The 66834-nt window shown below is 41.6% G+C and overlaps 1 protein-coding gene and 1 long non-coding RNA gene across 9 annotated transcripts; one reads left to right on the top strand and one right to left on the bottom strand.

Moving 5' to 3' along the window:
• Nucleotides 1–1549: 1549 nt before the first annotated feature.
• Nucleotides 1550–53139, bottom strand: LOC126295484 (uncharacterized protein C1orf50 homolog). Of its 7 annotated transcripts, none has more exons than XM_049988037.1 (6): nucleotides 52996–53131; nucleotides 52767–52874; nucleotides 52580–52692; nucleotides 27791–27847; nucleotides 15212–15373; nucleotides 1550–2765 (listed from the first exon to the last, which is right to left on the bottom strand). In XM_049988037.1, the coding sequence occupies exons 2-6, from the start codon at nucleotides 52816–52818 to the stop codon at nucleotides 2544–2546; spliced, it is 606 nt and encodes a 201-aa protein (XP_049843994.1). In that variant the 5' UTR covers nucleotides 52819–52874; nucleotides 52996–53131; the 3' UTR covers nucleotides 1550–2543. The 7 variants fall into 7 exon arrangements, with proteins under 7 accessions (XP_049843994.1, XP_049843993.1, XP_049843991.1 ...); XM_049988036.1 differs by having other exon boundaries at nucleotides 52966–53131; XM_049988034.1 differs by having other exon boundaries at nucleotides 52992–53128.
• A 1159-nt stretch (nucleotides 53140–54298) lies between these two features.
• LOC126295490 (uncharacterized) lies at nucleotides 54299–57631 on the top strand. Of its 2 annotated transcripts, none has more exons than XR_007552498.1 (3): nucleotides 54299–54910; nucleotides 55006–55323; nucleotides 55442–57631. It is a non-coding gene; the product is annotated as an uncharacterized LOC126295490 (long non-coding RNA). The 2 variants fall into 2 exon arrangements; XR_007552499.1 differs by having other exon boundaries at nucleotides 55133–55323.
• Nucleotides 57632–66834: the final 9203 nt, after the last annotated feature.

A 66834-nucleotide genomic window follows, 5' to 3' on the forward strand; every position in this document is an offset into this window, starting at 1 on the left:
ATGTTGTCAAGTTGTTTGATGTCAGAAATAACGGTTGGGTTGTTTGGGGGAAGAGTCTCATCGGATGAGGGAAGGATGAGGAAGGAAGTCTGCCGTGCCCTTTCAAAGGAACCATCTCGGCACTAGTCTGGAGCGATTTAGGGAAATGACGGAATACCTAAATCAGGATGGTCGGATGCGGGAATGAACCGTCGTCCTCCCAAATGCGAGTCCAGAAATAACAGTGTCTGTGATGATAACTTTGTCACTTGCGAGAAGCAAATAAAAGATACGTTGGAAGAAAGTATCGGTGTCCTGTGAACTCAACACGAAAACGAAGTACAATTTATGAATGTTCAAAGTTTTATTATTCACATCTTCAACTTTTGTAGTCCTGTCTTCCTCAGTTACGTGTAATATTACGGTATGTTGATAATTTTTACTTATGGACCGTCTGACAGCAACTGAATAAAACAAAATTTTAGTGCCATACGCGTTTCGCCTTTATTTTCTGCAAGGCATCATCAGTGGCAGGTTGCGTGGACAATTTCTTACATATTGCGCTCCTGTTGCATTTTTGGTGTTGTTCTTCTTCTTATGAATGCCAATTTGCGGTTTTTCCACATTCCACAGCACTGTGAACTGAACGCTTGTTTTAATGCAATGTTTTGGTTCACCAAATTCTATTCAATGCTTTGTCATTAGTTATGTAATCTACCCATCTAATCTTCAGCATTCTTCTGTAGCACCACATTTCGAAAGCTTCTATTCTCTTCTTATCCAAACTATTCATTGTCCACGTTTCACTTCTACACATGGCTACACTCCATACAAATTGGAACCAAAACATCCTTATTTGTAGTAGATTGAGTATCTGTTATATTAGTGCTAGAAAGTTTTGGTTACAGCACATCATGAAACCTATTAATTACAGAGCTGTAACAAGTTTCAAGGTCTGGATGTAAATAATAAAAAGTACAAGGTCTGTTAAAGTCTTAGTTCAGAGGTCAGGTTCTACTGTCAGTTCCATTCTGAAAAATCTAGACGCAAAGTTTAAATGCAGGAAAGCTAAAACTTTTTCTGTGATTTTAACAGACTTACCTACATGCATACAAAAATTCCATTATTAATACACAACCGTCTTATAAAATATTATAGGTCTGAGGAAGTGGAGGCTACTAGCGGGGCACAGAGTGGATGACAGCAGGTGTTCCTCATCCCTCTGCTGCGCCACTGTCCCAGAGGCAAGACTGGGCTCTTCTTCGCATCCAGCCACTGTACGATCTGCGTCAGTGGAGCACTGGAGTGCACGCTGCCTAGGATGACATCACGGGCTGTCACTCAACGCACACTTTGAGTAATAATAGAAAGTGAACTTACGAGGATTGTACACCGTCCTGGATCGCTCAGATTTCACTGAAGTAGCTGTCGGTGTGCCGCCCTTAAGGATAATGAGCCCACACGGCCGGTGGTCGTACTTACTTTCCACTTTTGTGGCGAGCAATTATTTCGATTAGCAGAAGTCAGGGTGAAAGACAATTTAACAGTAACTTACAGAAGAGGTCGCATCTACACTGCTCGGACTGCTGTTTACTGTCAGTATGAACATAATGAGTATTACAATGTTGTGCACGTGAAACATTACCAAATCAATTAGAAATCAGAATCTCCATTTATAATCACAGCCCCGATCCCGCTGAGCAAATAGAGAATAGAAACATTTCTTTCAGTGGGCAGGACAAGAATGTGGACTCGCAAACCGGAAACTACGACCGGTACGTTCTCCGTCGCTTCCTGGTCGACCGCAGAAATAGTTTCCGGGCTCTCGTAAAAGTTATTAACCCGTCACCCCACGAAGTGGATTCTTAGCAGAATAACTTTGTATTTTAACATTTTGTAAAAAAACTGCACACACAAGTGGTTGAGCACACTAAGAGTTCAATAAAATGTATCCAACTACAAAGCTCACCTTCAGTGAAGCCACACCAAATCTACCACCTGTAAAATGGTGAACGAGCAGTAGCTTAATGAAGTCAGACTCCTCGCACTCTTTGCGAACTGATAACCTTACGAAACGTATTATCAGTGAGCCAATTATAGTCTGTGTACATAGTGCCAAATATGAAGCACACGAAAATTACCTCCAGTCTATTTCACAGTGATGTGAAGCACTCGGCAGTCATCTGCTGGATGTCACAGGAGACAAAGGCCAGTAACCTCATGTATACATTTCAAATTTTTCTCTGTTCTGAAGGTGGTGAATGTGTTTGTGCGTTACAAGTGAAAAGTGCATAAAGCTGTTATATTATATGTTTACAATTTTCTCATAACATTAATTGTAGTAGTGCATATATTATCTGAAATGAAACTCTCGACATCTTAAGTCGTCATAAGCAGGACCTCGAGCAGACACTGCACACAATTCCGAGCAGTCCCTTCGTGGCGTAGGGGTAGCTTTCAGAAAGGGGAGCAGTTTTCCACACAGAATTCTTCACTCCTCGTGCCGACAAACGTCGGCCGTGCCCGCAGACAAAATGCAGCTGTGAGCGAGCCGAGAGTTCGGGTCACGATGTGCAGGCCCCGCGGCCAGCCCCCTCGATGGCGCGCAGCGGCTGTGTCACGTCAAAACGTGCGGCTGCGTCCTCCGCAGGCCCGAAGATGTCCACGACGGCGCACGACGCGGGCCGCGGGGGGCCCTCACCCGCCGGCGTCCAACTGCGGTCCGCCTCGAGCCTGAATGAACCGCGGAACTCGTGCCCCGCTGGCGGGCCCTTCGGACCCCACTCCTGGAAGAAGAGGTGGTAAGTCGGGAGGTGCGACCGCACGGGTGGTGACGGGACAGAAATCAAGATTCCTCTAGCGTATTCGGCAGAGACCCGTATCTACCGTCTAGATCCGTCGTCACAGTTGCAGCCCTTCCCCTTTCCACATATTTAGAGCACATTCACTAATTGTCACAGGAAGATAATTTATAATCACTCGAATTTTGAGGCTTCACTGGTCGATTAAGCAGCACTCCGATATCAGTACTTTTTCATCACACTGTGTTTTATCGTACACCACTAAACAACTGTTTAAGAACGGGGAAAATTTACTCAGATTATTTATACTGGACACGGTACAGGCAGCGATTCAAATGTTAAACCGAGAGCACGCACTGTAGTTACCGTGCGCGCGTACCTGCACTGCTGACACACCGATCTACTTCCTTGCTTGTTCACATAACTGAACATGCTCTCCTGTGGTATGTTACGATTGTAGATCTTAAGCTACCTATCTAACAGTCTACTGTTAAGTACACGACAGAGGGTTTTTCCCTTTGTGCCTGTCGTGTAACTGTAATGGTGGCTCGTGTTCGTGTGAAAAAGTGAAAATTATACCAGTAACAGCAGTGTGTGCAGAAATTGTAACAGTGAGATCAGAAAGTTAAATGATTTTATAAGTATTCTTCAACTAACAATTAACATCCTAATGAGTGATATGAAAAATCTTTCAACTGGAAAGTCTGAGTAGTCACAAAAATCGTGTACACTTCTGGGTGATAGCCAAACGGCTCCAAACATGAATATGAAAAAACTAACATGTAAAAAGTGTCGTGAACCATTATTGCTACAAAAATCGCATAAAATTCCGGATGACAATCAAACTCTTCCAAATAAGTGGACTGCAACTACTACTGAAACAAGTGTTTGCAATAAACGTGAAAATGTGAAGCGTGGTGGCAATGAAGTTTGTAAATAGTGCAGTGGCGTAACAAACTAAAAAATAGTGACACACAGTGACAACAGAACCCAGAATCTGTCACAGTTTTCTTTTCTTAACGGACAGCCACAGTGGAAATTTGGTGAGTATTTTACAAGCCGATCACAAAGACTTCCAAGTGATGAGAATGTAAAACTGGGTGCAAGTCCTAAAAATGTTACCGATGTCTACCTGCAGGAAAAAAGTTAAGATGAAAATAAATATATCGTGTGCATAGCTGGTGCCAACAACGTCACAAGAAACTAGGCACTAAATCGCTTAGCATGCTGGAAAAGTTCTCAGAAGCTAAAAAATCTCTATACATAATGATTACAATGCAACCTCACAGGCATGACTTAATATACTGTTTATTTAATTGGATAGATTAAAAATCTACTCACCAAGTGGCGCCAGAACACACACTTAATACAGTTGTAATTGGGAAGCTTTCGGAGCCCGTGGCTCCTCCTCCATGCAGAAGGGTTGAAGGGGAAGGACGAGTGGTAAAGTAAAACGGCTGGAGAGGTTCATGGACAGGGACAGAGTTCGGAGAAGTAATCCAGAAGCACAGGTCAGTGGGGACGCATCGTACGGGATAACATCCTGTACGTTGACTAGCCTTTTCCTTCACCACTCTTCCTTGCCCTTCAACCCTTCTGCCTGAAGAAGTAGCCGCTGGCTCCGAAAGCTTGCCAATTACAACCGCCGTGTGTGTGTGTGTGTGTGTGTGTGTGTGTGTGTGTGTGTGTGTGTGTGTGTGTGTGGGCGCGCGCGCCCCACTTCGCGAGTAGATTTTTTATCTACACAATTAAATAATTTTGTCAATAATTGGTTGTTTTCATTGTTAATATACTATTCATATGCCAACAAGGAGATACGAATGACAAACATTAAAATTAAACAGATGTGCGATTCATTTGGAAAATGTAGAATAGTGGATATGGTTAAAATGGGCAAATGATACATACCGAGCTCAGCACGCATTTAAATTTCGAATGCAAGGAACTTGTGAGAAAGTAAAGAAAATTATTGCAGAGAAAGGTGACATAAAAAAAAAATCAAGCACAAAGGAAATAGGGATGTTTTAGAGTAAAATGAGCAAATTAACCCTTACATACCAGAATGTTCAGTATATAATGAACAAAATAGATCACTTTGTGACATATACCTACATGAGTCAAAACCTCTCATTTCTTCATACCAAGAAAATTAGGTTGCAAGGAAGAGGAAGCATATGGATACAGGCTAAGAAATTACGAACTCAAAAATTTGTACTGTAGAGAGACACACACACAAAGGTTGAGGGGTGGGCATTTGTAGCAGAAATTGTGTAGCATTTGAAAATGTCAAATGGATTGATGATCAGCATAAAGAAATGGCGCTCGAGGTTGTGGCAATAAATTTGAAACTAGGGAACAACAGCTCGATTATAGTAGCTCTCTATAGATCACTTGGAAACAGTATTGAAGAATTTTTGAACTGTCTGGAAAACCTGCTGTAGAAGACATCAGTATATGGAAAACATGTGCTGTTTGTTGGAGACACCTACATAGACTCTTTAAATAATAGGATTTATAAGTTGTGTTACGTTGACTTCAGTGTTGTAACTATTACCACAAACTCAGAACCTACAGGAATTACTGTAGAAACACAGAAAGACATGCATTGACCACATTCTCAAAAACAGAACAGAGGAGAACATAAACATAACCACTGTAGAAAACAAATCTGACTGCAGAGCCCTTACTATGAAAATTTATGTAAGTAATGTAAATGTGACAAACTGATACATTTATGTACAAAAGAAAATTTAATTATAATACGCTTAAGAGGGCATTAGGCAATAAAAATGGGAAGCAGTTTACAATGTCACAAATATGAATGATAAATGGAAAAATTCCACAAACTATTCAATAAAACTTTAAATGAAACATGTCCTTTGGTAAAACAAGTAAACAAAGCTATTAAACACAAACTGTGAATTTCCCTCCTGAAATCACTGGACAGAGAGGACATGAAAGACTGTTTGATACTCTTTAGAGATACTAATTGTATTACTATTTAACAAAATACAAACTGCTCGGAAAAAAATAGATTCTTTGACTAACCTTAAAGCTCATAAATATGCGTATCAAATAAAGAACTGAACTTGTGTTAGCAAAATGCACTGGAAACCATTGAATAAAAATGTGAGACACAGCAGTCTCTCAAACACACCAGCATAGCATTTAAAGACAATGAACACTTAACAAATGATCCAAAAGAAGTGTGCGAGAAATTCATAGAGATGTTTAATACAATTAGCACAAATGAAACACGTGACTGAGCACCCAATTTAAACAACACAAATACTAGCCGATCTTTTTTCATCCATGACATTACTGAGAGGGGCCTCCTAGAAGTCACTTCAATACTTCAAACTAAAATGTCTTGCAGCTGGCATGACATTTCACCTAAGCTGCTAAAGGAATGCAGAGGAGAATTAGTCAAGCTACTGACACGCCTAATAAATATCTCCCTCTGCCATGGAGAATTTCCTGCTCTTTTGAAAAATCACTGAAATTGTGTCGGTGTACGAGAATGCAATAAAAACTGATACGAAAAACTATAGGCCAATATAATTAACTTCAGAGTTCAGGAAATTACTAGAGACAGTAATATTAAATCAATCGGAGGCATATTTCATCAAACACAATCTACGTGAGAGTCTACAACTTGGTTTTAGAAAGGGAGGATCTACTGTAACAGTAGTAGCAATTTTTATACGTGAAATATTGAAAAAGCTAGATGGAGGAGGCATGGTAACAGGCATATTCCTGGACACGAGTAAAGCTCTTGGTACAGTGAATCATACAATTCTACTGTGTAAATTAGAAGCGTACAGGTTGTGAGAGGCAGCCTTACAACTACTAACCTCCTATTTGAAGGACAGGGAACAATGTGTCAAACTAAGTTACAAAAGGAATGAACATTTGGCAACAACCAAATCAACCCACAAGATACTTCAATGCGGTCTGCCCCAAGGAAGCATACTGAGGCCTTTTTTGTTTATGTTGTATGTTAACAATGTAACAATCTCAAAACTATAAGGTCATAAGCTATGCTGATGGCACATCTCGTCAGCTGGGGCCGTGGTATGCAAACAATTACAAACAGTAGTGCAATCAATTTTAATTTTCTGTCAAGTTATCTTAAGGTACCTGAATAAAAAGAAGAAATACAAGTTTTTGGGTATAATTTGATGACAAACACCTATCACCAGAAGAACATATAGATTATATTTGCAATAAAATCGGTACAAGTGTGTATCTACTGAAAAGGGTCTCAGCGCTCGTGGAGTGGAGCACGATAGCTCGAGACAAATATACTATCCTCTCCACACCTCCGGTACGGTATCGAGATAGTGAGTGGGCCACCAGCTGCCTATGCAGACAGGCTCTTCAGGCTGCAAAAAGAGGCAGTAAGAGTGGTAGCTAAGGTAAACAGGAGAGAGCCCTGTGAAGAAAGCTTCAGAGAGTACAAAATAGTAAGCATCTACTCTATGTACATCCTGTAGGCAATAACGTTTGTGAAACATAATCTGGAGTATCACGTAACAAACAGTAATGTACATAGGCACAATGCAGAGGTAAGGGAAAACTTTCACAGATGGGTAGGGGAAAAAAAACCTTTTATAATAGACTACCATCTGACTTCAAGACAACTAATTTAAACACCTTAAAGAATAAACTTAAGCATTTATTAATAGAGAAAAGCTCTTATTTAGTAGACAATTTCAAAATAATATTTCTGATCTCCCCTACGTGGTGTCCCACCCCTCATTAAATCAACCAAGACTTATACGAATAATTGTAAGAACAGATATTATTATTATGTTCTTTAAGTTTGTTTTTGGGTTTTCAGAAATACTGTGGGAAGAAAGTTTATTTACGATGCAGATAACGTGGAAGACATCGCCAGACGATCATGACTAAAGTTCGACGTAGCTGCAAGTGGGCGAGGAATAAAACGAATGCCGCAAACTACCGCAAGCCGCGGAAGAGCGCGGGCCACGAGGGTGTCGAGCTCCTTAGGTCATTGTCGGACGAGAACAAAGGAAGAGAGATTCTGTTTTCTCTTTGTAAACAGATGGATCGAGTCTTAAAAGGTTCACGTGAAACGTACAGGCAGGCGACAAATTAGGTGGGGACCCGATGCCTGTAATACTTCCACAGTTATTAAAAAGTTGTCAAATGCCAAAACCAATAGACCATCATTTATATAGATATAAAGTAGTAAAGATATAGGAAAGGAAGAGTTGCGGTGTCAGAACGAAAAGTGATACATCACTCGGCAACGAAGGAGGACGTAAATCGCGGGCGTTAAGTGATGGAAACAAATCAACTGATGAATCATTAAGTCTGTAATTAAACATAAAGCCATGTAACACAGCTACTTATTATATCAATGGGTGCACTTATGTATATTAACTAAACCTTTGTATTCACAATCTGAAATCTATGACAATGCCTGAATATTGATTGTTATTAGGGCACAATCTGAAGGTCAGTGCACCAACCCACTGAGCCGTAGCTGTACGGCAGTACGCTGCAGTGAAATGCACGTCAATGGGTCGGTGCAAATCAATCCTGTGAATCTGCCATGTGGAAAAGTACGTCGAACTTACGTACCAGATAATAGGGGGTAACTGGAATGGAGGATGAGCAGTTTGTGTGCACGTTACATCACACAATAATGCAAGAATACTATGGAGATTGAACAGAAATACGTGCTGACACATTGGATCGGAATAGTGATTCAGATACTTACGGCAGAGAAAAAGCTGCACACAAATGTGAGAGTTCCACCAGTTCTGGAATGTCCCCACGAACAAATGACGAAACTGCAAGTCACAGTGAATACGAACCTTTACCCCCATTAATATCGTGACCCAGTGGGCTGGAGTGTAATGGTGACTGAACACTGGCTAATATTTATAAGGATTACTGTAACCACAGTCACCCTTCTTACAGAAAACTTACGAACTGTTAAAGCTGTGTCACTTCAAAATCTGAGTGCGAGATGATTTTAGGTTATGTGGGAAAGGCAAGACATGGACCACTTTGATGGGAGCAAAACGTCACAACTTAAGTCAGTAAAACAACCTGTCAGAGAACAGAGAGTGCGGATCGGCAGTCAACTACCGGCACATTTGAGGTTGGGCTCCGGAAGCTGCTATGGCAGTCGGTCTCAGCAATTTTAAAGTTTCTCTGTATTTCGTCAGTGGCTTCAAAAGAAGAATATAACATTTTGTCCGGGCTTATCACAACAGTCGTAGCATTCAAATACGCCGAACGAGACCGTAATATTAGACAGAGAGCAGAAACACTTGTGGCAAATATAAAAGTGTTCATTAAAGACAAAAACATTGTCAACACACACATGCAGAATAGTGACTAGAGCCAATATTTTATGAAATCTTATCATCTACAACACACACAGAAGGAAAAGAGCAACATCTGGTGTGGTACAATTTGTTCACAGTGCCACACACAGACACACAATAAATGTGGCTGTGTCAACAGACAATAGATTAAAACGAGCTTTACATTTGTTTGCAGGAAACATTTAGTTTGCAGGTTGTAAAGAAACTGGAAGAAATGTGTCCACTTAACATCGTTACTGAAGTCAGCAAAAGTGGAAAAATGACCAACGAGCACACGAAAAGCTTTTTCAGTTCAGCCCTTTGTGAAGATGTCGGTGAATGCGGTCTGTTACTTTGTGTTTCATAGTCGGGGCACAAAGACTACAGTCTGGACAAAAGAACGTTTCCCCAACAAGAATATTATATAACAGATAATACCACCCAAGACGAACAAATACTGCCAACCTCTGGACATATATTTCTTTAGACAGTCAAAACTCTACTGCAGACTTTTCTTGATTTTGTATATTTGCAACATGAGAAACCACAGGTCGCACTACACAACCAATATTTCGTCGACCAGCTTCACTAGGTTATCTACAACCAACTTTCTGCACCTACGTTACCATACGTGTGGCACAAGTGTGGGTACAATATTGGTGTTCCCGTCGCATCATTCGATAGTGTGTTCACCGTCGCATCATTCGATAGTGTGTTCACTGTCGCATCATTCGATAGTGTGTTCACTGTCGCATCATTCGATAGTGTGTTCACTGTGGTTTCCGGTACTGGACTGTCAAAGTGCAGATACACCGAAGACAATGTAGCAGGTCCGCACGACGCCCTCGTCGAGGGTGCGTACTGTCGCGTTACGCCGTGTTTTAATCGGATTTGCACTTTGATGACGAGGGGATAACATTCCACAACACAACATCTGCTTTGGAAAATACAGACAGGTATGTACTGCATCTGATAATATATTACATTGTTTACAGCAAGTGCTGTGTAGCTTTTTGTTCCCTCATTTGTGCCTCTTGTAGATCTGCTGACCGTAACTGTCTACTACACATTACCATTACACCAGTGACTTGTCCTCCACCAATCTTTAGATTTGTTCTCCTCCTAACGTTGATTATACCCAACTGTGGGGTTTCACAGATACATAACATTGACAGGTGCTAGAGCACGAGCAGCTTTGTATTGTAAGTGAATCTGTAGTCTGTTTTAGCCCTTCGAGCTGCGGTTCCTTCCACAGTCAGTGAAATATCGACCGAGTGCTTTAATGGAACTCCTAGCACGCTTCTTTAATCTACTGGTGAGGAACGGTGAAGAGCTACCGCAGAATTTTAATATTTCTGTAGGATGTTCCATTAACAAAAAGGAAACCGACAGGACTGTTGTTACTGTGCAGCCAGTTAGACAGATAGGATGTTTTAACGGTCAGATTTTGAGAAACAACAAGCAGGGGATTTAGAGCATGCAGATCACATCTCGATAATATATTCTCACTGTGCGAGCTGCTAGGAAAAAAAAAAAATATCTCAAAAAATTTTGAAAGACACCAAGTATTCGTAGGTCTCGAAAATCAAAAGACGATATCCCACTAACTGAGCTGTTCGAAGCAGTGACTGTATGGCTCTGACCTGTTAATGGAAGAATTACGTACAGGGTGGTCAGAAACAGTCTGGAAGGCTCTTGAGGGCGTCTTAGGGTAGATTGCGCCGATAAATAATTGTCGAGAAAAAAAATTGATACGTTGCACCGTTTCAGAGTTAATTAGCAGCGAAGTTAGCCTATCGGGCTGTCATGCACATACAATTAGTGGCAACTGATCTCTCAGCGTCTATGACGGTGCACGAGACTACTTGACCTTCGGCACAGGTTCGATCCTCACTACCGTCCCTTGTGCAGTTTTTATTATCACTCTCATTCTGTTTTACAAAACTGAACAAACAACACACCGGTGACGACGTGTCTCACGGGTCGCCCGAATCTGCGTGTGTGGAGGCCCACTTGCCCAACTTGGATTCTAATTAACTCTCAAATGCTGCCACGTATCTAATTTTTTCTTACAATTACAACCCTGGAACACCTTTACAACAAGCTTTTCAGACTACTCCTTATGACATATATAAAAATATGTGCAGAAAAATAAGGGTGTGATCTATTGTCTCTAAATGGTTTAAAATAAAGGACTGAAAAAACATTTAAATTAACAACAGCCTCAGCTGTTTATCTCCCAACATTATTCACAATATCTCCTCAAACTGCCGCGCAGAACTGGAAAGACAAATGCGGTCGATTGGGAATTCCGTTAGAAGACCACACTTTCTGTTCGCTGATGACCAGATAGTGGTTGTGATCGACGAAGAAGATACCTCCAATACAATGAAAAGTTAATAGCAGGATGCAGCAAATGGAGGACTGTAGTTGAACATCAAGAACACATTACTTAACAATGGGAACACAGTTGGTAGACCTTCAAGTATCAGACGATGTAACAATTGATATTTGTGAAAGTTATAAATAGCTGGAACATATGAAGGTGATCTGAGAAACAGACAGAAGGGAGAGGAATACCAAAGTAGAACACCCTTTTGTGGTCCACAAAAATTGGATTAAAAACAAAATTTAATGTAACAATGGCACTATTGAGCCAATTACCAACTACAGTATGCAGTTCCAACAATTGCACAGAAGAGCCACGAGAAGGCCGAACCTGGAGAACTGCATTTTCTAAGACAAGCATCGAGGATCTCTTGTTCGAAATGTGGAACACTTAAGGGTTTGAGGGGAACAATATATAAGACAGATATAATGGACGAAACTGAACGTGGACAACTCTCTAATATTAACGGAACAGCAAAGAGTACCCAAAAATACACCCAAAAGTACATTACAGTATAGACCAGCAAACAAAAGCCACACGTACACAAGTACTGTCGGTCTTTCAATACGAGTGGGCATCCGGAAGCAAGTGCACATCGAGCCACTACCGTCAGCAGAGTCGCGAACAGTACAGTCGATAAAACAAAATTATTGAGGGTTTTGGGGCCACTTGTTAACAAACTGCCTGTCGGCTTCTGTCTTGGGTCTCTCAGACAAAAGTAGTCAGTGAATTTTAAAGTACGTTATCGAACTAATGTCAGCCGAAGAACTCTACTGAAGCCGACAGGCAATCGGCCACAGTCGATATAATCGATTGCTAGTTTTCGGACAGTAAAATTTGTATTGTAAGCTGCCGGTCAACAAAGAATTACGCGATACGATCTCTTCAAATGTCTGGTGGTAACGGAAAGACTTTTCTCGGGAGCAGCGAAGCTAAAGCAAAGCCAGTGGCAGACGTTACTGTGTGTCTACGTCGCAAGGAAAAGAGGCACTGAGATCCACAGTACACTGGACGATGTCGCGACAACTAATATTTATTGCAATTAAAAAATGCTACGTGGAAGCTGCCAGTGCGGAGAGGCCAAATGGAAGTGGTATTCAATACAAACTGCACTCCGTACAGCCTCTCGACCCCTTCAGGCAAAGCAACAACTGGACTTCCATTTGCACGAAACAGAATATTGTTTGCAATAGAAGACCACAGTTATTTCAAATTGTTGTCTGCGTGCTGACTAACACATATCACTTCGTGCGGTACAGCCAGTTTTCTACAAAATAAATGTTTCACTTTAATTATATCAATGAGAGAATAAAAACACCTTACCATTTCACTAAATTAACGCACTTATCAGATGCCGTCGAGGAAAGAAATGATAACTGCAATTTGTAAATAATTGCCATACCAGGACTGGTGGCTGCTTTTAATTGCCACAAATTAAATAAACTGTGTGTTTCTTGTGAGTAAGGTCACAATGAACTTGAGGTATTGTGTAGGTTTATGCAGTTATTCATTTGGAATTACCATCCGCAGACTGGGATAGTGAGATGGTATTGCTGTCAAGTTGCTTCTTCAATGTAATTGAAGTCCAGTTTTCCCGATCCAAAAATCGAGGCAATATGCACAGTGTCCCGAAAATCTTTTTAAGTTGTAGAAGCGACAAATGGGCAGAAAATTACACAGTACAGTAAGTTTCAGGTTTTTTTTTTTTTTTTTTTTTTTTTCACTAATAACAGTTTATACAAAAGTCGACAGAGGAGCCGGACAAAAAGAAAAACATAGAATATTCAAAAGAATATTACAGAGCTTCAAAAGTGAGAGTGAGAAATATGATAACAGCTCTCTAAACCACATGAAACATTTACAGCATAAAGTGTTTTCCTATAAATAACAGAATCATTCCAAATATGTGAGACAGCTTATGTGTGTGTATATATATGTCAGTATATTATCCTCTGCGAAGCAATAACAATCTAAGGAGAGGAACATCTTACACTATATAGTACGTCCTAATTACGAGAATGGGGTCTACATAACAAAAATCCAAACAACAGATATATTCTAAAATGACCTAACATGCAAACAATTTTGTGGTCACATTTGAAGAATACATGACTAAACCTGATAACTGTATCTTCAACATTTTTGACTGAACAGAAAACCAAATATACTCTGACACATTCATATAAAAAAGATACAGAGAAAATGGGCATTTAATCACAAGATGGAGAGGGGAAGAAAAATCGCATTCGGCCACAAAGAAGCACTGCCTATACTCTATCATATGACGTCATTATAACCTACAGGGAAATTTGCAGGTTTCCGAGATGACAACCAGTGCCGAGTGGTCGAACGAAAGCCTTGCCAGACACAGCAGGCTGATGAAAAACATTGGGCATAAAAAAAGGAGAGAGAACGGGAAAGGAAAATGTGGAGCCCGTGCGAGAAAATGAAACTCCTCAGAGAAATTAAGAACCTGCACAACTTAAATTTGAATGATCACGTAGATAATGTTGTCAAGAAGACAAACCATACACTGTGTTTTATTGGCAGAACACTTAGGATATGCAAGAAATCCACTGAAGAGAGTGCCCACTATACTTGTCTGCCCTCCTGAGAGCACTGTACCAGATAGGACTGACAGATGACATCAAGAAGGTTCTACGAATGTCAGCTCAATTCGTATTATCGCAAAGGGGAGAGAGTGCCGCAGGTATGATACGTGAATTGGGGGGGGAGGGGGGGGGGGCAATCATTAAAACAATGGCTTTTGTTGAGGTAGGATCTTTTCACAAAATGTCAATCACCACCTATCTCCTCCAAATGTGAAAATGCTCACCTACATATGGAGAAATGATCATAACAAAATAAGAGAAATCAAAGCTGGCACAGAAAGACTAAAATATTCATTTTTCCCTACAAGCTGTTTGACAGTGGAACACAGAGGAAAATTCCGAAGGTGGTTCGACGAACCCTCTGCAGGGCACTTAAATGTGAACTGTAATGTTAACGTGCAGACGTAGAAGAGATTGTTTACGCACTGCTCACAAGATAAACCATAAAATATAGCTCGAGTGCATCAAATCCGTAGCACATAAGACTACCGGGTGTACCGAACACGCGCAAAGACGTGCGGCTCGAATGGTCACAAGTTCGTTCGACGCACGACAGTACGTTACGATAATGTTGAAAAATCAGTAATGGCATACATGAGATCGACACCAGTTAAACCACAAGAGCCCAGACACAAAGTTCTGAGAACCAGTGTTAAGTGAAGACCAGCAGTATATTACATTACACTCTGTACCACTCCTGCAGACTGACTAAAGTACACACAGAGGTGTTTAAGCAATCATTCTTCAACACACTGTATGCAAATGGAACAGGAAGAAATACTGAACGAGTGAACAAATACATCGACGAACGAGTGAGTAAAAGAACGAATGACGACACATTACTGGCCGGGAAACCTGTCCGATGAGGTTCGGCCGACTTTCTATACGCAGTCTCTCCGGTGCCTTTCACACATTTGTGACGGAGATGAGGAGAAACGATTAGGACGATACAAACACCCAATCTCCGAGCCAAAAAAAATCTCTCCAACCCGGCCGGGAACCGGCCTAGAGGCAGCGGCGCCAAGCACCGGAGCAGGAGCCGCGGAGGGGCAGAAACGTTACCGAGTGGCACACTGTTTCACAGACCTGTGGTGCCAGCATGGAGAGGTACTCCTGCCCCGAGGGCCGGCGGTAGAGGTGGTAGACGGAGCCGGGCGCCTTGCGGAAGTTGCAGGCCGCGTGGTGCAGGCGGTGCGACTGCGCCGCCTCCGACAGCACGCGCTCCGCCTGCCGCCGCAGCACCGACACCTGCGACAGACGGCCAGCAGTGGAGTGCTGATGACGGCTAATGGAAACTGTGGAACTGGTCAGTGGCCCATTTTTTAACGTACCAGAGTATTCAATACGATAAAGGAATTATGAAACTTCATTAAAAAAAATTATATGAACAAACAGTACAGTGATATGCTACAATTATTCGGTAATAAAAATTATAATGAATTGTTCTCAATTAAAATACCAAAGAGTTGTTTTCTAAATTTTCAAGAGACATTTAGAATAAATAATAATTATTACTGTCATTATTGTTCTTTCTGTAATTTATTTCGCACAATAATCTTACACAAACTATCCAGATGTAAAAAAAAAAAAACTCGGCACTTTGTAAGATCACTGTACAGCAAGCTGTTATATCTTTCCTCAAGTTCACAGGTTACTATAGTCTGATTAAAATTACTCGAGAGCTGACACCTGTCATCTGGCGCCAAAGTGTAGCGGCGACGGCTGTCACTCGGGTAAGGGTGACACGCGTACACGGCACGTCACTCCACAGGTGCCGAAGTGTCAATTTGTCCGAAGCAGTTGCAGTCGGGTTCGGCGGCACCACGAGATGCTCTGTCCGCAGCTGATTTTAAGTGACTGGTGACTGTACTGAAGCAGACTACACGTTTTGTAATCGTGAATTTAGACTTGTCCCAAACTAACCACAACCTCCTGAATTGCAACATATCCGAGAAAACCGCAGTCGACAACCTGCACAGAGCTATTTATCACGTTCGCTTTGTTTACAGTGCTTAATGCTGATCTCTAAGACCAAACACCAGATGGAAAAATTTGCTTCGGCGTTAAAAGCGAACTGTAACTTCTCACTTTCACGAGTTACGTGAAGCTGTCCTCTCGACGGCTACACGAGCTGACACTATACCGACCGATAACCAGCACCGGTTGGCACTCTTTTCCACGTTGTAGGCACCGCAAGTAGATAAACAAAAAAGAATGATAAGAAGAAATAATAAGAGCAAATAAAAAAGACAATATAATGTTGAAAATGATGTGAAAAAGATTAATAATAAAAAATCAAATTTAAGCCCATTAATTGAAAATATAACAATAAGCAGAGCTTTAAACAAACAAACAAAAATTATGACACCTGACAAGATTTGAACCCAAGACCTTCTGCACATTCAGATTCCACTTTAACCACTTCGCTATGGCACTGTTTCACGTTATGGTGTTTTATTTATTCCTCCGTACAGCCAGTTGCAACTACCATTTGCTACCTTCAAATAGTTCAGCCTCGTGCAATGTTTTAGTCCGGTCTCTGGGCTAGTAATAATTGAATATGTGGTGTCATTACTGTTTTGTGTGCTTTACTTTGGGAGAGTTCTCATATCTGACAAAACATGAAATAAAAAGAGTGAGGCCTAGGATTTGGGGTTGAAACACATCAAGGAAAAAAAAAAGCCAGTCTTGCAATTAGAAGTGAACTGACCATTTGTCGAGGCAGTTTGACAACGGTGCACAGCTTGGGCATGGCGTGTGCTCTGACTGGAGGAGGGCGGCTCTGATGTGTAAAGTGTCAACTATCAAGTAATTTTAATCAGACTATAGTATGAAGTTGGTAACGGTTGTCGGTGTGTACAGTGAACTGTAGTAACAAGACTCATTTGTAATATTACACAGAAATGTAAAATGAAGAAAATAAAAGATTGGATGGAAGAAATTGGAAGGAACAGTGTTGGAATATAAAGTATCAAACCAAATCATACTTGCTAGATGTGAAATTTATTTTTATAGCAAGCCATGTTTTTCAGCCAGCTATGTTTTTGACAAGGATTTCCAAGAAGCAGGTAAGTAAGCTACATTTTTCTATTATTCGATCTTCCTTCTCACTTCAAAAGCAAGCACTACAGCACTAGCATTGAGACAACTACAAAAGTACATTCTATTACAGATTTTTGTAGCAGTAGAGGGGAAGGTTATAATATACTAGAGGCCATTGTTGGTAAAACTGAGACAGCAAAATGAATGGAAAATATAATAATGAAGTCTAAGTACGAATCACTACTGAGAAAATTAAATTTATCACCAAAATAAGCAAATGCAACAATTTTAAGATCCTCTGTCTCGAAACAGGTGCGGTAGTGGTTGCGAGACTTAACTAATACGTCAAATTATTGTATTCATCCACATTATATTCTTCACCCTGTCTAACTAAACATTTTCAGAGATCAGGCTCCCATCTTCAGATTCAGTGCAACAGAACTACATTAACAGTTTTCCCCAAAGACGGAAGACCGTTCTCTCAAAATGTGAAGTTTGACAAGAATAGTAAGTCGAGTAACCAAAATGACACGTACAATAAAAAGTGTGTCTCGAGAATTGTGAAAATAATGCTTTACGACATTCTAGTGCAATCAAATTCCTTTACACTGAAATGCACAGCACTTAATTATACAATGTCTATAAATAAACGGAGAAGTTCTATAAAAAAATATAAAACTCTGACCAAGTTTGCAGTCCTCTGATATTTTTTGACTGAAACCAAATTGTCCCCAGCACGCTCATCTTGTGAACAGGATGCTGGAAACCTGTGAAACGAGATGGCGACACCCTCGACGTGGAGTGTCACTCGATTTCTGTCAGCTGAAGGGTCAAAACCCGTCTAAATTCAACGGCAGATGGCAGTGCAATATAGTGAAAGTTGTTTGAATCTAACACAACTGTACGAGTGGACTGACAAGTTCAAACGAGGTGTAACACGTGTGAAAGATTCAGCCCGTCTCAGATGCTCTGTGGAGTCGCAGAGAAAACACAGAGTCGACGAGTTTGTACAGGAAAGTGGGCATATTACAATGGATGATGTTGCTGCAATGCTGAACGTAAGTGTCACATCGGCCCACCGTGTTGTAGAAGAAAGTGTGTGCGAGGTGCGTTCCAAACTTATCAGACACTGAAAATGAAAGGAAGGCACACTGCGTACGTCCCGAAGTTTGTCTGCCACCCACCCACGTTCAATATAGAACATCCTTCCAAAACTCTGTCAAAATCGGTGACTCCACACGAGTCCCTCCCCTCGTCCCTCGTAAGGAAGTGGGGGGGGGGGGGGGGGGCGGTAAGTGCAGAGGGAGGCAGAGGCTCGGCTCGCTCAGGACAGAACAGTGTAGAGAGTCGCACCGAATTGTTCTTTGAGTCGAAGACCTGAGCGATAATAGTTTCAAACACCGGCTGTCAAACAGACACAGTATCTCAAACACTGTGCGGAAGGGTAGTAGGCCGATGCCAGATGAGGTGATGAGCACTGGTGGCGAATTGCATCGTACCGCCGCCCGCACCCGACCTGGGCCAGTCGGACCGAAGGCCACGGTTGCTACACGGAAACAGGTGCGGGTTCCACTACACTATGTAAATGACATCTATTTGGAGGTGTTACACGCGCTACAGAGGGGTGGGGGGTGGGGGTGGGGCACTCGTCAGTGCCTCGCATGTTAAAAAAGCTACAGTCTGTAAACCTGTACAGCTGTGAAGTGAGCACAAAGATGGGCTCCTTTCTCACACTCGTGTCAGATGTTAACACACTACCCACCCTCTCTGCATTTTTAATACTACTAGTAAACCTGGCATATGCGAAATATGTACAGGAATTAGAAGTACATCTCAATCTAAGGTGGTTGCTGGTGTTGTTGTGCGTCTTCAGTCCAGTCTATCCTGTTCAAGTTTCTTCACCTCCCAGTACCTACTGCAGCCTACATCCTACTGAATCTGCTCAGTGTATTCATCTCTTTGCCTCCCTCCACAATTTTTACCCTCCACGCTGCCCTCCAATACTAAATTTGTGATCCCTTGATGTATCAGAACATGTCCTACCAACCCATCCCTTCTTCTAGTCAAGTTGTGACACAAATTCCTCTTCTCCCCAATTCTATTCAATACCTCCTCATTACTTATGTGATCTACCCATCTAATCTTCAGCATTCTTCGGTAGCACCACATTCCGACAGCTTCTATTTTCTTTTTATCTAAACTATTTATCGTCCACGTTTCACTTCAATACATGGCTACACTCTGAACAAATACTTCTTGACACTTAGATCTACACTCGATGTTAGCAAATATCTCTTCTTCAGTAACACTTTCCTTGCCATTGCCTGTCTACATTTTATATCCTCTACTTCGACTATTAGCAGTTATTTTGCTCCACAAATAGCAAAACTCATTTACTACTTTAAGTGTCTTATCTCCCAATCTAATTCCCTCAGCATCACCCGACTTTATTCGACTACATTCCACTATCCTCGTTTTGCTTTTCTTGATGTTCATCTTATATCCTCCTTTCAAGACACTATCCATTCCGTTCAACTGCTCTTCCAAGTCCTTTGCTCTGTCTGACAGAATTACGATGTCATCGGCGAACCTCAACATTTTGATTTCTTCTCCATGGATTTTAATACCTACTCCAAATTTTTCTTTTGTTTCCTTTACTGCTTGCTCAATAAACAGATCGAATAACATCGGGGAGAGGCTACAACTCTGTCTCACCCCCTTCCCAACCGCTGCTTCCCTTTCATGTCCCTCGACTCTTGTAACTGCCATCTGGTTTCTCTACAAATTGTAAATAGCCTTTCCCTCCCTGTATTTGACCCCTGCCATCTTTAGAATTTGAAAGAGTATTCCAGTCAACATTGTCAAAAGCTTTCTTTAAGTCTAAGGGTGTGTACGTGGGAAAAAAGGAAAAGAATAAAAAAATAAAAAATAAAAAAATATCCCAGATTTTTCCCACATTTCCCGGTTGAAAATACACTTTCTCCCGGGTGAAAATACACTTTTTCCATGTTAAATGACAGTATACACTTTAGAATATGAAATTCGGAGGGGGGGGGGGAGAACACTTTTGAAAGACCTTCGATGTGCAGCAACACGTACGATGCTTATTTTCGTATTACGAAGGTATAAATTTGAATTCCACCAAACACCGCATGTCACTTTCCAAAGCATTGAAATCGAGATTGCGATGCACTTTTGTAAGCCAGTCATGGCTCATGTCATGTGATCTCGCCAGCTGATGACAGCATAGGGCACGTGATGTAGTCAGCCAATAGCAAGATCACTCTTAAGTAGCGCAAACACACAAAAAAGAAAAGTTAATGGTTTAAATTAATATACACAGCTTTGCTAGAAAAAAAAATGAAGCTTTCACACATAATATTGTGTCTCTAAGATTAATGAACAACAAGAGAAGCTAAGCTTCCACATATAATACTGATCTTTTTGCGTGTGTTACACTTTAAGGTACATCACACAAATGTGCCAGTAAAATTTTTAATAACGACGTAAATGTCTGATCTTCTGGGCTTAAAATTCTTCTACATGGTCGTCCTCAAAGAGTTGATTTTTAAGTTAGAGTCAAACGCTCTGTGATTTAAGAAATTCATCGTACATTCTCACACATAGTTCATCTTGCGTAAAAGGAAATTTACTTTGAAAGTAACACTTTTCAAACCACCGTTCGCAATATTTTCCCGAGACCTGTTAGAAATAGGTTCATTTCAGCAGTTGCCCGAGAACGCCAGATAACAGTCTTCACCGTGCCTGCGCTGCTATGATGACGCAGGAAGCTCGCATCTTCGTACGTGTAAAACATTAAAAGATCTTGCATTATGTCATAAAAGAAACAAAACATCAAAAGATACTTCAGGAGTATCGGAATTTCATGAAATATGCTAAAATGCACAATTCGGCTTAAAGTGCACAATCATATGTCCAGATTCGGATGTAAATTTTCTTGAGTACCACTACTGTATTATCTCGTGTTTGGTTCTTTATTATGGCATAATGCCATACGAGCCAGAAGATGGAAAAAGTGAACTTGAAATAAAGCAAACAGTTGAAACTAGCCGATAGTGTGAAATAAACACCTCGTTTCAAATAAATTGACTGCCTCAGCGCAAAATATTAATAAAAGCCAAATGTCTTTAGCAAACCGACAAAAATAACTTCATTGTTCTGCAAGGTGATTAATGCTTGACTGTCAGAAAGGTGGAAATAAAACCTGAAGCTAACAACATATTTTAGCCTTCCGTAATTATGTGAACGTATTTTAATTCATCTGGTAGCTCCCGGCCACAAAAATTCGTTTTGTTTTCATTTAATGTGAGAGCAATAATCGAAGAGCAAACAGCAAAATCACTAAATGTAAACACAGGTCACGTAGAGACTACCCACCTCCCCACTACAACTCAAGACTGCTCTGTGCATCAGGCCTGGATCTACGATATTTCCGAACTGGAGCAATTTAGACAGTGGGGCCCAGCCACACATCTGTAGTCAGAAGCGGGAGAAGCTACTACTCATAGGTGACTGAACTTCGCATGCGCAAGAGCCCGCCCGCAACTGCTCCAATGAATCAAATGTAAAAAGCTGTCATGTCACGCTCATCAGAGGCAATTTTTTGTTAGTAAGCACTGCATATTCTTCCTAAAGCCTTTGACACACTTTGGTTGGCAGACGCTTGTATGAGCACTGTGTTTTGTTGTTGTATATGGAGCATTTTCGTCCCCCCCCCCCCCTCCCCACCTCTCGTTCATGTCTTTTTGCTGCAGCATTATTCTGGAGAAGCGGGATACAATAATATCCTTTGTTAGAGTATTGGTTCTTACCAGTCAAAATCACTAAAACAAGGAAAAGTTCTTTGAATTCTAAAAAATTCCTAGGGTTCTCCCCTCAGATTTCCCGGGTCGTATACACCCTGAGTCTACAAATGCTAGAAACGTAGGTTTGTCCTTACTTAATCTATTTTCTAAGGTAAGTCGTAGAGTCAGTATTGCCTCACATGTTCCAACATGTCTACAGAATTCAAACTGATCTTCCCCCAAGATCGGTTTCTACCAGTTTTTCCATTCGTCTGCAAAGAATTCGTTTTAGTATTTTGCAGCCGTGGCTTATTAAACTGATAATTCGATAATTTTCACATCTGTCAACGCCTGCTTTCTTTGGGATTGGAATTATCATATTCTCCTTTAAGTCTGAGGGTATTTCACCTGTCTCATACATCTGGCTCACCAGATGGTAGAGTTTTGTCAGGACTGGCTCTCCCAAGGCTGTCAGTAGCTCTAATGGAATCTGGTTATCACCTGGAATTGGGTCAGGACTTGGATACAGCGAGGTAAAGATTACGAAGTGGTTCCCCGAATTAATAATTTGCAAATGGGGAACATACGACTGACCACGCAAAAAAACACTCACTCTAAATGAATTCCGACGCATTTGAATGTCTGAAGATTAACCTCATTTACTGTTATCGTAAATTGAACATCGACTGGGATCTGAAGTCCCTTAAACTGCATGAGGTAACTGGCATGAGATGTACGAGAGAGAACTCTCCAGCTATTGCATCTTTCTGGTTAGTACCTTTAATGTCATTCTGTTGCACAGTTTTAACCTGTGGACAGGTAGCACTACAAGCTTTTGGACGATTCAGATTTATTAATGCACAGCTTGGTTTCCTGCTAAAACCGATGGCAAAGGAGAAATTAAACTGCAGAGTTTCATGGCACAGCCCAGTATTTTCTTTCAACAGAAAACCTGCACACGGGCAGAGCTCGTGTAGCGTGCACTCCTGGCACCAGGGCTGTGCAGTGCCACCTGCCTTCTTGACCCAGGTCATCTGCACCGATTGTTCTCGTTAAAGCTGTTTCGTTCCTGTTTAGCTTTTTATGATGGCAAGTTTAAGTGAACAATGTGCAGCTGTGATTTTTTTTTCTACTCAGTAAAAACGCTCCTAAAACTATTTTAATGTCGTAAACATCTCAGCGAGGTGACGGTACGGGAGAAACTGACTCGTACGAGTGATTCGCTCGATTTAAAAATGGCGACATAGCGACTGGTGACGAACCTCGATTTGAATGTCCAACTGCCCGAATTGACAAAAATGTTGAAAAACCTCCAATCAGACATTTTATTTTCAAATATTAAGAAGACCGGGCAACGGTGTTTGTCAAAAAAACACCCGATTTGTGGCAGACAGAAGACCAGTTCTTCCACCGAGACGCACCTGTACACACGGCCGTCTCTGTTGGACAGTTTTTGGCTAAAATGGCACAGTTCTGCTGCCCCACGCACCTTATTCGTTTAGCCTCGCTCCGTGTGTCACTTTTTCTTATTTCCACGCACACGAAGGGGCCCGATTTGAATACGTTGCAAAAGTCGAGGAAAAAATGAAGGACAAGCTGTCAGCCATTTCTAAAGATGACTGCAAAAAGTGTTTCAAACAGAGGAAGCACCAGAGGGGCAAATATGTTACTTCTAATTGGGATTTTCCAGGGGATAAGGTTGTTTTGTAATCAATTTCAAAATACATAGTTTTTAAAAAATAATTCCCTTTTTCGGGTAAACCCTCGCATAGCTCGTGTCTATCCAAATGTTAAGAACAGTACTGTGCATCTGTAATAAAACAGTCAATAACTTTCGAAAATTTTTGCTACCAATGTTTCCCCTTTATATGTGTAAAGAACAACATAAGCTAGTCAGAAATTATGAAAGATTTAACATAGCAGCTTTTCATATTCTGAAGGTGTCATTACAAATCGAAGATGTGCGTCGCTACACTAGCGACGGGATACACAGTGGCACAAATCGGGATCCGTAAGATTACTGTCTCTTCTTACGGAGTCACAACGAGGAAATATCTGTAATTTTAATGCTTCAATGCTTTTAAAATATTTTGTTTCGATAAACTCTTACAAATGCAGTTTTCTTCACTCGACGTGTACTCGACACGAACTGCGACGACACAGTACCGACGTCGCACAGTCCGCGTGAAGGGACGAAAATTGCACCCTCGAGATACTCAAATGCATTCTACTTTCAAAACACAAATTAAGTATCATCTCTCTATTTCGTCAAACTAATGTGACGAAAAAAGAAAGTTAATGGTTTGTATCGAAATGAGTTGTCACTCGAGAAAGCTGGAATCACCAGGCTGCAGAATGAGTGGACAGCACTGCACTCGCCTACCGCAGCTGAAGCTATGACGTAGAGCTTTTGGAAACAACACTTCCCTCCTCAGATCACAGGATGAGGGGAGGGGAGGGGAGGGGAGGGGAGATGTGAGGCAGCCCGATACCTCGGCTCCTCAACAAGAAGGAACCGACACCTCAAAAGCCCCTCTATACTTTTATTTCCCAGTTTCGACGTTTCTATCGACAATCTCGGCACTTCACCTTCTTTTCCCGGTTTCGACGTTTCTATCGACAATCTCGGCACTTCACCTTCGGAAGGTAAGCGCATTAATTCCGTGTCAATTTAATGCACCACTCAACCTGACCCACTCAGATTTCTTCCAACTTTGATGCATCTGACGATTCAGATAAGAGATGGAAAACTACCAATTTGCAGATGTGCGTGAAGAAGGCTAGGAGTCTGCAACGTTTGGAAATTGTATGAAAATTACATGCCTCTGTCTCCGCATAAATGATTATAGTTTTGGTTCTGATACAGATATAGCAATGAAATGTGATATCGTGGAAAAGCTGATCGGCAGCAGTTTACACAGATATGTGGCACGGTGGGTTTCCCAGGATTATCACATTTGAGGTCGTTGACCTTAACCTTTGGCCATTAAAATCTTCCTGTTCTGGGGGAGGGGGGGATCAACAACAACATTGTATTGCCCAGTATGCTACTGTTAACATGGTTAAATATCAAGATAATGCACCAAAGGCATCATTACCAAAAATGTATTTTGTCTGCATCACTACACTAACAAAACACAGCATCTGAGCAGCTACACACCTGGTTCCCCCCTCCCCTCCCCCCCCTCCCCCAGAACAGGAGACAATAGCTGTCACTATTATTCTAACAAATTTTGAAAATTTCTTGCTGTGAACAGCCAATCAGGGATATTTATTTCAACCACTTACTAGCTTGTTTTTAGAGTGTGGACTGTTTACTCAAACTGAAGTGTAAATGTGCTGTACTGAGTAGTACTCAGTAGTAGTTTGAAAAAACATGGGTTTAAAGTCATAATTGTACTGTTGCAATCTATTTAAAAAAGGACGATCATGCATGATTACAGAAGACTGAGAAATGTTGAAGAGAGGATGGTAAACGAGAGTCCTCATGTATTCCTAGGTGGAAAAATTTACAACAAATTAGAAAGCAAATATCACAAGAACCATTAAGTCCTACAGGTGTTGCCTCAGCTGTACGAAGTAATTCCAGATATTGTGATGAGGTGAGATGAAATACCATCCAATCTGACACTGTATTCTTTCAATACTAGTCCCCAGTTTTTAGGTCTCCTGTGGAGAAAAAAAAGTTAGGCTTCAGGATGAGAAAAAAATATCTGAAGCAAGAATTTAAGCAAGCTGTCTCAGTTTTGGAGCGTGCTTACTTTGGGGGGAGGGGGAGGGGGGGGGGGGAATAAAAAAAAATAAAATAAAAAATAACTAAATAAAATAAAAAATGAAAGGGGGGGGGGAGTAAGAGAAATTGCTGCCTGACAAAGACAAGTTCCATGCTACAGTATGTGCCTGTGACAATACAAATTTTGACAGCATTTCCACAGAGTTGGAGTATAATGAAAACCGTGAAAGTATTTTCCACTTCAGATTACATGGTGCGAAACAGTTAGTAGCAGTGCATGGTATGCCAGTGATACTAAATACAAAGCTAGGTAAAACTTTGTGTGAGAATGTTCAGCTGTATGATTTTTTTCTGTTATCATAATGTAGACCATGTCATGCTAGGAAGAAAAGACTGTGCACTGTGAAAAAATTGGACCACAGTGCACAAGCGTAAGCAGCTAGGACTAAACTATCTTAAGGAATTATTTGCATATTTGAAAGATACATAACCAGACATAAATGTTGGATTATTTAGTGGGCAGAGAAGAGTCAGTAATTGCTATGTGGAAAGCAATGCTGTTAAGACACACATGGATTTGTTGCCATTTTGCACAACAGTAACTGGTGGGTTGCATACGTCTTACGAACTAACGAAGAAGTTCTCGCATCCACATGGACCGTCTCCGTCATTTGTGTTTCCTGCCATACCGGACACGTGTGTTATCAGAAGGTGTGGTGTTCTCACGAGATTGGATCCAATAACACCCACTGGAAGGACATACTCTCTTTTCACATCGTATCTGATGAACATGACAATTTTGCACTTTGTTTCTCACTAGCTACAAAATGTGAAAAACTTATCTGACCCTGCAATAGCTTCAAATCTTTAAGTATGACAAAAATTGTCAGTTGTATCGCACTAAAGACCCAAAATTGTGTGATCGAGAGTGACACTTTTCTCATTATGTAGCTAATGAAAATCAAAGTGTGGAACCAAAAAAACCCAAAAGAGCTAAATGCAGGTGTGCACCTAATTTTCAGAAGTGGAGTGCGCCCTCTAGTCTCTGATCCAGATAAGAGGAAATACAGATTCTCACAGGACAGACAAATGAATAAAAAAGTCCAGTGAAAATGCCTTTAACGAAAATAGTGGAATGTCTCTAAGGAGTAAATAAATAATATGCAAGAGAGACTAGTAGGTGACAATTTATAAAACAACTGTTTATATACCTGCTGCTGAAAATACTACACACCACCAAACTTGGCATTAATAAAGACTAATAAATCCGAATTTATGAGAAAATCACGTTAGAGACAAAAATTTTGGAAGGAGGTATACCTATTTATGAAAAAATTTTTTTGCTTTGCAAAAGCTACAGGTGGTTTTCTATTTCCTATAGCAGTACGACAATTTTTATCACCACCTCCAAAACTCTCTTACTGCCATTAAATTGAAAACTGATAGCTCAGATTGTAGCAGGTAAGTTTAGTTCTCTCGCTGCTTTAGGAACTTCATGTCTGAGCACCGACGTCAAAGTTCTACAAGCAAGTACAAGATAGAAGAACGCATTCTAGGTAGCAAGAGAAGCAAAGAGTGAGCGATTTAAATTCAAATTCCCAGAGTGTCCAAGAGGTACAAACAACTCACTGTAAGCTGTGAGAGGGAGTTGTCTGTGACCGAATAGTTACAAAACTTTACTACTCGAAAATATATGCCTTTCTGAGAAAGTTTCTGCCTTTTAGATCCATCTGCTCCAAGAAAAACGAACAAAAAAATTTATAATCTTTCGGAATTAAGTTCAATAATACACACGTGTACTGTGCATCTGTTTATTATATAACACCATCCCAAAAGTTCGTGAAAGCCATTCGACACCACCAGCACAAAATTTTGATTTAAAGAATAGCTGCACAATTGATGACACAGAGGAATTATTTTACACCATCCTATTTTCCCACAATCTGTATTCGCCTTAGTCCATTACGCACACAGTAACAGTAAGTTTTGGAAAATGGTACTGTTTCTTTACAGGAATACGTTTTGTGTGTGTGACAGGGAGAGGGAGAGAATATTAAGCCAACCAAAGAGAAGAGAAAGCGATACCTGCTCTGCTATCAGCCGCAGCTGTGCCCCGGCCGTCGACTTCACGAACTCATCTGCCTGCACACATCAAAAGGAAAGAGTGTCATCAGAAGTTATACTGGAAAACAACAACAACAACAGCAACTCTCTCTCTCTCTCTCTCTCTCTCTCTCTCTCTCTCTTCCCCCCCCCCCCCCCCCCCAGAGAGTATAAAACACATACAGGACTACTATAAATGATTGATTCATTTTCAGAGTTCCATATTTTACGAAGTGTTACATGTACAAATATGACTGATGTTCAAATAGAACCATAAACTCACCAAGTTTGCATTCTGCCTGACACGTGGTATTACGAGTGCAGTACCTCGACAAAACGGCGACAGAGCGAGAATAGAGTTTTCGTGTGTCTGAATAGTCGAGACGTTTATCTGTTACGACAGTGCCGTGTGCATTCACGAGGAATTGTGCAAAAGGTACACCACGCGGACAGTACACCGTGCGACCGTACCGCCAATTTGGGAGCACCGTTCGTCTCCGTAAACAGAAAAGAACCGGTCGACCGAGTGTGCCGGTGGCAACGATCGCGGAGAGGGTGAGGAAATGTTTCGCACGCAGTCCGTAAGAAGTGACAATCCGGGCGAGCCGAGAACTTAAATCCTGTGGCATGCTCTACGGGAGATTTTGCGACAGTAGTTACAATTCGAACCGTACCTGCACCTATCACGACAATTAAAACCAGAAGACTGATCTGTGCCTCCAATTTCGAATCGCAATACGGGAAGCACTCGACGACAGACATTTTGCCTCTGTGCTGACATTTGACAAAGGTTATAGCCACAATGCGAGAGTTTGAAGCACTGAAAATCCTCACAAAATTGTAGCACACAAACGATATTCGACGGACATTAACGTTTTGTGTCAAGTTTAACAGACAAATTTGGGCGGGACATTTCTTCCGAGAGAAGTGTGCGACAGGTGACTCTCACCTCGAGATACTGTGCAGCCGGGGTCGTTTCCCCACCCAACTGTCGAGGGTTTCACCTTCCGGCAAAACGGGGCACCCACTCGCCGGAGCACCGGTGTCGGTCGCTACCCGGACGACAGACTCGGGCACTACCAGAGTCGGCACGGCAGTGGAGACGACGTGTCTCCGATCCCTCGGCCTCCCGGGTCGTTTTACCTGACGCCTCGTGGCTTTTTCCCTCTGAGGTACATTGAGGAGCGTGTTTATTTGTCTCCTGGAACACCGGAACAGCTCAGAGTGCACCGACACTTCTGTGACTACTGCCGTCAGGATACTGCCGCACAGAGTGTCTCAAACCTTTTGGGTCAAATTGATAGTGGGTCTTCGACCAGTTATATTGAGATAGGGAACCGACAGTCGTGTTACAGGCACAAGTAGTGTACACCGCGTAACGACAGTGTAGCCAACAGTAATTGTCAGAAGCGGGGGCCACCAGTTACGGTGCCCCTATCGCACGGTGAGCGCAGTTCTGACGCACTCTCGTCCCAGGTGTCTACCGTACGGCGGAACGGGTGCGTGTGATTAACGGCCAGTGTCCCCGACTACAAAACGGGCGTACCGTACACGACTCGGCTCGTAGCACTTGCGCCACGTGATGACCTCGAGCGTCACACTGCAGATTGAATTACGCCGCGTGCACACCACTACCCCGACATCGGTCGTCTGTCGCAACACGCAGGTCGTCACGTGTCTACAGTGAGACGTGTTACCGTGTACTGTGCACGATACGTGTTCGGACGTCAAACGTTACGCTTCGCGAGAGTCGGCAGACGCGCACCTGACGTACGGTACGGTAGAACGCGGGGCTCGTGAAACTAGCACACTGAAGCACTCGGTTTGGAGAGTGGTGGTGGAACAGGCAAAGAATTTGGGACTGACGGATTTTGAACCCCGCATTCACTTCTGCCAGTAGATTGTCCACCGCGGAGCCTCAATGCCGCACACTGTACAGTACGTATTGTTCGTGGATGCACCCACGTCTGTGTTTTCGACACCCACACCTAGAGTGAGGACAATCCGTCACACCACTCACGTCGGTGGACACCCGTAACTACTCTGTCAACTTATGCGCCGGCACTGTCAGAGCTCACTTAGAAGGACCTCATTTGCCACTTTCCCATTTGACCGGTAAACATTAGCCACAGTTCTCAGCAGCCGTACCCCTCCTCGTCCGAAAAAGGTAGCAGTTTCGAGACGACGGTGCACCGGTCGACTTCGATGTCGACATCTGCGAGCCCCAGAACGACAGGTACCCCCACCACCGTATCGGACGTAATGGTCCCGTCTCGAGGTCAGTGCGATCGCCGGATTTCGAACTTCCGGACATTTTCCTTCGGCATTACGTACAGACGTCGGTGTACCGAAATCCCTCAGAAACAGACAGAGACCTGCTCGCTACTGTCCGAGCTGCCCGTCTTCCAGTACAGACACCGGGGACCCGCGAGAGAGTGCGACAGGACTCGACACGTCGCTGTCGTGCGTGCGTCGAGACTGGTGGTCGTCACTTTGAACAATTCTATGAGCTGCTCTGCCACTCCACAGTGTGCGCCGTATGGGCCTGCAACACAATAAATGTACATTTACGACCAGTGGTTCCCTACGCCAATACAGTCAGTTGTGGACCCACCGTCACCTGCTTCAATGTCACACTAAAGGTTTTGACACTTCCCATGTAAGGTCTGAACAAACTCTGCCGCCACTCGGGCGGGTGTCACGTGTCCCGAGGGGCACTCACATAACACCTGTAGAGCATAAAATGCTGACTGAGTTTACGCCTCTATTGACATGTCAATTGTATTTGTACGTGTTATACTTTCCAAAATATAGAGCTTTGAGGACAAATGAATCATTTATTGTAGTCCTATATTTTACAGCAGTTAATTATGTTCAGAAAGCTTAACTATAATTATTATATATATTGGTGTAGCTACTTAGAGGATTAACCACACCTGAAGATGGCAATCAAATGCCGAAACCAATGACACGAACATCACAGTTTTTAAGTGATCTTATTACGTAAACATTTAAAACGTCACACACTTATCTTCTCAAAATACTTAGCCCACATATTACAATTCAAAACAATTGGTAAAAATCATAATACGATCTTATCTCTCGATTAATATTCACATATCAAAGTTAACTAACTCCAGTAATTACAGCACAGACCTACACAAAGGACACGCAATACATACAACAATTTAATTATAGTTGGGTTGCAGTATTATATCCATAAATTATGTAACACACAAGTCTGCAGTATATAGATAAAAGAAGCTAAACATTCCCATTGTTTACACGTATGCTCCTGTACACTGTTAAATTGCTTTTTAAGTAAATAATGATCAATAGGTTCCTGGAACATCATCTCTCTCAAATTTTCACGTAGACACTTCACCCCTTGTGCACCCGAGAACCGAGGAGCTTCTCTGACAGCTCCCAGTCGGTGTGGTGTGCTTCTCAGCTGCCCTTTGCTTCTTGTGTCCTGTGAAAGGACATCAGCATTTTTCTAATAACCTATCGCCGTTCATTAATGAAACTATCACTGTGTGTGTGTGTGTGTGTGTGTGTGTGTGTGTGTGTGTGTGTGTGTGTGTGTGGTATTGCTTGTGGTGCTGGCAGCAGTTACATTGCCATTCTTCAGTTTACAAACAAAGCAGCGACACACGTACTCTTAACAGCGACAGCAGTCTTAATGCTGCTAAGGTGATCACACAGAGACCTCTATGGAGGCTAACCGGCAGAGACAGACTGATTTTTTTCTGTAGCTTCAGTGACAGTTTCCTATCTTTAGTGTGAATATCGACGAGTGGCAGCACTCTCGTATTGATATTTTGTAGACACTATTGGCACGTACCACAGTGGAGGTGATGCGAGAGAAGCACTACAGGCATTTACATTCTGCCTCTGTTTACACAGTACAGCCAGCAAAGCGTACAGAAAGCTGCAGCGAGCGTACAGTCGAGACACAGTGCCTCGCATGACGACACCAAAGGAGGCCGACTCGTCCGTGTCGAGCGAAGTTCCCTCGCGACCGTAGCCTCTGTTGACACTGCTGCCGCGGTCGTCTGTGGGTACCGGCAGCGGGTGGCGACCCTGTCGTAACGGCGTGCGGTGCAGCCTCGTGTCAGAAATCGAGTCGTGCAGTCCCCGTCCCTATTCGACATTACCTGTGGCCTACGTGTCTGCCTTACGGCCCCGATCTGGGACCCTGCATTTTTTTTTATTCCTATCAATAAAGGCAAATCTACAGGGCATTTAATTTGAGAATTCTGAAGTGGTGCTCGAGAAAAGTGAGGCAGTTCGAGGACCTGTCGGGGGATGGCCCGCACTACGTTATCGAGGACTGGCAGAGACACAACAAAAGTGTGTACGCGTGATAGGGGAGTACTTTGAAAAACGTCACATAAACACTGAAGTGCAGTAACAAACATTTGTGAAAAAAATCAGTCTAAGTCCATCTCTGTCAACCGTCCCTCATAGCTACAGGATTAATACGGAGGTAGGATTGACGAACATCTGCCACAAAAAATGGTGTCGTGTCAGTATCGAGATGGCCGCACAGACAAAAATGAGCCAGCACAGTGTGGAAATCTGCCCGGTTCTCTGACAAAAAAAAGGTGACAGTTGTTGTGTCTACAGGGAAAGTGACGGTGATCAGCATTTTTGACTGTCACGGTACGGTTTATTAGTACGCAGTTCCTCCTCTGATGTGGCACAAGGTGAGACGCAGGTTTCTGTTATGCACAGCAGAGAGGGGGTATAACATAGTGAAGTCAATGTCGGAAAAGGAAGAGGCAGGTGTGGCTGGGAGACTAGTTACAAGTTACTGGCTCTTCCACAAAATGGAACTGCCTTCCAAAATATTTCAATTCCGTACTAAAATTGTTTTATTTTACGTAATCAGTTTTACAGTTATTTGGCTAAGTTTTCATTCACAGGATGCAGGTTTTACGTATCGGACACTCGCAATTATCAGAGTAAATACAACTTGCATAAATGGGACAGCATGTTGAGGTAAAATGTATTTAATACTAAAGGTTCTGTGGCTTTTGTATAGATGTGGCTGTGTAGCAGATTTAGGCTAATGAATATTTGTCAAATTCAGGTAAGCACACAAACTTATTGATGCCATTTGTGAAACTAATTTTATAAATGTGTAACTTTTCATATAAATACTGTATTATTATCATCTGAGTGAACATTTGTAATTTAAGCTCTGCCTGTGAATATACTTAAATACGACCAGGAGGAAAGGGGGGGAGGGGAGAGGGGGAAATAACATACTGTAATGGCACTTTGACTACAGTAATGAAATCCTAAACTCGGATTGGAATGTATACCGCAGAGATAGGCTGGACAGTGAAGGGGGAGGCACGTTTATAGCGATAAGAAGTGCAATAGTATCGAAGGAAATTGACGGAGATTCGAATTGTGAAATGATTTGGGTGAAGGTCACGGTTAAAGCAGGCTCAGACATGGTAATTGGATGTCTCTACAGGCCCCCGGGCTCAGCAGCTGTTGTGGCTCAGCACCTGAAGAATAATTTGGAAAATATTTCGAGTAGATTTCCCCACCATGTTATAGTTCTGGGTGGAGATTTTAATTTGCCGGATATAGACTGGGAGACTCAAACGTTCATAACGGGTGGCAGGGACAAAGAATCCAGTGAAATATTTTTAAGTGCTTTATCTGAAAACTATCTTGAGCAGTTAAACAGAAAACCGACTCGTAGTGATAACATATTAGACCTTCTGGTGACAAACAGACCCGAAATATTTGAATCAGTTAATGCAGAACAGGGAATCAGCGATCATAAAGCGGTTACTGCATCGATGATTTCAGCTGTAAATAGAAATATTAAAAAGGTAGGAAGATTTTTCTGTTTAGCAAAAGTGACAAAAAGCAGATTACAGAGTACCTGACGGCTCAACACAAAAGTTTTGTCTCAAGTGCAGATAGTGTTGAGGATCAGTGGACAAAGTTCAAAACCATGGTACAATATGCGTTAGATGAGTATGTGCCAAGCAAGATCGTAAGAGATGGGAAAGAGCCACCGTGGTACAACAACCGAGTTAGAATACTGCTGCGGAAGCAAAGGGAACTTCACAGCAAACATAAACATAGCCAAAGCCTTGCAGACATACAAAAATTACGCGAAGTGAAATGCAGTGTGAGGAGGGCTATGCGAGAGGCTTTCAATGAATTCGAAAGTAAAGTTCTATGTACTGACTTGGCAGAAAATCCTAAGAAATTTTGGTCCTATGTCAAAGCGGTAGGTGGATCAAAAAATGTCCAGACACTCTGTGACCAAAATGGTACTGAAACAGAGGATGACAGACTAAAGGCCGAAATACTAAATGTCTTCTTCCAAAGCTGTTTCACAGAGGAAGACTGCACTGTGCTTCCTTCTCTAGATTGTCGCACAGTTGACAAAATGGTAGATATCGAAGTAGACGACAGAGGGATAGAGAAACAATTAAAATCGCTCAAAAGAGGAAAGGCCGCTGGTCCTGATGGAATACCAGTTCGATTTTACACAGAGTACGCAAAGGAACTTGCCCCCCTTCTTGCAACGGTGTACTGTAGGTCTCTATAAGAGCGAAGCGTTCCAAAGGATTGGAAAAGGGCACAGGTCATCCCCGTTTTCAAGAATGGACGTCGAACAGATGTGCAGAACTATAGACCTATATCTCTAACGCCGATCAGTTGTAGAATTTTGGAACACGTATTATGTTCGAGTATAATGTCTTTTCTGGAGACTAGAAATCTACTCTGTAGGAATCAGCATGGGTTTCGAAAAAGACGATTGTGTGAAACCCAGCTCGCGCTATTCGTCCACGAGACTCAGAGGGCCACAGACACGGGTTCACAGGTAGACGCCATGTTTCTTGACTTCCGCAAGGCGTTTGACACAGTTCCCCACAGTCGTTTAATGAACAAAGTAAGAGCATACGGACTATCAGATCAATTGTGTGATTGGATTGAGGCGTTCCTAGATAACAGAACACAGCATGTCATTCTCAATGGAGAGAAGTCTTCCGAAGTAAGAGTGATTTCAGGTGTGCCGCAGGGGAGTGTCATAGGACCGTTGCTATTCACAATATACATAAATGACCTGGTGGATGACATCGGAAGTTCACTGAGGCTTTTTGCAGATGATGCTGTGGTGTATCGAGAGGTTGCAACAATGGAAAATTGTACTGAAATGCAGGAGGATCTGCAGCGAATTGACACATGGTGCACGGAATGGCAATTGAATCTCAATGTAGCGAAGTGTAATGTGATGCGAATACATAGGAAGATAGGTCCCTTATCATTTAGCTACAAAATAGCAGGTCAGCAACTGGAAGCAGTTAATTCCATAAATTATCTGGGAGTACTCATTAGGAGTGATTTAAAATGGAATGACCATATAAAGTTGATCGTCGGTAAAGCAGATGCCAGACTGAGATTCATTGGAAGAATCCTAAGGAAATGCAATCCGACAACAAAGGAAGTCGGTTACAGTACGCTTGTTCACCCAATGCTTGAATACTGCTCAGCAGTGTGGGATCCGCACCAGGTAGGGTTGATAGAAGAGATAGAGAAGATCCAACAGAGAGCAGCGCGCTTCGTTACAGGATCATTTAGTAATTGCGAAAGCGTTACGGAGATGATAGATAAACTCCAGTGGAAGACTCTGCAGGAGAGACGCTCAGTAGCTCGGTACGGGCTTTTGTTAAAGTTTCGAGAACATACCTTCACCGAAGAGTCAAGTAGTATATTGCTCCCTCCTACGTATATCTCGCGAAGAGACCACGAGGATAAAATCAGAGAGATTAGAGCCCACACAGAAGCATACCGACAATCCTCCTTTCCATGTACAATACGAGACTGGAATAGAAGGGAGAACCGATAGAGGTACTCAGGGTACCCTCCGCCACACACCGTCAGGTGGCTTGCGGAGTATGGATGTAGATGTAGATAGATGTAGACTATCGCGCCTCCACCAATACAAAGATTTAATTTACGATCATGCATGCGGAAGAGCACTGCGCCAGCGACTGATTTTTATAAATAATTTTGTTCTTTTTTTTTTACTTTTGCATAGGTTTTGTTTTTAACAGCTGATTGATTACTCTCTCTCTCTCTCTCTCTCTCTCTCTCTCTCTCTATCTCTATCTCTCTCTCTATCTCTATCTCTCTCTCTATCTCTCTATCTCTCTCTCTCTCTCTCTATCTCTCTCTCTCTCTATCTCTCGTCTTGATACGAAATACGTGTATTTTCTGCGCTGTGTTGAATGTGCTTTAGGGTGAAAATTAAAATTATAGTACAAAGCGAGGTTGTTTCAATAGTGATTCAAGGTGGTTATTGCCAAATTTGTGAATTGATCACGACAGTGACAACTTGAAGTTTTCAACAGACGGAGAAAAGTGAAAAACGGGTCGTCCTACAAGAGAATTAGGAGGACAGCCATGAAGGCTATATTGTAATTAGTACTGCATTTCTGACAGAATTATAAGGTAAATTTCAATTAGTTTCTGATGCTATTTCCGTATAGTCGCTTTTTGTAGTGTTGCCGATCCGGTCTGCCATGCACGCTCAAATTACAGCACTATCTCAATCAGTAATACGAAGTCCGCCTTATCTGTAACTTATTCCATCAAAATTCAAAACCCAATCAGATTTTCTATTTTGTATTTTCACGGCACAACCTCGAGTAAAGGAAACACTACATACACACACACACACACAAGTGCGCGCACTTCTCGGCAGGTATCAACATTGAAAAAATTATTGTTGTGATGTTGACAGCTCACTCCCCACTTTGGCATGTGATTTGTTGATACTAGTACTAATTTGCCAAACAAGTTCTAAGTTTTGGTAACTGAACCGTTTAAAATTTCCGAACTTCACAGTTTTCCACCTTTTGTACCCTCATAACATATAACAAATTGCTCTCATTCTTATCTTCCTTTAATCTAACAACACATTTGATGACAGCAGCATCTGAAATGAAGTTAGGAATAAACACATATAATACAAAATCTACAGACTTATTTGCAAAAAGGGACAGGTTATAGTCAATATGGTGGATACATCTCTGGCACGTAGAAGGCAGGAGATCCAAATTACCACGGACCGGGACCCGGGGATCGGGCACGGCACGAGAGGAGGTTTTTCGAGGTCAGGGAAAGAAACGGTGGGGATCGCATGTTGACGCAGGTGCCTGTGGTCTCTCGAGAGCTTCTGGGTGGTTTAGTGTACGAGGGTAAATAGATGAGGAAAGTGAGACAAGTGTGTGGTGTTACTGCAGAAGATTTAGAGAGAAATGTAAAACTTGAGGGACAGAGACCATTTAACACCTGCACAACTGAGCGTCTCTCAGTCGCATACGATAGGACCGAGTCTCTCCATTCGGCCAGTCAGTACTTTTGGCCTGCAGTGGCCTCTTCACGACAGCTACAGGGCGTAGGTCCAGTCGCACATCTGTCTGAGGTTATTTCACTGTCGTCGGCACGGCACACCGGAGGTGGTACACGGGAGGCGACGGAGAGAGCCGCGGAGGGATGTCAGATCGTGGACGCCGTTTCTTTACCACTAGCCCGAGACGGAGAGCTATCCGAAAAGATGCATTAGGATGTACGTAACTGACTAGAAGCACATTCCGGTCAATCTGAATGTGGGAAGGGAGAGGGCGGGATCTCGTACGTGGCTGTGGCGGGCTTGCCCGATGTACAGAGATGATAAGCACGTTCTGTGTTGTCAGCACAGGTGATGGACTAGCTGGAGGCAGTATAAATGTTAGTACGGAGCTGTCTTTTCCTAAAGCATGCTCACAGTGTACTGGAGTACCACCACATACCAGAGGTTATTACTACCTTTAAAATCCTTTTTAAAAAATGAATGTGGATAAAATGGCTAAAGATGTTATCACTCAGTAAGAAGTAAAGCTACTAAATGACCCTCACTCACATCGATCTACACAATCACTGAATCTCGTACGACTTAAAACAACGGAGAAAGGGTGAGAAATGGTATACCTGAGATTACAGTACAAGTAAAATGACCAAGGAGCTAAAATAACAGCATAGGAATATGTGACCGACTGGCCACTTACCAAAACACAGGTGAGCTAATCACCCTGTTAAAACATTAAGAACATCACCCAAACAAAACAAGTTGGGCTTATCGTAAAACCTGAAAACTTTCACGACATTCTTTCGAATGTCACTAAACAGAGGGCAGATCTGTCAGCAAATATACTGTTGCCCTACAGTGTGAAAATAAAATGGAATCTAAAATAAATGTGGCACACAGTGATCCGTACACCTCTCGCCGGAACGAGCGTCCGAGTGTCACGGGGCGGCGGCTCACACGGAGAGGGGTGAGAAGGAGCTCACCCGGCAAGCGTGGCCGGAAGGAGGTAAGCCACATCCGTGTCATGCATATTACCTTACAGAGATTACTGTCTGTCACGTGCAGCTACTCGTCTTCCTGTCGACTGACTACTCCGTACCTCGACGGCGAGACGATAGCGCACCGAGGGACGGCACATGCGACAGAGGGTCTCGACACGCCTCCTTGGTCGGTACATTTGCCAATTTATTCCCCGCAGTACCTGTGTGCCCTTTCCCAACCTTTGCAGTCGACACACTTAGTCTGCGTAATAGACAGGTCGAGGTCCGACAACGCGACCATTTCGGCAGCATTTTCTCTCGCAATTTGCCGGTCGAGAGTGGGTGAGGCAATGAGGACAGAGTGTGACATAAAGAGTGGTCGATAGAACAAAAAATGTATTCTGTCATTTACTTGTCATTAAATTTAAGAATTAGCCTCGAGATTGGCTATACTACCTAAGGACGAATGAAGAAACATATCTGTGCCTTTTTGCCACTATTAAGTCTCAAATGACAAACAAGATACAGGTACAGGAGAATCTGCAACATTACACTAAAGATTGGCAACGACTCTGCCACTCCTCGCAGTGGGAAGGAGTTACCGAGACCTCAAATATTCAACTGTCTATTCACCACCACGACCGATTTAGACAATTCCTCAAACCTGCCATCCTGTACAGGAGATACTGAAACCTAAATAATATCGTAGCACACATTTATACAATCTTCAACTTTATTCCTTTTTGTCCTAAAATCTGTTCTATCACCTCGCGTGGCAACTCAAATCCCTGACTGACAGGGCTGTCGAAACTGGGAACCACAAGGTGGCGACTGCAGAGGGGCAATGTACACTGTAGGCAACTGGCGCCACCACACAGAGACACACTATCGAAACGTGAACTGACAACTAACTCTGATCTGCTACGTTTGACCCGGGACAGAGGCAGAGTACAGGCACAAACCTTTCTCTCCACTTACGAGGTCACTCGCAAGTTCAATCTCGACAATTTCTTCGATAGCCTTCTCGCAGTAACGAAATGGGTGACAGGAGCTCTGCATTCTGTCAGGTGACCGGTACTGAGGAAATGTTGCTGAATAGCAGATCACTCAGTTGCCATAAATGTGTGCAACACTTACACTCTTATACAGTGCCAGATGTCTGACTGATGTACCACTTCTCACAACTGCACAGTATACAGTAGACATCCGCCTTATGTGGAGATAATCCTTTCGGATCCCAAAAGGGCCTCACTCTTTGACGGTGGTAGAAAACTCAGTTCTGTCGGAACACAGTGTGAAGTGCATTTTTCAACCAGTTTACACATAGTAACATTCCAGGCTTAAGGTTACCACCCTTGCATTATGTATTACTAGATCAGCACTCTTATATCTCCAGCTATAATTAAATTCAATTACTTTTCGATAATAGGGAAATGGCTTTCAGAAGAATAACAGCAATACCAAACAATAGTAGTTACTATACCCTTTGTACCATAAACAATCAAAATCAGATTCAGGAAATTAATACATAGAAAATGTTTTATAAAGAATAATATATTCTCATCCTGTGTAAATGGTACGAATTAAATCTCAAGCCTAATTAACAAAATATAGATAACTAATCGCTTGGCATTGTTAGAATGCTTATTTCTGCAATTTCAATATTACTATAACTTTTGACGATGTAAATAAAACAGAAAGAAACTTCCACATGGGAAAAATATATTAAAAATAAAGATTCCAAGACTTACCAAGCGGGAAAGCGCCGGCAGACAGGCACATGAACAAAACACACAAACACACACACAGAATTACAAGCTTTCGCAACTGGTAGTTGCTTCGTCAGGAAGGAAGGAAGGAGAGGGAAAAATGAAAGGGTGTGGGTTTTAAGGGAGAGGGTAAGGAGTCATTCCAATCCCGGGAGCGGAAAGACTTCCCTTAGGGGAAAAAAAGGACAGGTATACACTCGCGCACACACACACACACATATCCATCCGCACATACACAGACACAAGCAGACATATTTAAAGGCAAAGAGTTAAGGGCAGAGATGTCAGTCGAGGCGGAAGTACAGAGGCAAAGAAGTTGTTGAAAGACAGGTGAGGTATGAGCGGCGGCAACTTGAAATTAGCGGAGGTTGAGGCCTGGCGGATATCGAGAAGAGAGGATATACTGAAGGGCGAGTTCCCATCTCCGGAGTTCGGATAGGTTGGTGTTGGTGGGAAGTATCCAGATAACTCGGACGGTGTAACACTGTGCCAAGATGTGCTGGCCGTGCATCAAGGCATGTTTAGCCACAGGGTGATCCTCATTACCAACAAACACTGTCTGCCTGTGTCCATTCATGCGAATGGACAGTTTGTTGCTGGTCATTCCCACATAGAAAGCATCACAGTGCAGGCAGGTCAGTTGGTAAATTCACAAACCCAAACATCCTGGCCGCCCCATTGTAGCTGGTTACCAAGCCCCCACAGAACGCATCTCTGCCTACGTAGATCAACACCTTCAACCCATTACACGCAGTCTCCCATCCTTCATCAAAGACACCAACCACTTTCTCGAACGCCTGGAATCCGTACCCAGTCTGTTACCCCCAGAAACCATCCTGGTAACCATTGATGCCACTTCCCTATACACAAATATCCCGCACGTCCAGGGCCTCGCTGCAATGGAGCACTTCCTTTCACGCCGATCACCTGCCACCCTACCTAAAACCTCTTTCCTCGTCACCTTAGCCAGCTTCATCCTGACCCACAACTTCTTCACTTTTGAAGGCCAGACATACCAACAATCAAAGGGAACAGCCATGGGTACCAGGATGGCCCCCTCGTATGCCAACCTATTTATGGGTCGCTTAGAGGAAGCCTTCTTGGTTACCCAAGCCTGCCAACCCAAAGTTTGGTACAGATTTATTGACGACATCTTCATGATCTGGACTCACAGTGAAGAAGAACTCCAGAATTTCCTCTCCAACCTCAACTCCTTTGGTTCCATCAGATTCACCTGGTCCTACTCCAAATCCCATGCCACTTTCCTAGATGTTGACCTCCATCTGTCCAATGGCCAGCTGCACACATCTGTCCACATCAAACCCACCAACAAGCAACAGTACCTCCATTATGACAGCTGCCACCCATTCCATATCAAACGGTCCCTTCCCTACAGCCTAGGCCTTCGTGGCAAACGAATCTGCTCCAGTCCTGAATCCCTCGACCATTACACCAACAACCTGAAAACAGCTTTCGCATCCCGCAACTACCCTCCCAACCTGGTACAGAAGCAGATAACCAGAGCCACTTCCTCATCCCCTCAAACCCAGAACCTCTCACAGAAGAACCCCAAAAGTGCCCCACTTGTAACAGAATACTTCCCAGGACTGGATCAGACCTTGAATGTGGCTCTCCAGCAGGGATACGACTTCCTAAAATCCTGCCCCGAAATGAGATCCATCCTTCATGAAATCCTCCCCACTCCACCAAGAGTGTCTTTCCGCCGTCCACCTAACCTTCGTAACCTCTTGGTTCATCCCTATGAAATCCCCAAACCACCTCCCCTACCCTCTGGCTCCTACCCTTGCAACCGCCCCCGGTGTAAAACCTGTCCTATGCACCCTCCCACCACCACCTACTCCAGTCCTGTAACCCGGAAGGTGTACACAATCAAAGGGAGAGCCACATGTGAAAGCACCCACGTGATTTACCAACTGACCTGCCTGCACTGTGATGCTTTCTATGTGGGAATGACCAGCAACAAACTGTCCATTCGCATGAATGGACACAGGCAGACAGTGTTTGTTGGTAATGAGGATCACCCTGTGGCTAAACATGCCTTGATGCACGGCCAGCACATCTTGGCACAGTGTTACACCGTCCGAGTTATCTGGATACTTCCCACCAACACCAACCTATCCGAACTCCGGAGATGGGAACTCGCCCTTCAGTATATCCTCTCTTCTCGATATCCGCCAGGCCTCAACCTCCGCTAATTTCAAGTTGCCGCCGCTCATACCTCACCTGTCTTTCAACAACTTCTTTGCCTCTGTACTTCCGCCTCGACTGACATCTCTGCCCTTAACTCTTTGCCTTTAAATATGTCTGCTTGTGTCTGTGTATGTGCGGATGGATATGTGTGTGTGTGTGTGCGCGAGTGTATACCTGTCCTTTTTTTCCCCTAAGGGAAGTCTTTCCGCTCCCGGGATTGGAATGACTCCTTACCCTCTCCCTTAAAACCCACACCCTTTCATTTTTCCCTCTCCTTCCTTCCTTCCTGACGAAGCAACTACCAGTTGCGAAAGCTTGTAATTCTGTGTGTGTGTTTGTGTGTTTTGTTCATGTGCCTGTCTGCCGGCGCTTTCCCGCTTGGTAAGTCTTGGAATCTTTATTTTTACTATAACTTTTGTGTGTTTAGAAAACGTCTTAAACTTGTTCTAGCAAAGTAGGGAATATTATAGTGTTTTTGATAACGATGTTAAACCATTTCATATTACAAATTATGTTTTGCATTATTATAACCAGTAGTACATTGTACGAAGAGTATAAATACTCAGACTCGAGTATTCTCAGGGCAGACGAGTGTCGGACACACTAGAGGACAGATCTGTGAGTAGAGTCGAGAAGTTCTCGGTGCACGATTCAGGATTTGGATTTACAATAGAGCAACTCGTCTGGTGGGCACTGACCTAAACAACATATTAGTATTAGAACAGTGCAGTGGCAGATTATTTGTACTTTGTTGAGCGTTAGTGGTCAAGAATGCAATGGACCTCACACACACACATTTCTATAAAATTACTGCGTCTCAACTATTTAATATCACCAGTGTAGTATGTTATACCATCGGTTAGCTGAAGTAGTAACAACGAGGCTTATTACACCAAAGATCGATTGTGAGCTCATAAGATACAGGTTTTGAAGTGAATAAATCTAGGTGCTTACTTTCTTCAGTTGTGGCCTACATCACTGTAGTGATATCCATTATGGTATCATACTACACAGAATTGACACAGGCAGTACTGACTGCCAGAGATAGTTACTGGCAACATCTTTTTATAGATGGCAAGGAAGTGGTGATCATTTTGGCCCTGTGCTGTTTCACTAGGGATCCCATGCTGTGTTCAAACAAAAACCCACAAACCAATTTGTAAGTCCAAACTCTAATTTCATCTTCACACATTCCCTTTTAACACTGTCCGAACATTTTTAAGTGGAGGCCAAAATCTCCACGTTTCACAATATTCTACTCTCAGTATCCAGACTCTTTACAGCAACTGCAACCGACTCTGCAGTTTTAAGCACGTCTAACTATTACATTCTACATGACGACATATTCCAGGTGACAACCAAAACTGTTGTGACCCCCCCATATACACCCAGGTTGTCTTTCGTGTGCCCTAAAAGGACTGTGTGACCTCGTGTGGGGGACCGATGACATTATCGAACGCCTTCTCCGAGAATAACCTACAACAGAGTTCAGAAGGCCGCTCAATGAGAGATATACATTGCAGCTCATGCTGACAAATGGACCTAAGCGCCTTGGTAAATCATACAATGAAACTCTTGTCAGGGACTGAAGCAGACAAGAGATTACTGCACAACTGGTGCAAGACAAAGCATTCAGTTACGGATAGGGAGATGCAGAATCAAATACATTCGGTTGTGGAAAGTGCAATGTGTAGAACATACCACAACAACCACAGCAGACTATTATAGAAATAAGTCTCACAAAACCCACAGAAATTCTGGTCAAATTTAAAGACATTTAGTGGCACCAAAGTTAGTGCCCAGTCCCTGGAGTATGAGACAGAAACTGAAATTGAGAGTAGCAAAGTAAAAGCAGGAATGATAAATTCTGTTTTCTGATGTCCCCTCAGAAAGGCAAATACAGAACAATTGCTACAATTTAATTCTCGTACCACTGAAAAGATGAGTGACAATGTCAGTGGCACTGACAAACACTTAATAAATTTATAATCGAAAACACTCCAGGGCCCAATGGAATGCCTGTCAGATTCTATACCCTATTGTAGCCGAGTTAGCGACTATCTTACCCGTAAGCTATCACGTATCCCTCCAACAGAGGGCTGAGCCCAGTGATTGGAAGAAAGCATTGGTCGCAACCAACTACAGTAAGGGTGACAGAAGTGATCCACAAAAACACAACTACATCTACACGATTACTCTGCTATTCACAATAAAGTGCCTGGCATAGGGTTCAATGAACCACCTTCGAGCTGCCCCTCTACCGTTCCACTCTCGATTGGCACGTGGGAAAAACAAGCACTTAAATTTTTCTTTGCGAGCCCTGATTTCTCTTATTTTATCATGATGATCATTTCTCCCTATGTAGGTGAGTACCGACAGAATGTTTCACAATCGGAGGAGAAAACTGGTGATTGAAATTTCACGAGAAGATCCTGTCTTAACGAAAAATGCCTTTTGTTTTAATGAGTGCATCTCCAATTCACGTATCGTATCTGTGACACTATCTCCCCTATTTCCTGATAATACAAAACGAGCTGCCCTTCTTTGTACTTTTTCGATGTCATCCGTCGGTCCCACCTGATGCGGATCCCACCTTGCACAGGAATACTCCAGAATAGAGCAGACAAGTGTGGTGTAAGGAGTCTCTTTAGTAGAAGTGTCGTACCTTCTAAGTGTTCTGCCAGCGAATCACAGTCTGATTTGCTCTACCCACAATATTATCTATGTGGCCGTTCCAATTTAGGTTGTTTGTAATTGTAATCCCTAAGTATTTAGTTGCATTTACAGCCTTCAGATTTGTGTGATGTATCGCATAATCTAAATTTAGCCGATTTCTTTTAGTACTCGTGTGAATAACTTCACATTTTTCTTTATTCAGGGTCAATTGCCACTTTTCACACCATACAGATATCTTATCTAAATCATTTTGCAAGTCGTTTTGATCAGCTGATGAATTTACAAGACAGTAAATAATAGCATCATAAGCAAACAATCTAAGATGGCTACTCTGTCTCCTATGTCTTCAATATAGATCAGGAACAATAGAGGGCCCGTAACACTTCCTTGAGGAACGCCGGCCATTACTTTTGCTTTTGCTTTTGCTTTACTCGATGACTTTCCGTCTATTACTACGAACTGTGACCTTCCTGACAGGAAATCACGAATCAAGTGGCAAAACTGAGGCGATACTCCATAGGCATGCAGTTTGGTTAGAAGACACTTGTGAGGAACGGTGTCAAAAGCCTTCTGGAAATCTAAAAATATGGAATCTATTTGACATACCCTGTCAATAGTACTTATTACTTCACGAATATAAAGAGATAGTTGTGTTCCGGAAGAACGATACTTTCTGAAACCGTGCTGACTATGTCAATAAATCTTTTTCTTCGAGGTGCTTCATAATGTTCAAATACAGTATATGTTCCAAAACCCTACTGCAAATTGATGTTAGTGATATAGGCCTGTGATTCAGTGGATTACTCCTACTTCCCTTTTTGTGTATTGGTGTGACTTGAGCAATTTTCCAGTCTTTAGGTACAGATCTTTCTGTGAGTGAGTGGTTGTATATAATTGCTAAATATGGAGCTATTTTATCAGCATACTCTGAGACAAACCTGACTGGTATACAATCTGGACTGGAGGCCTTGGCTTTATTAAGTGATTCGAGTTGCTTTGTTGCGTAGTATCTATGTTTCTCATTTTTGCAGTTGTTTTTGATTGGAATTCAGGAATATTTACTTTGTCTTCTTTGGTCAAGGAGTTTCAGAAAACTGTGTTTAATAACTCTGCTTTAGCAGCACTGTCATCAGTGACTTCACATTTGTTATCGTGCATGAAGGTATTGATTGCGTCTCACCACTGCTGTGCTTTATGTATGACCAGAACCTCTTTGGGTTTTCTGCCAGATTTTGAGACAGAATTTTGTTGTGGAAATTATTAAAAGCATCTCACATTGAAGTACTAGCTATATTTTGAACTTCAGCAAAACTTTGACAGTCTTTGGGATTGTGTGTTCTTTTAAATTTGTCATGCTTTTTTCACTGCTTCGGCAACAGCTGTCTGACCCGTTTTGTGTACCGTGGGGCATCAGTACAATCACGTATTAATTTATATACTACATATCTCTCAATTGCTGTTGATACTATCTGTTTGAAATCATTCCACAACTTTTCTGCACTTACATGATCAGATAGGAAACAGTGAAGACTGTCTCTTAAAAAGACATCAAGAGCAATTTTATCAGCTTTTTTTAAATAGATATAATTTGCATTTCTTTTTTATGGTTGTAGATATTACAGAATTCAGCCTAGCAGCAACTGCCTTGTGCTAGCTAACCCCTGTATTCGTCACAATATTCGCTATTTGTTCAGGACTATTTGTCGCTAACAGATCGAGTACGCTTTCACAACCATTTACACTGAGACTGGGCTCATGAATTAATTGTTCAAAATAATTTTTTGACAAAGCATTCAATATAATTCAAGGCGACGATTTATGTCTGCCGCCGGTTTTAAACTTATGATTTTTTCCAGCATATCGAAGGCAGATTGGAGTCCTACCGACTATTATTGTGTGAGTGGGGTATCTATTTGATATGAGACTCAAATTTTCTTTGAACTGTTCAGCAACTATATCTTCTGAGTCGGGGAGGGGGGTTGGTTAAATGACCCAATTAATAGTTTAGTCCAATTGTCAAGTATAACCTCTGCCCATACTATTTCGCAGGGACTATCTACTTCAATTTCATTGCATGGGAAACTACTTTTGACAGAAATAAATACTCCACCAGCAAATGTATTTGATCTGTCCTTTCTGAACACTGTTAGATCGTTTGAAAAAATTTCAGCTTAACTTACTTCCAACTTTATCCAGCTTTCTGTACCTGTAACTATTTGACCTTCAGTGCTTTCTATTAGGGCTTGGAGCTCTGGTTCTTTCCTAACAACTACGATAATTTACAACGACAATACCGATCATTTCCAGAACTACCGTACTGTGTTTTACCTGCCCCCCTTAGACCGAACGCCCTTTCTGTGGCAGCCCTGAGACCCTCTAACCTAAGAAACCGCCCAGTCCCTTCCACACAGCCCCCACTACCCGTGTAGCCGCCTCCTGTGTGTAGTGGACTCCTGACGTATCAAGCGGAACCCGCAAACCCACCACCCAATGACCCAAGTCAAGGAATCTGCATCCTACACAGTTACAGGACTGAATGAGCCTCCGATTCATTCCCTCCACTCGGCTCTGCACCAAAGGACAATAGTCTATTCTATCGACGATGCTCCAGATGGTGAGCTCTGCCTCAACCTCAGAAGCAACACTGGCAGTCTTTACCATTTCCACTAGCTGCCCGAAACCAGAGAGAACCACCTCTGATCCAAAGCGACACACCTCATTGGTACCGACATGGGCCACCACCTGCAGTTGGTTGCACCCTGTACTCTTCGTGGCATCTGGAAGCAGCCTTTCCACATCCAGAACGACTACCCCCCCGTATACACACGCAGTGCACACTGGCTTCCTTCCACTCCTTGGCAGCCGTGTTCCTAAAGAGCCCCATTACGTGCCTAACGTTGGAGCTCCCAACTACCAGCAAATCCACCCTCCGTGAAAGCCCAGACCTTGCGGGCTGAAAAGCTTCCTCTGCAAAAGGGGGGAGGACTGCATCCGGCTCAGAGACATCGCCAGCCACAGATAACACCCAAAACCTGTTCCTCAAACGAACGGGAAGGCCCTACGATCGGCCCCTCGGAAAGATTTTGCTGCCTGCCAGACTTTGGAATGATCTCCCACTCAACCACAGGTGAGGGGTCAACCTCAGTGCAGTATATTTGTGGATTCTCAAAACTTTGTAAGTAGATAGTTTACATCTACCTTCAAAAGTCTGCCCGTTTACTTTTTTCAACATCTCTGTGATGCTCTGCTGTCAAACAAACCTGTGACTATTTGTGCTGCCCTTCTCTGTATATGTTCAGTGTCCACTGTCAGTTCTGTTTGCTACGGGTCCCTACATACTTTATCAATATGGTAGGAAGTATCGCACCAAGATTTTCTACTCCTTTGTAGACTGACTGGATTTCCCCTGTATCCTACCAATGAACTGAAATTGCAGCTGCCTTACCTATGAACGAACTTATGTGACCACTCCCAGTATTATGGCTAGGCATCTGTTGAGCTGACTGGCTCCAGTTCTATCAGTGCTGATATAAAGTCATATAAGAGATAAGTGCCCATTTTTATGTAATTTAGAGGTTGTATCGGTGCTGTAATGGACACTATAAAAAAACACGGAAGTAACAGGTTCAGTGGTGGTTTCTTTCTTCAATTACGTGTTTGATTTATATGTCGCGATACTAAAATTCTCGCATTGTGCTATGGATAAAATGCATTACTCTATATCTACCGGTATGTATGGCATGATCTCCCTAACCTGAATTAATTTGATGATGTATAAATCAAAATGTGTCCTTAAAGAAAGTTGTCACCACACAGGCTGTGACTTCCACTTTTTTTTTTTTTTTTTTTCAGTGCCCATTATAGCTCCATATTTAGCGATTATATAACCCTTCGCTCACAGAAAGATCTGTACCCAAAGACTGGAAAACTGCTCAAGTCACATCAATGCCCAGAAAGGGAGGTAGGAATAATCTGTTGAATTAAGGCCCATATCACTAACGTCGATTTGCAGTAGGGTTTTGGAACAGTATGAAGTACCTCGAAGAAAAAGTTTTACTGACACAGTCCGCACGGATTCAGAAAATATCATTCTTGTGAAACACAATTAACTCTTTGTACTCATGAAGTAATGGGTGCTATAAACAGGGGATGTCAAATTCACTCCATATTTTTAGATTTCCAGATGGCTTTCATCACCGTTCCTCACAAGTGCCTTCTAACCAAAGTGCGTGCCTATGGAATATCACCTCAGATGTGCGACTGGATACATGGTTTCCTCTCAGAAAGGTCACAGTTCGTAGTAATAGATGAACAGTCATTGAGTGAAACAGAAGTAATATCTGGTGTTCCCAAAGAAGTGTTGTAGACCCCCTATTGTTCCTGATCTATATTAACAACATAGGAGACAATCTGAGTAGCTGCCTTAGATTGATTGGAGATGATACTGTCATTTACCATCTTGTAAGGTCATCAGATGACGAAAACTAATTTCAAAACGATTTAGATAAGATATCTGTATGGTGCCAAAAGTGGCAATTGATCCTGAATAAAGTAAAGTGTGAAGTTATTCACAAGAGTACTAAAAGAAATCTGATAAATTTTGATTACACGATAAGTCACACAAATCTGAAGGCTGTAAATGCAACTAAATACTTAGGGATTACAACTACAAATAACCTAAACTGGAACCATCACATAGATAACATTGTGGGTAGGGCAAACCAAAGACTGATTCATTGGCAGAACACTTAGAAAGTGCAACAGGTATACTAAAGACACTGCTTACACCACACTTGTCCGCCCTATTCTGGAGTACTGCTGTGTGGTGTGGGATCTGCATCAGGTGGGACTGACAGTTTACATGGAATAAGTACAAAGCAGGGTTGCTCGTTTTGTGTTATCACGAAATAGGGGAAATAATGCCACAGACAGATATGTGAATTGGGAATGGCAATCATTAAAACAAAGTCTTTTGCACTGCAATGGGATGTTTTGCCATTGCGAAAATGTTCTGTTGGCACCCACCAACATAGGGAGAAAATCATCACGATAAAATAAGAGAAATCAGGACTCGTAAAGAAAAATTTAAGTGCTTGTTTTTCCCTCACGCCGTTCGAGAGTGGAACGATAGAGAGACAACTTGAAGGTGGTTCATTGAACCCTCTGCTAGGCACTCACTCATACCACACTCCGTATGTGAACGTGACTGGAAAAAGTCTTATAACTGGTAGAATGGGATGTACACTCTGCCGTGTACTTCAAAGTAAAATCGAAGGTACTTAAGTGCGAAGTTCAACTCTCACAGTCGAGAAGAAGTCAAGACAAGCAACAAACGGCTTCTATTGTGTACAACCACAGTAGTGGCATAATACAAATAGGACTTATTCAAAACTTAACTTCTGCAAAACAACAGTTCATTGACACTTCCATCCACAACTGCATTTACTTAAAATATGATAAAAACCAATAGTAGCTGACAATCACAAATTGTGTCAATTTCCTGTTTTTTCCCCCTTTTGTTTTTTTATGGCTGGGCAGTAACACAGATTTTAATGAACTTTTATTTCAAAAAATTTTTCATTTTGAACAAGTGACAGTACACTTACGAAGCAGTGGTTTGCTTGACTGCGACTTCCCCACATTACCTGCTCCCAACTGTGGGAGTTGAGCTCTGCACTCACATTTGTTTCCCACACACTGCCATCTGATGCTTTTCTCACTCATTACCTTCTTGTGTTTGTCAGATCTTGAGATGTTCATTACTTAACAAAATTAATCACCACCTTTAGAAAATTCTATCAATACTCAAATAATAGAAATAAATTAAGGGCTAAATATTTTTGCCAGAATGTTACTTGGAAGGCGAAATGGCTAAGTCATTAGCAATGGGATACTGCAGAGTTCTGTAGTGTAATAGTGACTCCCTCAGAATCAATGTTGTGACAATCTGACATGTAGTTTAGATCGAGTTCCAGGCAAGGCTGTAAACTAGCAGTTGAGTCGTGAGCTAGTGAAGCCAAAGAGCATGAATACAAAATACAGGTATTGAGCTGGTGAAGCCAAAGAACAAGAATACAAAATAAAGTTATTGGTAAGTGCCTGGGCTGTGATGTAGACATGGTCTGTGTTCACCTCCTACTAAATGCAGTTTTCATTATAAACAACGCAAGATGCTGCACAAATAAATAGAAATGAAACATGTATGGCACAATGCAAACAGCCTTACTTTTAGATGCACCAGACTAACCATGTATAAGGGAATGCAGAGGCAAGTAAAGAATGACAGGAATAATAAAAAATGACAAAATAATTTGAACTGCAAAGAACATACAGGAAAGTAATATTATATGATAAATAAACCTGTGGCAAACAAAGGAAAATCTAGGATAGGATAATGAAAATGATAGATTGCCACTTACCATATAGTAATCTCTCTCTCTCTCTCTCTCTCTCTCTCTCACACACACACACACACACACACACACACACACACACACACTCTTTCCTCAGCTGCCAAGGTCATAATTCTAGAGCAAGTATTTTGGCGCATATTATGTTCATCAATATATCGACAATGATAAACCCAAGAGGTGAACATGACTGTGGGTTGCAGATGGCAACACAGGTTAACTGAAGCATACGGCGCTGCTACGTAAACTAACAGTCAAACTGCCGCCACATTCAGACCTAACATAGACCTCTGATTACACTACACATCAGTATTAGTCATTATGCAACAGGACAAAGCCGACATCTGGTACCGTCAGATTCAGTTGACCTGGCATCACCCATGAATATGCACTCGTATGGTTGGTACGTGGTATCACAAGATCCAAACCATGAATTTTTATTTTTACATTCACTCATACAGTTTATTTGCCTGGAGATACAGTACATCAAGTTCCAAATTTCATAACTTTATATTATTCTGTTAATTTTTGCTATAAATAAAACGATGTTTCAAATAGTAATGTGGAAACACTTAACAATGCAAGTGAATTATAAAATTTCATCTTAACGAAAACTTCAGTGTTCGCGCGCGCTATAGTTAGTTATGGAACCACCTTCTGGCAAAACTAATGTACAAGAATATTTAAGGTAGAAAAGAAGGCATTACAGATTATAATAAGAAGTAAGCAAGGACCTCACAGCAGTAATAGCTTACAATTGTGGGAATTCTGACAGCCCCGCGTAAATGCACTTTCCAGTTGGTCAGCAACATAAAGAAGACTCCCATCAGTACCAGACAATCAAGTCTATATAGGAATCTGAGAGCCGACCCTGCCAGCATTTCTATCTCACCGGAGACAGTGGAAATGCAAGGCACTGTATATTAGAATTAAACTGTACAACTGACTACCACAACAGATTAAAGATGTTACGATCTACCTAAAACAAATGTTCGTTACATGGAACCTACAGTCCCGTGCACAAGTACTGATCTGCATGGCAACACTAAATAAGAGTTACAAATTTAATTTTGCAAAATTTTTAGTGAAAACATAGGAATGTACCCAAATAGTTTCGAAACACGCCGTGGTTCAGTTCTGTTATCACAGTTGTAGCATCTAACCAATGGAATAACCGTGGTGCCATTTGTGTTAATACATGTTGGTATCCATTAACGTGAGGACATACAGTTTCGGTAGTTACATGATACGCGACATGAGCACGCAGTACTTCCAGAGTCTTGTTTGCTAACCACGCAGTGAATCCCACATTTCCACGAACGGGGCCTACGTACCATTTCAATCTCCTGCGCCAGTTCGATGAGACTGGCTCGATCTGTTCTGCCTACGGCGATGGGGCTGACCAGCTGCAGGCCCATCGGCTGGGGATTCCTTTCCACAAGGGAAACTAAGAACAAAGCCAGAAAATCAAAACCTTTCAAATAAATGTTTGAACAGCAGACAACATTATTAACCGTTTACCTTTCGACGATATGAAGGCATCTGCGTCCATTGCTATACTACGCCGCTTCATACGAACACCAATATGTTACGCAACAGCTTCGAATCAATTTCAGTATCAGCGCGACTCTGTAGACAAAAATACTCTCAAGTTTTCCTTGAACACATCACGTCATTACCCAATACCAACACACAGGCGAAACAAAAACTAAGTACAAACTGTACGAATATCTTTGAACGAAGTACCCACAGCAACAGATTCGACTAACAAGACCGTAGAGTAAATCACAGTCTAAAGCCGGTCCACACGCAACGATCTGTCTGCGCAGATATCTGTACATGCAAAAGATCGCTGCGAATGTGGTGTGTTCACACGACACAAACCCCAATCTACTACTCCCCCGCCATCTGTCGGTGTAGAAAAGAAATATTAGCGGCAAGCGACTACGCTCCCCGTAAACGTCAAAATTTAATTAAGTTATTTTGAAATACAGAAATGGAGGAAGTTCTGTTGTGGTCTGTGTTCGCAACTTGCGTTGCAAAAAATCATTCAGACCAACCGCAGGAAACAGAGAAAGCGGTCAAAATGGTGTAGACAGTGGCTGCTAAAGCGAAAGCAGTTTCCTCACGTAAATTTACTGCGAGAGCTGCAGGGCGAACCAGTTTTGTTTTACATTACCTCGTGTTCCATTTCCTGGCAGATTGACACTCCAATTTCATCTTCAATTGTACTCCTGCTTGGTCTTGATCATTAAGAAAGCCAAGCAGATCAAAATACCATGACGTTGGCTGGTATACTTGATCTACTCTTACACCAGATCATCTAGATTTCTGAACTTTGGATAACTCTTTTCGGTAAACAATTCGCTGACAGATTTAATTTACTTGACTTGCCTTCATGAACTCAGCCTTCAAGAAAGCGTAAATAGCTTCACATCTATTGGGTATTATTTCACTCAATGCTTGTTTCGATATTACAGATGAAAATTCCTGTTGCTAGGAATCTTAATGTTACCGGCAGCCGTTCATGAGCAGAAATTGCTCTTCTCATACAAGTATTTTTTCTCATAATATGAGGGGTTACAAGTTTCGACATCCATTCGCAAATAATTTCACCAGTTCGCAACGAAATTGTTTTTTATTACCGTTTCTCTGCTTGCCGAGGCGTCAACTGCCCGCAATTTTTCAATTAAAATTGTATGCTGCCGTCTTTTTGTCTTGGTCACTATATTCTTTACTTTTAATCTTCCACAAACATGGGTGGTTTCTGTATATTTCAATGAATTCACTTACAAACTCTCGAGAACACGAGTATCAGCCATTTTAATGCCCTGTGCGCACAAATACAAACACTAGACTGAACAAACAGCTGTTTCGCGTCAGATTTGCGGCGATCTCCTGTCCACACGCTCCAACGTGTCTGCGCAGATGTGGTGCATCTTCTAGGTTTGCACACACCTTAAGTTGGTGCAAGTATTCTGTCCATACGCAACGATCTGTTTGCGCACATGTTATGTGCGCAGACAGATCGTTGCGTGTGGACGGGCCTGAACATGTTAGACTGTGGAGTAAATTCTATGGACAAAACCAAGGACATTTAGGGGCCCTCACGGGAGTGTCTCCCGACAGTAAGCACTTTGCTGTTTTGACGTTTACTGATTGGAAGTTGGTTTCACGTGACGAGGCATCATGCTCGAAGACGCTATTCGTGTTGATGTTTGCCTTGTGCTCCATTTAACTGCTTTCGTTGTTTGTTGCTGCATCTTGTTATTTCGTTGCTGCTGTTCCGTTTTGTTATTGTTTAGTTAAACATGAATGATTCCCACGAAACGCTCTATAAGTGTGAGTAATGCAGGTTTAAAATGCGAAAGAACCTCTACGCCCATATGAGGAAAGCTCATGAACTTGACATCCATGTGTCTTAAAACAGGAAAAGGCTGTGGATTGTGTCCCCAGTGCGGAATTGCATTTATGAGATGCAGTTCATTAAAACGGCATCAAATAACTGTGCATGGCATGAAGTCGAAGGAAACAGTCGGAAATGCCGCATTAGTTGCCCACAGTGCTCTCCTCGTTTCTCTCCTATGACACATTGAGAACACATATGCAAGAGAACCATGATGTTAGTTTTGAGTGCCAGGAGATAGAATTTGGTTGTCTTGCAGGTTTGTTTTCTATATTTGTTGTATTAGTCACGTTTTGGTATTTTTGTTGGTCCCAAGTACATGACTTAAAAATACTGCCTTAATATTTTTTTCAGACTTTGAAGAGTGGAAACTTTCTTACGAAAAAGTAAACCATTTTCGTTATGTAATGAACTGTTTGGAGCAGAAGCGACTAGAAAAACGTGTTCGATATTACCATTGACATTGGTGTTTCAATTTCAGTTCTAAAGGAACAGGTGCCAGGCGTGTCAAAAGTATGGGCACGAATAAGATGGGCAGTGCTTGTCCATCCAGCATGCAGGTGACAATAACAGACGACAAATGCTGCTTAAATTTTTTTCCAAAACATATGGGACACACCCAAGATGTTGGAAGAACATTTCTGCATAGGAACGAGAGGGCAGAGTTGGCAGGTAAAATGGATGTGTCACTTATGTGCATGAAACATGAAATTATCAAATTTATTTGTGTGAACAGACGTAGGGTCTATCAATGTGCTTCATTTTTATTTCACTTTTTTTCTTTTTTCAGGACTGCTGTCACAGGGTGTTCCTGTTGGACGAGTTCTACAAGATGTGCAAAGTGCACCAATCACTGCAAGTGTGGAGAGAATCCATCTCCTTGAGAAAAAAGATTTGCATAATATAAAAAGGGATTTTGATATTGGTTATGCAACGAAGAAGCATGAAAATGATGCAGTGAGTGTGAAATTGTGTGTTGAAGAAATGAAGAGACAAAGTGCCAACCCAGTACTGTATTTCAAGCAGCAAAACAAGTGGATCCTAATTTTCAAGATGAAGACTTCATTCTTATTATAATGACGGACTTTCAGGCTGAACAACTTCTAAAGTATGGAGAAGATAAAATATGTGTGGATGGCACTCATAGCATGACTGCAAACGATTTTCAACTTTTTTTATTGTCATCGTCGATAGATATGGTGCTGCATTGCCAGTTGCATTTTGTTTTTCAAATAGGGGAGGCATGTCTTTCTATTTCAAATGTGTGAGACAGAGGGTGGGCACTGTAAAGACCAATGTGTTTATGTCTGACGGTGCACCAGCATTTTATAGTGCACGGTCAGCAGTAATAGGACCTGTGCCAAACCAGTTGCTGAGTTCTTGGCATATACAACGGACCTGGTCTCAGGATTTAAGGAGAATTGCTGGGGGTAGCGAGAAAAAATCAGCAGTGTTTAGTTCACTAAAGCAACTTCAGACTGAACTGGATGTGGATGTTTTTAGATGTAGTCTGGAGAAAGTGGTGGAAGACGTATTGAATGATCCAGATACTGCAGAATTTGGCAGGTACTTTATTCAGATGTACTGCCAGCGAGTGGAAAAGTGGACGTATTGCTTTAGGCACCGATTGGGCATTAATACAAACAATTGCTTGGAGTCCCTACATAAAGTAATCAAATACAGTTACCTAGAAGGGAAAAAGTGCAGAAGCTGGACAAGTCATTAAATGCTTTGTTATGTTTAGTGAGAGACAAAGTATATGAGGGCTTAGTGAAGGTCTCAAAACGTAAACAATGCTCTAGGGCGTCAAGAGTGAAAGCGAGCCACGACGATAGCTCAGATATAACAGATGGGATGATTTTATGCAGGGGTGAAGGGTTGTGTGAAGTGCTTTCTTCCACTGGTTGTGAAGTGTATGTTGTCATAAAAAAATCAGAAGTGATATGTGACAGAAAATGTTCACTTAAGTGCAACATCTGCAACATGTGTGTGCATTCGTATCAATGCAGTTGTTTATACAACACTTTAAATTTTAACATATGTAAGCATACACATGCATGTGCCAAATCATTGTCTGGTGCTGTCCTGGAGAGTGAACAGTGTTCCTTGTCGTCCAGTGCAGACGATGCATATGTGTCAGCATTGCTTTCTGGCAATTCAGAAAAATCTGCTGACACATTCAAATGGGATGTGATGTCTCACTGTGAAACTATAGTTGCACTCGGGAAAGGAACACAGTGTGAACAGGAGACTAAGGCCAAAGTATTGAAGGATCTGAAGAAGATCATTGGCAATCTTAATAAAGATTATTCTTTCTCACAAGAAAATACAGTAAATGTGAATGCCGAGATTGAATCTCAGACTAGATTTTTTTTCCACAAAGCAGAAAAGGATTTTGTGAGGGGTGATGAAGAGTTAAAAAAAAAAGTAAACTCCAGGTTGAAATATTAACAATATTAGGAAAGAAATAGTTTGCTACTCACTCTGAAGGTGACATGTTGAGTTGCAGACAGGCACAATGTAAAGAATGTTACACATTTGGTTCTTGGCCACAGCCTTCTCCAGAGAACAAAACACGAACAGATTAACACTAGTAAGCAATATCTCCCATTGCAGATAGTGGACATGTGTGCCGGGAGTGTGCCTGTGTGTGTAAATCTATTTGTAGTATTTTTTTTTTTTTTTCCTCTGAAGAAGGCTTTGGCCAAAAGTTAAATGTGTAACAGTCTTTACATTGTGCCTGTACAGTGAATAGCAAAATTTCCTTTTCCTAGTATTGTTAATGCACATAAAGGTCTTCATGTACATTATGGCAATTGTGTGTGTGTGTGTGTGTGTGTGTGTGTGTGTGTGTGTGTGAGAGAGAGAGAGAGAGAGAGAGAGAGAGAGAGAGAGAGAGAGAGATATTCCATGTAGTTGAAGGTGAATAAAAATTTTAATTTACTTTTGCATTTTTTGAGTTTTGTTAGTCATGGTATACTAAAATAATGCTATCCCACTATCTTGGCTCATTCAAACTGTATTCTATAATTTAGTGATATCTAATTGTGTAAATATAACTGAATTGCACAACGAAACATTATAATCGGTCTGTATCAGTGTTTGGTAAAGGATTTGAGTTAAAAGAAGACAACAAAGAAAGTAATGGAATTTGTCATGATTTTCCTACTGAGTTTAAGAACAAAAAATCAAGGATTTAGTGTCACGCTACAGCAAGTCTTAGTTTTTATGTAAAAGAAAACTGGCTGAAATTCTCAAAATTGCTTAAATGTCATGTCTGTTATGACAAAATACTTTACCACACACAGAGTTTGCCTGTGTTGGAACATTTTTTGGTCTTCTGTGTATAGCTATAATCAAATTTGGTTTTGATGGTCTAAAATAACTCTTTAAATGCATTAATCAAAGCCATTTCTTGTAATCCCATCTGTGAGCCTACTGCAGATAGTTCTGTTTAAAAAGAGTTGAATGTTTCCTTGTTAATGATCCTTTTTGTGAATACATAATTAGAATGCTAGGAAACAGCTGGTTGATTATTAGTTCTCTTTGTATAAAGTCCCATGAATAGTGATCTGTTGGCAGACATCATTGGGTCAACTAAAGTCATCTCATAGCCCCATGTATTTATATTTGAGATAACAGTGTCAAGGCAGGCATCACCTCTGGGTGGTAAATGACATGCTACAAATAGTCCATAAATGGTTAATAGATTCATAAATTTTCCTTCTTAGAACTCTCCTTGCAAACACATATATTGAAATGAACACCCAGTGCAATTTCTGATTTCAAATGCATTAAATAGCACAGCCAAGATTCTATTTAGATAAGAAAATTTTCAAAGTTGCATCTGTAGAATGGTATACTAGACAACAATTATTATAATAAGATTTAATAAGTCCAAAGCAGCCAACTCTAAATCTAGGTCCACACAGTAGCTTTTTAAGTCAATTTCTTTAACACTAGATTTTCTATTGTTATATTTACATACACCACCGAAGGAAGCAGGTGTTCCGCACCATGCACTTATTACATTTAGGCATTCAATTCATTTATGCTACCCTGCTTCTTGTGCTGATAACCAATGTTTACACAGACACAGTAAAATTGGCTTCACTTCTATAAAAAGTGATAACACTAAGTTTAGTTCTAAGACACAGGCACTGCTTGTGATTATGGGAGTAACTTTCTGAGCAGTATGTGATCAGTTTACACTTAATTCTTCTTTCTGTTTGTCACAGAAAAGATTATTTCACAGGAATATTGGCGAATCTCTGGAATGAAAAAAATGATACATCACAATATTTTTGGGCCATGTAGCATTATCCATTACATTATATCTAAGCTCAGAGTAAACACTGTAAAGCTTTTCAGCTGTCAAGTTGTTTTATTGAGGAAAGTTGTTTCTTTTTTTTCTTTCTTTTTTTTTTGGGAAGCTAATGTTGATTTCTAGAGATGTACAAATTATGACTCTGTTCTGGTGCGGCCATGATCTTTTTTCACCATACAGCATTCCTTATGCAGGGTTTCAACAGGGCTGGAACTATACTATGGCTACTTAAAAGCCGCTTTTCGTCGTCCAAAATATTAAAAATACTTAGTATTCCCCGGTTTTGTCCTCCTACATGTGATTGTGAAATAAACTGAGGTAGCAGACTTATGACCAGTATAGCCTTGTGTTAACTTTTTAACAACATTTTTTTTTCCATATTTAACGCACATTTCGCTATAACAACTAAGATCCACAATAAGAAAACAAAAAACCTGACACTAATCGGCAGAATATTTTGGCGTATCTGTATGCACATACATCAATTATGTAAATTTCAGTATGGGCCTACTGCGGAACTTTTACATTATTCTGTTTATTGAATATGAAGGACTAAAACATTAGATGGAAATTACTTCATGCTTAACTAATTCCTTCAGTATTCACGGGTGCAACTGCGTGAAAACCGTCCTCGCAGCCAAGTGTTTACTGAAGGAACAGTCACGTGACTTCCGGCAGCCAAACGTCAAAACAGCAAAGTGCGTACTTTGGGGAGACACTCCCGGGCCCTCACAAGTTCAATAATATTGTGAAACTGTCAATGCATTCACAATCGTAAGGCGTACTGACGTACTGCGAGTACCAGAGTTATTAATTAGCAGTATTGATGGAATTCAAAACATCCTGAGTATTGTCAATACATACTGAACATGTGAGGCCATTCAGATGTTGACAAAGTTTTGTGAACCAGTCACGTGGCGTTAGTGTGCACTATTTATTTTTTCAACTCTGCGTTGTGTGCATCACACCTCAGATTCAATTTTTAAGGAGTTTTCTATCGCAAAAGATTTTTAGGATAATCATTTTATATGCCACTTTAGGATGGTTAATGGAGGATTCTCTATGACATTGCTTACTTCATTAATTTGAAAATATGGTAGAGATCGTTGTGTTACAAAGCAGTTTTGAAAAACACTCCCATTTGGAAAAATACGTAATATATATGCAATGAACCATGGACCTTGCCGTTTGTGGGGAGGCTTGCGTGCCTCAGTGATACAGATAGCCCTACCGTAGGTGCAACCACAATGGAGGGGTGTCTGTTGAGGGACCAGACAAGACTTTGGTTCCTGAAGAGGGGCAGCAGCCTTTTCAGTAGTTGCAGGGGCAATATCTGATGATTGACTGATCTGGCCTTTTAACACTAATCAAAACGGCCTTGCTGAGTTGGTACTGTGAACGGCTGAAAGCAAGGGGAAACAACGGCCGTAATTTTTCCCGAGGGCATGCAGCTTTGCTTTAATGGTTAAATGATGATGGCGTCCTCTTGGGTAAAATACTCTGGAGGTGAAATAGTCCCCCATTCGGATCTCCTGGCGGGGACTACTCAAACTGACGTTCTAGGAATCGGAGTGTGGAATGTCAAATCCCTTAATCGGGCAAGCAGGTTAGACAATTTAAAAAGGGAAATGGATAGATTAAAGTAAGATATAGTGGGAATTAGTGAAGTTCGGTGGCAGGAGGAACTAGACATTTGGTCAGGTAAATATAGGGTTATAAATACAAAATCTAATAGGAGTAATGCAGGAGTAGGTTTAATAATGAATAAAAAATAGGAGTGTGGGTAAGTTACTACAAACAGCATAGTGAACGCATTATTGTGGCGAAGATAGACTCGAAGCTCACGCCAACTACAGTAGTACAAGTTTATATGCCACCTAGCTCTGCAGATGACAAAGATATTGATGAAATGTATGATGAGATAAAAGAAATTATTCAGATAGTGAAGGGAGATAAAAATTTAATAGTCATGGATGACTGGAATTTGATAGTAGGACACGGAAGAGAAGGAAATGTAGGTGAATATGGATTGGGGGGTAAGAAATGAAAGAGGATACCACCTGGTAGAATTTTACACAGAGTATAACTTAATCATAGCTAACACTTGGTTCAAGAATCATGTTTGAATATCAAGAGCCCAGATGGAAACCCAGTTCTAAGGAAATGTACAACCGTAAGAATTTTGTTGTAGGTACATCATCTATGGAGATGTTATCTCGTTTTAAATTTAAGGGACTCTGTTTTCTGTTCATTCTAAAGCATCATGTATTTGTTTTCTTTATGTTGAGAGTTACTTTGTTTTCCTGAGACCTTTTGTGAACATCCCTCAGCACTTCAGTAGAATTTTCCAGCATTTGTGCTGGTGTCTTACTGGCCATTACTATGTTGCTGTCATGTTCTCTCCATGGCTGATATGTTGTGGGAAATAATTTATATACACCAGAAAAACTTCCTTGAGAGACACCAGTATTTATATATTATGGATCAGATATATGTTTCTCAATATACTCTGATCCACTGGAGACGTGTGATCTCTACTGACTGTACTCCGTTTTCTAGATGTGAACGAAACCATTTGAGAACCACTCTCCTTACTCCTAGTGCCTGTAACCTATGCGACAGCTTCTGGTGGTCAACTATGGTCAAATGCCTTAGGCAGGTCTAGAAAAAGGCCATTTACATAGCTGTTCTCATCTAGTGCTTCTAAAACTGTTTTTGTAAATTGTACTATTGCAAATTCTGTACCCCTACCGGGACTGAAGCCATGTTGGTCATTGCGGAGGGGGTTGAATTTACTTAGATAGCTCGTAAGCCTGTTTTTCATTATTGTTTCTATTACTTTGGAAATGCATGACAATAGGGCTATTGGTCTGTAGTTCTCAACCTTTTTCTATATCACGTTTCTTGTGAACTGGTAAGATTTTGGCATGCTTCAGATAGTCGGGGAAGCACGCAGTTTTGAAGGATTCATTTATGATTTCTGTTATTGGAGCTTTGATACCATTTATACATTTCTTCAGCACACACATCTAAACCTGCAGAGTTTTTGTTCTTTAATTGTCTTACAACATTGCATACGTCCTCCTCTGTAGTTGGAAGCAATACTGTTGAGTTTGCTATAAGCTTCTGTATTGGTTGATTAGCACTTTTTGGAAAAAAAATTCTGTAACTTTGTTGCAATGCTGCTAAAGTAGGTATTCACATAATATGCTAATTCTTTCGGGTTACTTTCTAAGTTTTCCTTGTTCTTGATTTGCGTGTTTGTATCTCTCTGCTTCACAGTTCCTGGTTCTTGTTTCATTTCAGCCCATGTAGCTATACTTTTATCAGCTAAATTTATGAACCTATCAGTGGCTGATTTTTTTTGCAGTGTTTGATTATCTTCCTGTAGATCCTTTTGTATTTTTGTAGCAGTGCGAAAAAACTGGACCACTATTGTCCTTTTTAATGGAGTTAAAGTATTTATAAGTTTGAGCACATTTTCTAATTCCTTTAGTAATCCATTTATTCTTGGTGAGTGTTCCAATAGGAATTAATACTTTGGGGAATGTTTCTTCAAATTTTAATTTAAACTCAGGTATAAAATTGGAGAATTTGCTATTCACTTTAGTTTCTATAGATACTCCTTCCCAACTTTCATGTGTTAACTTCAAGGAAAACTCTTGCAAAGCTGATGGAGAGTAGACTCTTTTTATATACATGCAGCTTTGATTCTTTTTTTTACACAAGCTTTTACTTTTATAATCTGACATAGATGGTAGCCATTTTGCAGGCAATGAAAGGAGCAGCTTATTATATCCTCAATTGGTATATTCACTGCAATTTTGGAAGCTATTAATTTGAAACTTACTGGCAGATTAAACCTGTGTGCCGGACCGAGACTCGAACTCGGGACCTTTGCCTTTCGCCAGCAAGTGGTAGAGCACTTGCCCGCGAAAGGCAAAGGTCCCGAGTTCGAGTCTCGGTCTGGCACACAGATTTAATCTGCCAGGAAGTTTCATATCAGCGCACACTCCACTGTAGAGTGAAAATTTCATTATGGAAACATCCCCCAGGATGTGGCCAAGCCATGTCTCCGCAATATCCTTTCTTTCAGGAGTGCTAGTTCTGCAAGGTTCGCAGGAGAGCTTCTCTAAAGTTTGGAAGGTAGGAGACGAGGTACTGGCAGAAGTGAAGCTGTGAGGACGGGGCGCGAGTCGTGTTTGGGTAGCTCAGTGGTAGAGCACTTGCCCGCGAAAGGCAAAGGTCCCGAGTTCGAGACTCGGTCTGGCACACAGTTTTAATGTGCCAGGAAGTTTAATATAAGCGCACACTCCGGTGTAAAGTGAAAATTTCATTCTAGCTATTAATTTCTTTATTTTCCTTGAAAATGTGAACCTGTAAAAGTTTGGAAACGATTGAGTAACGATCTGTCTGCACAAATGCGCTGTGATCATATGACATAGGTTCCGATCTACTGCTCACTGGCCATCCGTAAGTGCAGAAAAGAAATTTTGGTGGCAAGCAACAGTAACCTCAAAGGTTATTTCATTTATTCAGAAATGAAGGAACTTCTATAATGATCTGTGTTGCAAATAAAATAAAAGATGCAGACAAAAAGTCAGAAACAGAATGACTGATCAAAGTGGTCTACACAAAATTTACTTCACGCAGGGCGAACTTGATGACTGCTGCAATTATTTGAGGATGGATTTAGGAATGTACTACAATTATCTTTTTACGCCCATAGCTCCGAGTATAACATGAAAAAAGCTTGCATGATAGGATCATGGTGAAGTTAAGTTTCCCAAGCATTGAACATTTCCGTACCATACACATGTGAGCTGTTCGCTCCATGCTGACCTGAAGGTAAGAAAAGTACTGAATTTTGTACCTCAATTCTAAGTTACGGATAATATTTTTACATTTCTGGACATGTCTGAGATACAGTGTATTCTTATAAGCTATATAAGTGCCCAATCAGCAATCATTCAGTTTTTTTGTAAGTCTGTATTTTCAATTCTCAGCAACTTTTGCATTAGAATACAAACTTCTGCATTCCATTCCAAACTCTAAACAGTTCACCTTTAATGACTCTTGCTATGAACTACGCATTACCTTAGGAAGTTACAGAAGTGTTATAATAACTATGACCACGAAGGTATTGTTACAACACCCCCCATTATCAACTTATCACACTATTCTGACTGCACTCTTCTTTAGAGCAAATATGAAGATGCACATCAAGTAGGACCTACTTTTTTCTGTGACATTGTCACAATTCACATGATGACATGAGAGAGTACAGAGTGAAAGTACACTAAAAAAAACCCTGCACAGATTTCGTTAATTTGCTTAGATCTTTGTGATAACCCGGCTGCAAAGAATTTTTCTTTTTTATGTAACATTTCTCTGTTTGTCATAGGGTTAACCACTCATAATTTTTCTGTTAAAGAATTACAAGCAGGAGCCATGTTAACCCCATCACTTTATCCTCTACGTTTAATTTTCAACAAACATATATGACCCCTATACAATTCAATAAGGTCGGCAGTAAACTATCTAGAACATTGTGTAGCTACCATTTTAAAATTCATTGTGTACACACAGACGAGAAGCACCTGACTGGACACACAGATGATTCAAACGTGTCTTAGTGCTAGATTTGTTGTGACCTCGCATCCACACATTCCAGCTTGCCTGTGCAGATGTGATCTGAACCCACTGATTTGAACAGTTTCGTTCAAACCTCTTAACTCCAACTGCCAGGCTTGCGCACATGTCATGGCTGTGTAAATAAATGATGTTTGATGTGCACAAAAACTTGTGCAGGCGGGTCGTTCCACGTGGACAGGGCTTAAGAGGTTGGCTGAATACATGCCAGGGGAATCACATAACAAAATTTAAAAAAAAAAAATTAAAAAATGTTAATTACAGGAGTATATCATCACAAAACAAATATAATTCTTTCACAAATTTCAGTAACAGCTTTGGTAATTGTGGTTGTTGACATTACAGCACTAAACTCCAAGCAAACTTACCCAACAGAAATCTCAAAGTTGTACCTAAACTATCGCCGTCTGTAAATGTCATTCTCATTGACACATTTGGCCTCTTTAATTCATGTTGTACCAACGTTAATAATTCGTTGTACGATTCAAGACTTATCCAAAAATAGTTTATGGCACCTTTCGGGTCTGCAGTGATAAATTTAGTCAGAAAATAATCACCCGACACGCTACACCTTTTTCTGTCATTCTGGGACTCACTTAGTCTTTTTCATAGTTGTCTGTTATTTGTGACTTATAGCCAATATAACTAGAGCACACATTTTCGTTGGTTGTTCGACATCTTTACCTTGTGAAATTGTGTTGCCAACAGACAATATTTCGCGTGAGAGGCTCAATGTATAGAAAGTCTGACAACCTAACTTTGACAATTTATATAGAACGGATGCAAGCTCCTTTGGGCCGATTCACACTTCACAGGCCGGCACGAAACGCCAAAACTTTTCACAACGGAAGAGCTTCGTTTCACCCGAACGAAGTAAGGAAGTGACGTCGAGAGCTCGTTCGGGCGAAACGAAGCTTTCCCACAGCAAGCTTTCCCTTCCACAGCACTTCTCAAATGGCGGAGTTCACACAGGCTGCCAACAGAACTGAGACAAAAGTCCAGGTTTCACAGAAAGTGAGTTTCGACATTGATGGTGGTGTTGGCAACAGTGTTGCCGTTTGGTAATAAACAACACTAACCTGTTATCGCCGCTCCCACCGTTAAGACCCCTGTAAATGATCAAGCAATTTGTCAAATTCCACTATTTGGCAGTGTAAGGCTTTGTTTGCTGTGTTTGTCAAACATAGATCCTGTTTGACATGTTAGGGGAGAAATTTTGATTGATGGCGGATTTGACAGGTTGTAGTACGTTGTTTGTGTTGATGTTTCGCCAGCTATGCATAGCGAAAAAGAGTTTTTCTCAGAGTACTGTGAGTTTCCACAACTGCAAAGAAAACAAAGAGACTCTGGCAATTACCAAGCTGGTAGGGGCGTTGCATCTTTCACAGCGATATATAACACAGGGAGAGGTAAGAGGAAAAACCAATACTCTATGCACTACATACAAGCAGCAGTGCCGCAAATAAAAAATCCAGTTCTCTTGCAGATGATGTGTATGTTCCCATGTTCTTGTATTTAAATTAATTTTCATTAGATTTATAATTTCACTCATTCCCTTGACCAGCACCGTGTTTTCTTTTTTTATACACAGCACTCTTATGTCAATGCAAAAATGCTTTATCTACCTTGGTAGGCACGCCTACTATACTCTGCTCATCACAAGAACGAACCTAATGTAAACATCAAGCCACGTTTTTTCCGCGTTTGCTTGAATCTCGTTGGATTTCGTTTCAGTGGAAGCCAAGTTGTGATCAGTACACTCAGTACGCCCCATAAGGACGAGTTTTATGCTGTGTTACACTCACATAGTGTGAGCGATACTGTGGGACAACAGCTTTACCAGTGCGTACACTTGGACAGCACTGGCGGGCCAGCCAGTGGTCCGAGTAACCTGCAATGATGTGAGCAGCTGCAGTTCAGATGTAAAAAGAGATGAGCAGAGAAACAACATAGCCTCGAATGTCATGTAATTTTTAAAGGGAACCTTAGTACTACCATACATTTCTTAGGAGGCCAGACAGAAAGCATAAAAAGATCTCATTCTCACCTAACATAGTAGTCTAATTGCGAACAAAAGTGATGAAAGTTCCCAACTTATACACAGGGTAATTTTTCTGAGCGAGCTATGTGTGATGCAGAGCACATTGATTTCACAGTACTGTAGAATACTGAAACCACTCAGAGTATTAATTACACTCAGTTGT

Source organism: Schistocerca gregaria, chromosome 11, assembly GCF_023897955.1.
Source record: "Schistocerca gregaria isolate iqSchGreg1 chromosome 11, iqSchGreg1.2, whole genome shotgun sequence".
NCBI classification, from domain to species: Eukaryota; Metazoa; Arthropoda; class Insecta; order Orthoptera; family Acrididae; genus Schistocerca; species Schistocerca gregaria.

Bases quoted from the DNA above. Each gene is read 5' to 3' on its own strand.
- LOC126295484 (XM_049988035.1), bottom strand. From the start codon at position 52,818: ATGAAGCGGCGTAGTATAGCAATGGACGCAGATGCCTTCATATCGTCG. The intron at 52,693-52,766 runs GTAAACGGTTAA...CTTTGTTCTTAG, and splicing joins TGCCTTCATATCGTCGAAAG to TTTCCCTTGTGGAAAGGAAT. The intron at 27,848-52,579 runs GTACGTAGGCCC...TGATGTGTGCAG, and splicing joins TGGCGCAGGAGATTGAAATG to GCAGATGAGTTCGTGAAGTC.